Genomic DNA, 72,089 nt, shown 5'->3' with positions numbered 1-72,089 from the left:
AGTGAATGCTTTCAAATATTTAAACTTTGATAAACCCTTTAAAAATTTCTTCATGTTAAAATATATATAAAGAACTCAAGTTCTTGCTCGCAAGAAATATTTAACAATATGATTGTGGGAGTACAAAACTTTGAGAATAAAGATCAATATATCAAAAGTGATACTTTGTTTACCAAGCCTTGATACCCAAGTTTTTTGCAAAAGATATGAGTGAACGCCCTTTGAGCTTGAAACTCAACGCACAAAATGCCCAAACTTGATGTGAATGCTTTGGAGTGCAGACAAAAATTTTGTAATATGATCAGAGCTCTCAAGAAGTATGCAAAAAGTGTCTCCCTATGGTTTAGATGTTATGTTTATAAGTGTTCTCACCATATGAAAGATTTCTAGCTGTTGGAACCTTTAAAATAAAATATTTTCATCCATGTCCGCACTAAAGTGTCCTTCAGCGCGACATACTTGTCGACGAGTGCACACGTTCATCGACGAGTGTTCAACACTCGTTCGTCGACAAGAACATGATTTCATCGCCAAATGGCATGTCTAAGATTTTGGACCTCTCAATATTTTCTTGTCGACAAGAGCAGATCATTCATTGCCGAGTGACCTTAAGAATTTGTCAACAAGGCCAGGATGTTCGTTGACGAGGAATCTATTTTTCAGAATTATTGTGCCTCTACAATGTCTATCCAACCTAGAGCTAATGTAAATAGATTTTTTCATGAAATGCATGTGTCCTATTGTCAGTCTAAGTCTTTTTGAGCTTCCAACTACATCATATGAGATATGTAAATACAAACAATACTAAATACCCCTTACAATAGAAAACTCGAAGCTTCTTCATCCTTTCACTCTTCTAATTCCATGGAGTGTGCCAAGTTGTATATGCTTTAAGTTCCTCATGGCTTCCATGACTTCCTTACCTTCCATGCATGCTAAGTAGTGATCTTGTTCACAATCTCAATGCACAGGTAAGATACTATGTGATTTTTCATTATCAAAAGAGGATTGGACTCATAGAGTCAACAATCTCCCCCTTTTTGATGATGACAAATACATGACCAAAAATTTTGGGTTTAGCCTAAAAAGGCTCCTCCTAAGGATATGCATGATAAATAGTATTGCAAAGTAATAAACAATTTTTAGAATAAAGACAATAAACTTTTTCAGGATTGTAATTTGAACCATTTATTCTCCCTTTGTCCTGAATTAATTTCTATTTCTCCCTTTGTCCAAATATTACTATGAAATATTTCTCCCCCTTTGTTTCAAAATTTTACTGTGGGATATTTCTCCCCCTTTGACATCAACAAAAAGGTATACAAAAATATATAAAGTTAAATATTTCTTCCCTTTAAAAAAATATCTCTCCCCCTGTGTCAAACAATTTATTTCTCCCCCTTTTCTAAAGATATAGTTGTTTTGTTAAATCAAATTTCATGTTAAATATACATAGCATTTCAATCAACATTGATATAGGTAAGCAATTCAGTTCATTAAAGTTCAAAAAAATTCATGTGCGCATCAACATATAGTATATATCAATAAAAGTTGAATATGCAATGGCCATTACTTAATTTCTATTTACGCTCCTCTCCCTCAGTTATGTATTCTAATATATCTTTAGGCAACTTTTCGACTATGTATCAGGCCTAATTCACGTCTAATTTGGATAAACTTATCCTCCGTAAGTGGTTTCATGAATATGTATGTCCATTGTTCATCTACGCACACCAACTCAAGTTCCACATCCCCCTTTTGCACATGGTCATGAAGAAAATGATGTCTAATTTCTATGTACTTAGTTCGTGAATGTGATATAGGATTCTTTGAGATGTTTATTGCACTATTATAATCACATTTTATTGGAATAGTTTCATAGTGCAATCCATAGTCCATTATTTGTTGCTTCATATATAGCGTTTGAGCACAACAACTTTTAACTGCTATGTATTCTACCTCGGCTGTGGACAATACAACTGAATTTTGTTTCTTGAAAAACCAAGAAACTAAGGATTGTCCTAAAAAGTGACAAGTGTCGCTAGTGCTTTTTCTATCTTCTTTGCTACCGGCAAAGTCAACATTAGAATAACTGACAATCTCAAGTGAAGTGTACTTAGGATACCACAATCCAAGCTCAATAGTTCCAATAAGGAATCTAAGTATCCTTTTAACAGCTAATAGATGTGACTCTTTAGGTGCAGCCTGAAATCTTGCGCACAAACATACGCTAAACATAATATCAGGCCTACTCACAGTCAGATATAACAGCCTACCAATCATTCCATGGTAGTGCTTGACATTCACGCATATGCCTTACTCATCCTTATCTAATTTTGTGGAAGAACTTATAGGTGTTCCTAAAATTTTACCATCTTCCATGTTAAACTTTTTGAGTAGGTCTCTAATGTATTTTAATTGGTTTATGAAAATTTCATGTTTTGCTTGTTTGATCTAGAGTCCTAGAAAGAAGTTGAGTTCACCTATCATGCTCATTTCAAATTCACTTTGCATGCAGCTGGCAAACTCATTACACAACTCTTCATTGGTTGCTCCAAAAATGATATCATCTACATACATTTGTACTATGAGCAAATTTTCATTTTTAGCCTTTATGAAAAGTGTTGTGTCAATCTTCCCTCTAGTTAACCCATTATCTAGAAGAAAATCACTAAGCCTTTCATACCAAGCTCTAAGAGTTTGTTTCAATCCATACAAGGGTTTAGTCAATTTATAGACATGATTTGGAAATTTGTGGTTTTCAAACCTTGGGGGTTGTTCAACATAAACTTCCTCATTAATATAGCCATTTAGAAATGCACTTTTCACATCCATTTGATACAATTTAAAATTCTTAAAAGCAGCATATGCCAATAACATCCTAATGGCTTCCATTCTAGCTACAGGAGCAAATATTTCCTCAAAATCTATGCCTTCCTCCTTGTTGTATTCTTGAGCTACTAGTCTAGCTTTGTTTCTAACTACTATTCCATTTTCATCTTTCTTGTTCTTATATATCTATTTTGTTCCAATAACTATATGATCATTAGGTCTAGGAACTAATGTCTAGACTTTATTTCTCTCAAATTGATTCAATTCTTCTTGCATAGATATCACCCATGATTCATCCTCAATTGCTTCACTAACATTCTTAGGTTCTTCTTGTGATAAGAATGCAAAGTGACTAACCAAATTTCTAAGTGATGATTGTGTAACTACTCCTTGTGATGGTTCACCTATAATTTGATCTATGGGATGACTCCTTACATACTTCAATTCTCTAGGTAGTTCATTAACCTCTTTTTATACTTGAATATCCTGTAAATATGCTTCATTAATTTTAATGATCTTATCTGAGTTATTTTCAATAGATAGTTTTTCTAATCTCTTACCCATCTCAATCTCATCCTCATCAGTCTTTTTGGAGAAGGGATCGGGCTTATCAAACACTACATGGATGGGTTCAATTACAGTCAACGTTCTTTTGTTATACACTCTATAGGATTTACTATCTAAGGCATAACCTGGAAAGATACATTCGTCTGATTTGGCATCAAATTTTCCAAGGAGTTCATTAACTCTAAGAATAAAACATTTGAAGCCAAAGACATGAAAATAGGAAATGTTTGGTCTATGTCCATTCTACAATTCATAGGGAGTTTTATTTAGAGTGGGTCTAATCAGAACTCTATTTAATACATAGCAGGCGGTGTTCACTGCCTCATCCTAGAAGTACTTAGGTAGCTTATGTTCGTTAAGCATGGTTCGAGCCATTTCCTATAGAGATCTATTCTTTCGCTCAACTACCCCATTTTGTTGAGGTGTCCTAGGTGCCGAAAAATTATGAGAGATTCCAAGTGAGTCACAGTATTCTTTCATACCTTTGTTTTGAAATTCTCTACGCCTATCACTTCATATGTGTATGATTGTATAGCCCTTTTCATTATGAATTCTTCTACACAATTTAATAAAGTTTTCACAAGCTTCATATTTATGTGTAAGAAATAATACCCATGTGAATTTGGAATAGTCGTCAACAATGACGAAAGCATATAATTTACCACCTAGACTTTGAGTTAGATTAGTACCAAATAGATCTAAGTGCAACATTTGAAGTGGTCTAGTGGTGGAGATAGCTTTCTTCTTCTTAAAGCTAGATTTTATTTGTTTTCCTAGTTGGCATGTATTACATATTTTATCTTTAACAAATTTTGTCATAGGTAATCTCTTAACTAATTATCTTTTAACAAGTTTGGATAATAAGTCCATGTTTTCATGTCCTAATCTCCTATGCCAAAGCCAACTAGCTTCGTTTATAGCAAAAAAGCAAGTTACATGTTGAGAAGTAAAATTATCAAAGCTAGTGGTGTAGACATTTTCATGACGATCAGCAGTAAACAATATTTTATTTCTGATTTTTGATTCATTATTTGAATGTTTAAAGGTTGGGTTATTTTGTTCGTTAAATTTCGTCATTGTTTATTTGATTGTTTGAATGAGTCATTGAATGAATTATATTGGTTGCATTACTTTGACAGAGTTGCTTAAGTTTAATTTGTGTTTTATGGAATTTTTTAAAGCACAAGGAAACTAGGATTTGGTTAAGTAACAAGGTTGCACACAAGGTGTTTGATAGAATGTCCGTTAGAACATGAACACCATATTTGGTCATTTATTGTTAGAAATAGTGGATTAGATGATGTTGTTGGAAGTGGTTTAGCTCCTCAAAGCAAGGATAATCATTATTCATTCAACACATGCCCTCTTTTTTTTATAATTTAGATACAAAAATAGTTTTGGTGACACGGACATCGGCACGTGAATTTTTGAACTTGTTACGTAACTAGGTTTTATATCTTACTTGGGTTATTTAAGCATGTGGCATGTATAATTTCAATTAGTCCATTGATTAGATTACTTACCATCTCACACAAAAGCAAGAAAAACACCATCTTCGGATCATGTCCAAAAATCCCATTCCCCATTGTGCATAACATGTTAGCTAGTTATAGATTTTAATTTCCTCTATTTTGGATAATAGTAAAATTTGGAATAAGCATACACCATTCCTTATAGAGATGACTTAGGGACTTCCCTTAATTACTACTTGCTGACGCTCTTATACTTGGGAGTTAATCTCTAAGGTGTTTTTAGAGTCAAGTCAAGTTTTTGGTGCCATTACTGGGGAACAGTTTGCTTAGTTCCAAATTTTCCTATTATCTTTTTTTTTTTGTTATTTCTTTCTTTAAATTTCTTTGCTTATATTTTGTACAACTTATTTGCATTATTAGTGTTCTTAGTTCTTGTTTTCCTTCTTATTTTGCATTTTATCCTGTTTTAGTTGTTTTGAGGCATTTCATCTTTGTGGCACTCATGTTTGATGTCGAGGGCTAGGGATGAGTCAAATAGATTGTATCGCGTGCATCATAGTCCTACTAGTGTTTTTTTCAACTGTTGAAGACTTTGATTCTAAGACTGAATTAGAAAATCCTCTTCCTGCTGATAACATGGCTAAATAAATTCCTAAGACTCTTAAGGACTATCTATAGTCCACATAAACCACACGACCATCTTACATTGTATTTCCTGAGAATGCATGGAAGTTTAACATTAAGCATGGCATGATATCTGTAATACCTCAATTTCATGGGATGGAGTCTAAAAATCTATATCAGTATTTAACTGATTTTTAGGTTGTATGTACTACATTCATAGATAGGGTTGTTACTAATGAGGCTATTAGATTGCGTCTACTTCCCTTTTCATTGAAAAAGAAGGCTAAAACATGGTTTAATTCTCTTAGGCCCAACTCTATTGCTAACTGAGCTGACATGCAAAAGGAATTTCTTTATAATTTTTTTCCCTTATATAGAAGTCAATATTTGCAGGAACAGAATAGTCAATTCATGCAGAGAGTGGATGAGACATTTCATGCAAGTTAGGAGAGATTTAAAGAGCTGGTTAGCATGTGTCCCCACCATGAATTCGAATCATGGCGACTGGTCAACTATTTCTACACTGCGTTGACTCCTGAATCAAAGCATGTAAGAACCTAAACTATGATAACTGAATTTAAATATATAAGAGAGGGGTAAAAGACGAAATTCTGCAGACTTCGTCGACGAAGCAATAATTCGTCGACCAAGGTAGAAGGATTTTCATCAACGAAATTCAGAGGTTCATCAACGAAGAAAAGCCGAGAGGTCTGGGAAAATGGAAATATCAGACTTTGTCAACGAGGCCATCTTTTCATCGACGAATTCAATGAAAGATTCGTCGACGAAGGTACCATTTCGTCCACGAAATTGGGCTGAGTCAAGGGCTATAAAAGGGAAATTTCATTTCTTCTTCATTAAGCAAACTTAATATCTCTCTCTCTCTCTTTCTAAACTCTCTCTACTCTCTCTCTCTCTCTCTCTAGATTTCTTCGCCGATCATTGATGGAATTGGAAAATGGAAGTTACCACGAGGATCATGGAAGGATTCTCTACAACTTCTACAGATCGGAATCTCATTTCGAAGGTTTTCGGGTTTTGACAAAAAATTGAGGTAAGGCTCGGTTTTCATTTCTGATCTGGTAATTTTGTAGAGGATGGTCTTGTAAGTATATTTTGTACTGTGATTTGTAGGTTTTGGAACTTGGTTCGCTGTTTAGGAGCCTTGAAGTTCGGGTTTTGTTATACGGGGTTAAGGTAAGAGGAACTATGTTTATATTGGTTATTTTTGAAATCGGACTTGGTGGAACTGTGGTCCACGGTCCTGTGTGTGTTTTGGCTACTCATTTTGGGGGATCTAACGGGAAAAACTATGGGTTTTTCATTATTACAATTTTGGGAAAAAGGGGGCGGCGGGCTGAGTCCTGGGTTTTGTTGCAAACCGAGTATATGTGTGATTTATACTGTGATATTGGGATGGTCATGCCTTGACTTTGTTTAAACTATATTTGTTTGAAAAACCATGATTTAGATTACCAAATGAGTGTGGTTTGTTTAGTTATATGAGCATGCATGTGTGTGTAATATGTCGAAATGCTAGTAGGAACGCGATTCCGATATGATTTCAGGTACTGAGAGTGTCCGGCTCAATATCTGAGGAAGTGTATTTTACCATGTGGGCAAAAGTGTTCGGCTCTATATATGAGGGCGTGAGCCTATTCCGGCAGATCAGGCCGAAGGGTGTGGATCCACCAGTTTAGCGCCGGTACGATGCCATGGGAGTCAGGGACTAGCCATGTGCCGGTGGCGCCGTGTTTGCGGGTTGGCTACGGGCCAACGCCATATGTCGTGGGCCGGCTTCGGGCTGAAGAGTGTGACGACACTGAGGATTACTTATCATATGTATGTATTGTGACAGGGCTGTGTATAAATGGCCACTGTATGTGTGCGCGTATGCACTGTGTAAATTAGTACTAGAATGCATTTAACTGCGTGTATGTATCATGATAACACTCAAATGCCACACACCGATATAACCTGTGTTCTTCCTTACTAAGAGGTGTCTCACCCCTATTGTATGTACATTTTTACAGGTCCTTCAAGTAACCGGAATTAGCATCCTAGTGTAGGGAGCGAAGTGGCCGGTGTACTGCGTTAGCACTTGGGTAAGTGCTAGGATTGTAGTTTTGTTGGTTGCCATTTTGAGTTGTATTTGGGCACCCAGTTTGTACGTTTGGATAGAGCTATGTTTGGCTCGTATATAGAGTCTGGTATGGTACTGCATATGTTGATATAGAATGACTTTTTTCGCTGCATATATGATTGTGGTTGGATGTGTTTAGGGTGCCTGGGAACCCCACGAGATCAAATGCTCATCCATTGTACTGTATCTGTGAGGATTTGTATGATACAGGGACAAGTTAGGTTACATTTTCATCCCTGGTTCCTATTTCGGGGTTCGGGGTGTGACAACTTGGTATCAGAGCTAACCCGGTTACTTGTAGACTTGGTTAGGCTTAGTTATGAGTACATACCAAAGTATAGGATGTGGATATGGGTAGAGTTGGTTGAGGGTTGTTCGGTTGCTAGACCGGGAATTATCGACGGTATTTCGTGTTCTTCCTAGGATGACGATTCTAGTAAAAGCAAGGTAGATCATTGATGACTCTCGTGTTGGTGTGATAGGACAGACCTAGACCTGGTAGGAAGTAGTTAACACGATTAGTGTAGATCGTTGTGTTAACTATATGTGTTATAGGGATACTGATAGATTCCTATTATGTTGCAGAATGGAGCCCAAGGATAATAACCTGGGAAGTGGCTCCGAGGAGACTGCGAGTGATGAGTCTCCTTCTGTGCCTCGAGGTTTGACGAGACAAGTATTGCGGGAGATCAGGCGGAGTGTGAGGAGACGCGAGTGCTCTCCTACTACTTTGGGGTGCACCATTGAGAGGTTCACACGCCTGCATCCTCCGACGTTCTCTAGAGGACCTAACCCGACAATAGCAGAGGACTCGATGGAAAAGACTAAGAGGATCTTGGAGGTCCTGCACTGCACAGATAGGCAACAAGTTCTTTATGCTACCTTCCAGCTGTCTAGGGAGGCGGGTCGATGGTGGACTGCGGTGAATATGTTTGAGAAGCAGAGAGCTAGTCCTGAGGAGATGACATGGAGCCGATTCAAGGAGGTGTTCTTTGACAGATACTTCCCGGCTTCTATACGAGATGCGAAGGTAGATAAGTGTTCTGCGCTGACTCAGGAGAGTTTGACGGTGCAGGGGTATGCAGCTCGATACATAGAGTTGTCCCGCTTTGCACCAAGTATGATCTCGAGCAAGTATGAGAAGACTTGGAGGTTCGAGAAGGATTTGAGGAAGGATATCCACAGACTAGTGGGTATGCTTCAGATCCGCGAGTTCTCGGTGTTGGTGGATAAAGCCATGGTGATCGAGACTATATCCGAGAGGACGAGGTGGATCAAGAATCGAGGAAGAGGACGATACCTTCTGGTTCTCAGATAGGATCTCGTCAAGGATCGTGGAAGAAGAGAAGCAAGGGCTTGGGTTACCGCTAGAATATCGAGCGCCAAGACTCTCAGAGCTAGACCGGTGGTCGTTGTACCAGATGTCATAGGTGGCACGAGGGAGAGTTTCGGTCATTTGGAGGTAGTTGCTACAACTGTGCCCAGCTAGGACACATGTCTCGTGATTATCGAGCACCGAGGCGAGACGTACCTACAGTTAGTGGGGACCAAGGGGGTAATCAGATACCTCGGGGAACCGCTCAGACGAATACAGCTCCGGCCAAAGTATACTCTCTTACTCTAGCGGACGCTGAGCATGCAGGTAACGTGATGATAGGTACCTTATTATTGCTTTCGAATAAAGCTTTTGTTCTGTTTGATTCGGGTGCAACCCATTCTTTTGTATCTGTAAATTTTTTGGGACAGTGTGGGATTGAGACCCGAGACATGAATGAGGTATTAGCTGTTACTACGCCATCTGGAAGTGTATCTTTCCATAGGAAGATGTTGATAAACTGCCCAGTGAAAATTCAGGGAAAGCTGTTACCAGTGAATCTTGTGGTATACGACATGTCAGGGTTCGACGTCATTCTGGGGATGGACTGGTTGTTCTCTAGTTATGTCGTGATTGACTGTCGTAGAAAAGTGGTAGTTTTCATACCTCCTGGGGAGCAGGATTATGAGTTCGTGGGATCGTGTGTGCATTCAGCACCACAGATTCTGTCGACACTACAGGCGAGGAGGCTACTCTTGGACGGATGTCAGGGGTACTTAACTTGTGTGCAGGAATCGCCGCGGGATGAGTTAAGACTCAAGGATATTCAGGTAGTCATCGAATTCCCGGATGTGTTCCCAAATGATTTACCCAGTTTACCTCCGGATCGTGAGATGGAGTTTGCGATAGAGTTGCTGCCTAGTAAGGCGCCGATCTCTAAAGCTCCGTACCGAATGGCTCTAGCAGAACTTCGGGAGTTGAAGGAGTAGCTGCAAGAATTACTAGATAGGGGATTCATTTGACCTAGTGTTTCACCCTAGGGAGCTCTAATACTATTTGTGAAGAAGAAGGACAGGTCGATGTGGATGTGCATTGATTACCGTGAGATTAACAAGGTAACTGTGAAGAATCGTGATCCTTTACCTCGTATAGATGATCTCTTTGACCAATTGCAGGAGATGCAGGTCTTTTCGAAGATCGATTTGCAGTTAGGATATCATCAGGTGAGGGTTAGAGTGGAGGATGTAATGAACACGGCTTTCTGAACCAGATATGGCCACTACGAGTTTTTAGTCATGTCATTTGGGTTGACGAATGCTCCAGCGATGTTCATGGATCTGATGAATAGGGTTTTCCATGAGTACCTAGATCGGTTTGTGGTGGTGTTCATTGATGATATTTTGGTATACTCGATGAGTACGGAAGAGCACGTGGAACATTTGAGGTTAGTGTTATAGATTCTCAGGGAGAAGAAGTTGTATGCTAAGCTGAAGAAATGTGAATTCTGGTTGAGTCAGATTACATTCTTAGGCCATATGGTTACTGGGGATGGAATATCAGTTGATCCTAGCAAGATTGAAGCTGTGGTCGACTGGGTAAGGCCGAAGAATGTGCAAGAGGTTCAGAGTTTTCTAGGACTAGTGGGTTACTATCGTCGGTTCGTAGAGGGTTTCTCTAAACTGTCTGGACCTCTGACTCGATTGACCAGGAAGGGAGTCCAGTTTGAGTGGACCAATGATTGTGAGCAGTGCTTTCAGGAGTTGAAGCACCAGCTGGTTACTGCTCCAGTGTTGACCATTCCTTCGGGGGATGGTGGGTTTGTGATTTATAGCGATGCGTCTCTTAAGGGCTTAGGACATGTGCTTATGCAGCAGGGTAAGGTTGTGGCGTATGCTTCTCAGCAACTGAAAGAGTATGAGAAGAATTACCCTACACATGATCTGGAGTTGGCTGCTGTTGTGTATGCACTGAAGATCTGGCGACACTATTTGTATAGGGTGCAGTGTGAGATCTTCACTGACCATAAGAGCCTCAGGTATTTCTTCACATAGAAGGATTTAAATATGAGGTAGAGGCAGTGGCTAGAGTTGATTAAGGACTACGATTGAATGATCAGTTATCACCCGGGGAAGGCAAATGTGGTGGCTGATGCGTTGAGTTAGAAGTCAGGACCTACAACTGTATCTGCGATTGTAACTCAGTGTCACACCAGATGGGATTTGGAGAGCTCAGGTATAGAGTTGGTTGTTGGTGATCATCAGGCTTATTTTGCTGGTTTGGTGGTCCAACCGACCCTATTTGAAGGTATAAAAGCCGCGTAAGCTAGTGATGCAGAGTTGGTAAAGGCTATGGAAAAGGTACAACAGGGATTGGCTACAGAGTTTAACATCTCTGAAGGAGGTGTGTTGAGGTTTGGGACCAGACTGTGTATTCCGAACGATGATGAGATCAGAAGGATGATTCTAAAGAAGGTGCATCGTTCTATATATACAGTAGATCCTAGTAGTACAAAGATGTATCGAGACTTGCGCGAGACCTTCTGGTGGTATGGTATGAAGGGGAAGATTGCTCAGTTCGTGGAGTAGTGTCTGACGTGTCAGCAGGTGAAAGCTGAACATCAAAGGCCGGTAGGGCAGTTGCAGCCTTTGCCTATTCTGGTGTGGAAATGGGAGCATATTTCCATGGATTTTGTGACCGATTTGCCACCAGCGCTTCACGGGTAGAATGCTATTTGGGTGATCGTGGATAGATTGATGAAATCTTCTCATTTCATACCGATGAAAGTTAGTTATCCTTTGAGTAGGCTAGCAGATTTGTATGTGCATGAGATTGTTAGAATGCACGGGATACCGATGTCCATAGTATCATATCGGGACTCAAGGTTTACTTCCCGATTCTGGATGAGCTTGCAGGAGGCATTGGGGACGAAGCTTACTTTCAGTACAGCGTTGCACCCCAAGACTGATGGACAATCGGAGAGGACGATACAGATATTGGAAGATATGTTGCGAACTTGTGTGTAAAATTTCGGTGGTAGTTAGATACAGTTTATGCCACTTGTGGAGTTTGCTTATAACAACAGCTTCCATTCTAGTATCGGGATGGCACCGTTCAAGGCTTTGTATGGTCGAAAGTGTCGATCTCCTTTGTGTTGGGATCAGGTTGGTGAACGTCAGGTGTTAGGACCTGAACTTGTGCAATAGGCGTCTAAGAAGGTGGGTTTGATCCGGGAGAGGATTAAATCGGCTCAGAGTCGGTAGAAGAGTTATGCAGATGTTCGCCGCCATGAGTTAGAGTTTGAAGTGGGAGGTAAGGTATTTCTGCGTATTGCTCCGATGAAAGGAGTGATGAGATTCGGCAGGAAGGGCAAGCTGAGCCCGAGGTATATCGGACCATTCGAGGTACTTAAGCGAGTGGGTCCGGTAGCCTACAGAGTTGCATTACCTCCAGTACTTTCGAGGGTCCATGATATGTTTCACGTCTCCATGTTGAGGAGGTACGTGTTGGATCCTTCACATGTGATTAGTTATGGTGAGTTGGAAATTGGGGATACTTTAGCGTATGAGGAGATACCTGTTTAGCTTCTGGACCGTAAAGTTCAGAAGCTTTGTACCAAAGAGATACCGTTAGTGAAGGTATTGTGGCGAAACCACAAGGTTGAGGAAGCTTCTTGGGAATGGGAACAGAAAATACGCCAAAAGTATCCACAATTGTTTTGAGCACTTATACATGATCCTATTATGGGTTGGGATAGGTGGTTAGTCGTCGGAAGTGTGTATGTATTGTGAACTCCTAATACATTGTATATGTAACCACGGTATTCCTCCGCCATAAGTGAGGGTATGTATGTGTATGTGTATGATGGGACTGTGCTGTGTGATCGCCAGTTTGCATGTGTTATGGGACTGTGCTGTGTGATCACCAGTTCGCATATGTTATGATGGGACTATGCTGTGTGATCGCCAGTTCGCATGTGTTATGATAGGACTGTGCTGTGGTGATCGCCAGTTTGCATGTGCATATGTATGATGGGACTGCGCTGTAGTAGTCGCCAGTTTATCATTGATAGATCATAGTTGTGTATTCTGGGTATTACTCTGTGAATGAGAGATGACAAATTTCATGGATGAAATTTTTGTAAGGAGGGGAGATTGTAAGAACCCGAATTGTGATAACTGAATTTAAATATATAAGAGAGGGGTAAAAGACAGAATTCTGCAGACTTCGTCGACGAAGCAATAATTCATCGACGAAGGTAGAAGGATTTTCGTCGACGAAATTCAGAGGTTCATCAACAAAGAAAAGCCGAGAGGTCTAGGAAAATGGAAATATCATACTTCATTGACGAGGCCATCTTTTCGTCAATGAATTCAACGAAATATTCGTCGACGAAGGTACCATTTCGTCAATGAAATTGGGCCGGGTCAAGGGCTATAAAAGGAAATTTTCATTTCTTCTTCATTAAGCAAACTTAATATCTCTCTCTCTCTTTTTCTAAACTCTCTCTACTCTCTCTCTCTCTCTCTCTCTCTCTAGATTTCTTCGCCGATCAATGACAGAATCGGAAAACAGAAGTTACCACGAGGATCGTGGAAGGATTTTCTACAACTTCTACGGATCAGAATCTCGTTTCAAAGGTTTTCGGGTTTTGGAGAAAAATCGAGGTAAGGCTCGGTTTTCATTTCTGATCTGGTAATTTTGTAGAGGATGGTCTTGTGAGTATATTCTATATTGTGATTTGTAGGTTTTGGAACTCGGTTCGCTGTTTAGGAGCCTTGGAGTTTGGGTTTTGTTATACGGGGTTAAGGTAAGGGGAACTATGTTTATGTTGGTTATTTTTAAAATCGAACTCGGTGGAACTGTGGTCCACGATCCTTTGTGTGTTTTGGCTACTCATTTGGGGGGATCTAACGAGAAAAAGTATGGGTTTTTCATTATTACAGTTTTAGGAAAAAGGGAGCGATGGACTGAATCTTGGGTTTTGTTGAAAACCGAGTATATGTGTGATTTATACTGTGATATTGGGATGGTCGTGCCTTGACTTTGTTTAAACTGTATTTTTTTGGAAAACCATGATTTAGATTACCAAATGAGTGTGGTTTGTTTGGTTATATAAGCATGCATGTGTGTGTGATATGTTGAAATACTAGTAGGAATGTGGTTCCGAAATGATTTCAGGTACTAAGAGTGTCCGGCTCAATATCTAAGGGCGTGTATTTTACCACCTGCTATGTGGGCAAGAGTGTCCGGCTCTATATCCGAGGGTGTGAGCCTATTCCGGCAGATCAAGGCAAAAGGTGTGGATCCACCAATTTAGCGCCAGTACGATGCCAAGGGAGTCGGGGACTAGCCATATGCCGGTGGCGCCGTGTTCGCGAGTTGGCTACGGGCCAACGCCGTATGTCGCAGGCCGGCTTCCGGCCAAAGAGTGTGACGACACTGAGGATTACTGATCATGTGTATGTATTGTGACGGGGCTGCGTATAAATGGTCGTCGTATGTGTGCGTGTATGCACTGTGTAAATTGGTACTAGAATGCATTTAACTGCGTGTATGTTGTATCATGATAACATTCAAATGCCACACACCAATATAACATGTGTTCTTCCTTACTGAGAGGTGTCTCACCCTTACTGTACGTACATTTTTACAGGTCCTTCTAGTAACCAGAACTAGCGTTCGGGTGTAAGGAGCGTAGTGGCCGGTGTACTGCGTTAGCGCTTGGGTAAGTGCTAGGACTGTAGTTTTGTTGGTTGCCATTTTGAGTTGTATTTGGGCACCCAGTTTGTACGTTTGGATAGAACTATGTTTGGCTCGTGTATAGACTCTGGTATGGTACTGCATATGTTAATATAGAATGACTTTTTCCGCTGCGTATATGATATTGGTTGGATGTGTTTAGGGTGCCTAGGAACCCCACGAGATCGGACCCTTATCCATTATACTGGATCTGTGAGGATTTGTATGATACAGGGATAGGTTAAGTTACATTTTCACCCCTGGGTCCTATTTCGGGGTTTGGGGCGTGATAAAGCAGTTCGCCCATACTATGTTTAGGAGATTTCTTCAATAAGGAGCTTAATGACACACTAGGTTTTCTAAATTGTTTAACTGAAAATGCTCAGCAGTGAACTACCAGGACTGATAGAAGACCAATTGCAGCTTAACCATTGAGAGCAATACCTGGTGGATGACGATATGAATTGTAGGATAACGTTGATGTTTAGGCACGTATGGCTGCAATCACCAGAAGATTGGATGCTATAAATATGGAAAAGGAGTATAGTACAGAGCAACCTCAGAATGTAAGCTGGGTGGGTCGACCTCAAAATCCACTAGTCTCAAATGCTTACACTCCAGCATGGTGAAATCACCCAAATTTCTCATGGAGAAATGATCTAGGGCAATCAAGCCAGCGAGCTGCACCTACTCAGGCAACATTTCAACAATACGCAATGGCTTAACATCAACAGTCTTTTCAACCTCCTAATAAATCACTAGATGATACGGTTACTCAAGTGGCTGCCACCTTTCAACAATTCATGGCAAGCCAAAATATAATCAACACTCAAACTTCTCAAGCCATCAACGAGATAAAGACCAATTCAACTAGACTGAACACAACATTAAGTGGATTAGAGAAAGGTGAATCCCCATCTTAAGCCCAGCTAAATACTCAAATGCAGGTTGCGGCCATGGAACCATCATCCTTTAGTGGAGTAAATGTCAAGGATTGCAATGTCGTAACAAATCTCCGCTGTGGTAAGGTGATTGGTACACCAAATAGAGAGGCTGATCAGAATGGTGAGAAAACAACTTTCAAAGAACTAGGTAAAAATTTTAATGTTGATGTTTCTAAAAAACCTAAGGTAACTGTTCCAACACCTTTTCCTTAAAGATTGGTTCTTAAAGAAGAGAATTTTCTGAAAACCATACTGGATAAAGATCCTTTTTTGTTAAAACAAGAAAGATTCCTCGCCATTTCAAACTTTTTTTCAGGACACTGCGACATATAATTTAATTCATAAGATATATGTTATATAAATAAATAAAAATTACAAATATATTAATTTATACTATACTACCATGTAATGCAAATATAAAGTATTTTTATTTTAAAAATTAATTATTTTATTCCTCAAAATTTTATCCTTTTTTATTCTTATAGTTTAATTAATTTTTCTATGTTTAAATATTTTATTTGTTTTGTTTTTATCTCTTGCAACCCCCCCCCCCCTCCCAAAAAAAAATTCTGACCTTTTTTTTTCTTAAAGGTATTTTTCCCTTCTCATTTCCATAAAATTTATTATTAGTAATATTCATTAGGCTTTTAAATGTATTTTTTTTTTTTTAAATTATTAACAACTCATGTGTCATGCATTAAAATATCCATAAGATTGAACTTTTTTTTTTTTTTTTGGTTGATGGAGAGTTTTTTATAGCCATAAAGATAGTTTAAGGGGTTGAAGTGTCATTTTTAGAAGTTCAAGAGAGCATTTATAGTAAATGGTATAGTTTAGAGGGATGTAACTGTATTTTTCTCTTATTTATTAATCCATATACATAATTTAATTTGTACTGAAAAATTTTCAAGAAGATAGCATGGCACTACTTGCGCATTATGGTTTTTAGAACAAAAGGCAAGGCCCATAAGGTGACTAAATAACACATATTCTTAATTTGTATCAAAACTATTTTCTTGTTTTTTTTGTTAATGGAGTTTTTTTTATAACCATAAAGATAGTTTAAGGGGTTGTGAAGCGTCATTTTTAGAAGTTCAAGAGAACATTTATAGTAAATGGTAAGTTTAGAGGGGTGTAACTGTATTTTTCTCTTATTTATTAATGCATATACATAATTTAATTCGTACCAAAATTTTCAAGAATATCGCAGTGGCACTACTTGTGCATTGTGATTTTTAGAACAAAAGGTGCAAGGCCCATAAGGTGACTATATAACCCATATTCTTAATTTGTATCAAAGTACATGTTAGATGTTGAGCAAAAACAAAGTCCAGCAAATGAGATGTCATTCTAGCTACACAAGGGGTGCAATCTCCCTGTAGCTACTGAAGGGGTGTGCTCATGAGTACAGGGTAACATGCAAGCTGTTCAGATTGAGAAAACAATTTTGGGAACCTAGGATACCTGCTCTATTAGGTTCAGTGGTAGGCTGTGCAATTGATCGATTTGGTCAGTTTGGCGGCAAAACAAACCGACCACCGGTTTTTGATCAGAGAAAAACCAACACCACACCAAACTATAATTTAATAAGAAAAAGGGGCCGGAGCGGCAGGAGGCAGGGGTTATATTTCGAACTTCTTCATAAAACTTCGGTTTTTGATCGGTTTCATTTTCTAAATTGGCATAACCAACACCAAACCAAATAATAATTTAATAGCCAAAAAAATAAACCAAATTGACCAAATTGATTCAATTCGGTTGGTTTTTCCGGTTTGAACCAAATTTTGCACACCCTATTCAGTGGGTCTTGCTCCACTCATGCCGATACAGACCTTGTGCTCCATATGTTCGACCAATTATGAAAAGAAAAACAGAAGAAATGTGAACTCCCAAGGTCAAAGATGTTAAGCCCAAAGCCTATATGTCACCATTTGAGTAAAACAAAACACCGACACAAGTTGAGTTGGTAGTTCAGAATTATAAAAGATTTTGCCAAGCGAGAACAGACCTTGTGCTCCACGCATGCACGCTCCAAGCACTGTTTCTTTGTACCTTTTTTCAGTATAGAGAATGTATCTTTCCTCCCCCCCGCCCCAAACCCTCGAACTCCTCACCCTTTTTATCATAATTTCATGTGCAGAGAAACAAGCAGAAACAGCGTTGCCACATACATTGAATGTTGCCACCTGATGTGTACAGCCAAGATATATAGTCCTTTTCACGTTGAATTCACCTACTCAAAAACTTACGAATATGTGGTTGTTGCATCGAGTTTTAACTACACTCAAAAACCTACAAAGATGTGATTCTATAGATAACTACAGCCAAAAATTGTGCCAGCAGCTAAAAGTACAGTGTTGAGACGAAACAAAAATCGTTCAGATCTAGGGAAGAATGAAAAGTCAACTAACATTTCAGGAAATGTGGATGAGGACTACCTAATAAATAGAAGCATCGATGGAACTGAGTTTAGTGAGCTCGGGTCATCTTCATTTTTGGCATTCCCTTCTTCATCTGGCGAGCACGTTCTTTTGCTTCTTTCTTGCGAAGACCCTCTGCTGTAAGCTTAGCCTCAGCCTCCTCCACCATCTTTTTCTTCTCTGCTTTCCGCTTCTGGAAAGCTTCTTGCCTAGCATTTTGAAGCTCTTTGTAAGCCTCTTGAGCAGCCTTTGATCTGGCTGCTTCTGTTTTAGATCGTGCCTGCAGTTGCAAATTTCAAATGAGAGGGGAAGAGGGGACTAATATTGACGGGGTGTTGATTCAAAATATTGACTTGTATAATCAGTCCCACCTGTGAACTGAGTTTGTATCGCCCAATTAGATCAATGTAATAAGGCACAAGAGCAACCAACCGAGTCATGTCAGCCATGTTATTGGCATCTGGTAGAGCAAACTTGAACAACAACATCTTCTTATGTGTGCCCAAGTGTTGATCAGAGAAATGCATTGAGATGAAGCCCTTACCAAATTTCTCAAAAGCTTTATCACCAAAGACCTGTAAAGAACGAAACATCAAGCTCCAGTTCAAGGTAATTTTTTTAGACAAAAGAAGATTAATCAAGAGGGGGAGAGAATACAAACTAAGAAAAGAGAAGTAGGCCAAAAGAAAAGAAATTATGAAAATGACTTCCATAAATGATGCACTGTCATGGTCAAGAGGTATGGTGGAGAATTTGTAGGGGAAGACACCAGAGTGGCCCAATTGTTATCAACATATGACAATAATTCTTTGCAAACTGGAGGAAAAATTTTTGAATAGTGGGTGTACTTTCCTGCCTTCTGTAGTTGTTTCAAGTTTAAATATGAACTTCCCTTGGTCAATTGAGGCAGAGAAGAGAATGGGCAGGCCCTGATTGAGATTTTGGGATGTGGGGTTGGAATTGGATAACGCTTGCCGAACCTGCGCTAGCCTCAGGCTTACCTCTTTGTGCCAAATTTAAAGATGCGGGAATGTGGATTCAGTGAAAAAATCGAAATGAGGTTCTAGAAGGTGCAGTTTCAAAGAAGAAAGGATGACCTTGATTCAAATTGTGTTGCCTAACCTTCCCATTCATTTTTAGGGTACTGCTAAAGCTCCCCCCATGACTTCTGGCATGCATTTTCCTCCCTGAAAGTTCTAAAAAACACATTATACTCACTTTGGATTCCATTTCCTTTGCAGTCATATCCCTAGATTGTTACTATAATAGTTTAATATAATATTAGTTGTTTTAAAATGACAAGTTTGGCCTTACATGTTCAAAATCAATGCCACTACCACTGAAAAATAGTCCCAACCATAAGGCTATTATCCAGGCTGAGTACAATTGAGGCAAGGTTTGTTCATGCAGTACACATGATAAATGACAGAATTTAATAGGATATGCCCACATTTAGTTTTCAATTTTGAAGATTTTACTATTCTTAATGGATTTAAGTGTGAAAGAAGTATAATTTAGTTCTATTTTTCATATGAATACTTTTATACTTTTAGAAGATAATCAGCACAAGCATCAACTGTAATTATTTGGATAATCTTGAAATGTTTATTTAATGGTAGAAATTGTGTTTGCATTTTTCTTATGCAGACAAATACTTGCCCCAGTAGTATCAAAAAATAGAGAATTTGCATTTCAAATAAAAATACTATGATAATCTAAACATCAACAATGTGAACAGTGTACATGCACGGGAACCTAATAAATATTCTGCCAAGACCAGTGTTCTAGAACTTACTGTAAATCTCCAAATAGGAAGCTTAAAATAACATGTAAATAAATTCATCATTATTCATTGTGCCAAGTAAAAATCAAAAACAACCTAGCAAAAAAAAAAAAGTAAAAATCATAATCAAATAGAACAGTACCAGTGCAAGTGTCCTGATACGGGGTTCATATTCTTCAAAGGCTGTAATATAAATGAGGCACCATGAGCACACAATTGTCCAAATAATAAGCCCTTGAAAACAGCCAGCAGCTGCCGGAAGTTAGACCAGCCGCTGGAAATTTCCTGGGCGACACTGCCAGTTCAGAAACACAAAATCTACTAAAGATTTTGCAAAAACAACACCATAGTCACCCAGAGACGCAGCCAATCTGTCCCCCATTGAAATGCCATCTCCAGGAGGTGTCCCACACTCCGTGAAGTGCTAATCGAAGGCTGCCAGGGCAGACCCCACATGCCGGCGCATGAAGCTACTTTCAGGCATGTTTTTGACCTGAAATCATCCAGCAGTGACCCAATCCCTCTATTAACATGTTGGAGTTTTTTGTGATGTTTTTTGTCCAAAAATCTCACCTTTTTCAATTGCTCATGTGTGGCACACAAGGAGTGGTCATTTGATGCTTCATGAAGCTGTTACATCAATGGTTATTGAGTTTATTGGGACTGAAAAAGTGGATTTGCTGTGTTTTTTTATTCAGTGTTCTAATCCTTCCATATACCAAAATATCAAGCTATTGGGCATGTGTGTTGCTCAAAGATCCAATCTTTGTTTTGACCATGCACTTGTGGTAATTCGTTAGTTGTTGTTTGGTGTTAGTAAAAGTCAATGGTGACTCTCTTGGAGCAATGGTAGTATTCATAAGCTCTTTTTGTGAGGCTGTGGCAGTGTTATATAAGTGTTGGTGATTTGTCCATGGTAATTTTGGTGGTTCACCTCTCCAATTGTTCCAATGCTGTGTGTTGCTTTCTCGGGGCTACGTCTGAGTTTTTGGTGCTGTGGCAGCCTTGTACTGATTTATTTGTGACTTGTTCATGGTGGCTCACCTTATTCTTGGTTGCCCCGATTGTTCAAGCGATTAATCTTGTTATAATTGGTCTGAGTTTGTGAGTGTTGGAATGGAGTTTGCAAAACCCAAAAGTTTGTTTCCCTCGTTGGTCACTTGTGAACCGCATACTGTGACTTTATCAAAGGAGTATTCAAGGTTTCTACAGTATCAATCGTCTCAACAAGCATCTTATCACATTGCATGTTTTGCCCAAAAAGGTAATCTTATAGTTTGTATGTCATCTAATATCTTTCCCACTAGTTCTTGGGTTATCAATTCTGCTGCCACTAACCATATAGCAGGTGCAACCAACTTCTTTTCTGACCTCCAATATCCTAAAAAATCTACCTCAAGTTACCCTTGCTGATGGGTCCACTATTGCTGCTAAGAGGATAGGAACAGTAAACCCTACTCCTTCCATCTCTTTTTCTTTTGCTTTGTACATTCCTAAATCTTCTTTCAATCTTATGTCAGTTAGCAAGCTTACAAAGTCACTAAATTATTCTATCACTCTTTCCTAATTCAATAGTTATTCAAGATCTAAAGACGTGGAAGACAATTGGCACAAGACGTGAGGCTCGTAGACTTTACTTTGAGTCGTCTTCTCCTCCAATTGCCTGCACAATAGCAGCTACACCACTTCAAATCCATGGTCACCTTGGTTGTCCGTTCTAGGACAAGTTTAAACAGCTAGTTCCTACATTGAGTTCTATGTCTAATCCTGAGTGTGAATCTTGTCAATTAGGAAAACATCATCGCGTTCACTTTGCTTCCCGAGTCAACAAACAACTCAATTAGTCATTTATTGCTAGTCCATCCCGATATTTGGGGTCCTAGTCGTGTCACGTCAAAGTTGGCATTTCGGTACTTTCTTACATTTGTTGATGACTACTTTAGAATGACTTGTTTATATTTACTAAAAGACCATTCTGAGTTGTTTAATATCTTTTGTGTCTTCTATTTGCAAATAAAGACTCAATTTGATATGCCAGTTGAGATACTTCGTAGTGATAATGCTAAGGAGTACTTTAGTACCCAATTCAATAACTATATGACTAATTCTAGTATGGTCCATCAGTCCTCTTGTGCCCACACTCCACAAAAAAATGGAGTTGCGGAGCGGGGGGGAAAAAAAACATATTCTTGAAATCATCCGTACCCTATTATATCAAATGAATGTCCCCAAAGGATTTTGGAGTGATGCTATACTCACTGCTTGCTCCCTTATCAATAAAAAATGTCCTCCTCTGTCCTTGGCAGTAAAATCCAATATTCAGTTTTCTTCCCTAAGGCTCCTTTGTTCTCCCTTCCTCCTCGTATATTCGGTTGTGTGTCCTTTGTCCATCGGTTAACCCTAGGAACAAATAAGTTGGATCCTCATGGTATCAAATATATTTTTCTAGGCTATTCTTATACTCAAAAGGGATCAATGTTTTACATCAATTATTTGTCTTTGCTAATGTCACCTTTTTTGAGTCTACACCATACTACTTCAATTCCTTGAGTTTTTTTGACCTTGATGAGTCCCTTCTTCTGCCTTGCCTTCCAAATCCAAACCTACTATCTATGCTCAATTCTCATATATCTTCATCCAATTTGAGTCCTTCTCATTGCTTGGATCATCCCAATTTGCAAGCATACACACGACGACTCAAGGGAGGAGAGCCTCCTTTAGCTTCTACTACTGTGCCTCTAGTTCCCCCATCAGATGATCTTATTTCCCATAATGTTAATCTTCCTATAGCTGTTCGAAAAAGTAAATGCACTTGTACCCAACAATCGATCCCTAATTTTGTTTGATATGATTTCGTCACCGTCATATTATTTATTTGTTAGTACTCTGTCTTTTGTTGCTCTTCTAAAATCTACTACTGAAGTCTTATCCCATTCTACGTGGAGGGCTGCAATGGTGGTTGAAGAGATGCATGCACTACATGACAATGATACTAGGGATTTGGTACCTCACAATGGTTGGTCGTCACTGGTGTACAATGTGAAAGTCAATCCTAATGGTTCTGTGGCTTGTTTGAAGGTCCGCCTTGTTGCTAAGGGATATACTCAGGTGTATGGTTTGGATTATTCATACACATTCTCTCCAGTCACTAAACTTGCCTCAGTACATTTGTTCATCCCTGTAGCCACCACTTTTCATTTGCCTCTACATCAATTAGATGTGAAGAATGCTTTCCTACATGGTGATCTTCATGAGGAGGTATATATGGAGCAACCACCTTGATGTAGGAAAAGAAGACCGACCTTGGGAAGATCCTTGCTGGAAAACAATTAAGAGTTGGGTAAAAGAATTGCGGGGTTAAGATAGTAGTTTACTATGTGTGTTTAGTACTTATTAATATAGTATTATGTGTATTTGGGGATTGTTTGTAATATTTGTGTAAAATAAAGGTATGTTTGTAATGTATTGTAGTTTTATGGGTTTTGTGTAATTTCATGTAAACAGATTTTTTTATAAATAGTGTGTGAAAGCTATGTTGTAAGAAATTGTTTCTAAATTTGAATTGTTGATTGCCCTTGCATCATTTGGTATCAAAGTTTTTTTCAATTACCCCATCTTTTCTCCTATTTCAATTCCATTATCTCCATTAAATGACCATTCATGTGGCTTCATGCACAGGTCAAACTTCTCTAGTTGCCGACCCCTTCAAAATCCACCCTTGTCAGAGTTCTTTTGACATACAGCCATCACCACTGTATTCCCCACCCCCTGATCTACCCTCACCTGAAAAGTTATCACCAAAGCACCATTGCTAGTGGCACACGCCAGTCACCCACACACCGGCAACTTGCAACTAGGTAACTTCCACAGTTTTCTGCAATTTCCAATCTCTCAAAAAATTGCTTCAACCACTAGATTTTGGATTTTCTCCACAATATTTTGACCTACAAGGAGATATTTTGTTGTGGACACAACATATTGCAAGCAAGCACGGTAAATTTGAAACAAAACCTTGAAATTGTTGCTGCCAGCATAAAAAATCAGGTTTTTTTTGCTGTAATTTGTGAGTTTTCTTTGTGAATTTGTTTCATTTCAGCAGGACAATCAATATCAAGGTAGATTAAAGACAGTTTTTGAGAAATTGGGAGTAAGGCATGTGGGAAATTGTGTTGAAGGGTTGTGATATATAGCTGCAGCATATGCATATGCATAATTCAGCAACATGGTGACAAATTATAGGAAAAAAGAATGTCACTTGCCAAACTTTGGGCGCAATTTCAAGCTTTTCAACACCTTTGCCAAATGTGAAGAAAAAGTTTGCAAAAAAATTATTGATGAAAGATGTCCAATGAATGTGGTTTCCATAAATGGGGTCATTTGTATTCAGCTTCATCCAATACCTCACCCAAAGCCTTATGTGATACCTTGGGTTGATAACCCTATTGTACATGTTTATGAAATATGTTTGGTTCCCATCCAAATGGGTGAATATTTGGCTAATTTTGGTGTGATATCCTACCTATGAAAACTGGCCATGTACTCCTTGCTTGGATGATTTAGGTGTGACTCAAGGAAATGAGAACACGTCTTTCACTACAATGAGAAGAAAATCATTTTGAAGTCTGCACTACCAATAAACCAAGACAAAGAATCAGTCATAATTACTCAGCTTGAAGACAATAAAAGGTAGGAAATTAATGTGTTTGAAGACATCCAAAGTCCTTAAGACATTCCAATTGTTCAGTTCGTCATATTCCCGATGTGCTTATTGCTGCCAACTCTCAATTCAAGTCTATGAAGCTGCCAAAGGATCGTGATTTCTTGTATCACTCAACCGCTGGCTTTCAAAGAATCCAAGTTTGCTTCTCGTTTTGATCCTCCAACAGTTCAAAATTTGAGGTTGAATTTTTTCTAACTGTGGGAGAGTTGATGTAGGACAAGTAGACCTTGGGAAGATCCTTGCTGGAAAACAATTAACAAGAGTTGGGTTAAGGAATTGTGAGGTTAACTTAGTAGTTTATTATGTATGTTTCGTATTAATTAGTATAGGGTTATGTGTAGGGGGTTGTTTTTAATATTTGTGTAAAGTAAAGGTATGTTTGTAATGTAATGTAGTTTTAGGTTTATGTGTAATTTCATGTAAAGAGACTTTCTTATAAATAGTGCGTGAAAGCCATGTTGTAGGCAATTGTTGATTAAGCGTGAGTTCCCCCCCCCCCCCCCCCCTATCTCCTCTCTCCTCCCTTCCCCTCTCTTCCTCTCTTCTATTTCTTCTAAATTCTCCCATGGCTACAAAACGTTGATGCTACCCTGCATCACACTTGGGTTTGTTGCTCAAGGGAGTTAGGCTCAATATGTCAGCTTAAGAAGTCATCATATGGATTAAAACAATCTCCAAGAGCATGGTCTGGTTGTTTTAGTGCAATAGTACTTGAGTTTGGCCTCTGTCAATGTGCAGTAGATCACTCTGTATTCTATTGTCACACTCCATCTAGCAGGATTTTGCTTATTGTATATGTGGATGACATTGTGATCACTAGTGATGATGACCGACGCATCTAAGACCTAAAGCTTTTCCTACAAAGTAAGTTTTAGACCAAGGATTTGTGACCACTAGAAGCACTTCTTGGGTATAGAATTATCGAGATCTCGTACAAGAACTGTCTTGTCACAAAGGAAATATGTTCTTGATCTTTTAGATGAGACGGGGTTATTGGGATCCAAACCTGTTGATACACCCATGGATCCCAATTGTAAGGATTTGTTGCCTTACACAGGTTGGTACAGAAAACTTGTTGGAAAGTTAAATTATCTCACAATCACTCGACTAGATATATCTTTTGCAACAAGTATTGTGAGTCAATTTCTCGACTCCCCAAAAGCAATTCACTAGGATGCAGTAATTCGCATCTTGAGATATCTCAAAGGTACACTAGGGAGAGGTCTCTAATATCAGGATCAAGGTCACACTCATATTCAAGGATACACATTATGTAGATTGGGTTGGGCCACCTTGCGAACAAAGATCCGCAACTGGGTATTGTATATTTGTCAATGGTAATTTGATATCTTGGAAAAGTAACAAACAAATTGCGGTGGCCAAGTTAAGTGTTGAGTCAAAGTATAGGGCTATGGCGCACACTAAATGTGAACTTGTTTGGTTGAAGAACATGTTGAAAGAACTAGATTTTCCAAATTCTCAACCTATAGAATTGATGTGTGATAATTGAGCTGCTATTTATATTGCCTCCAACCCGGTCTTCTATGTGCGGACAAAGCACATTGAAGTTGATTGTCACTTTATTCAATAGAAACTTTTACAGAAGCTCATTACAACCACTCATGTTGAAATCTGAGTTTCAGCTTGCTGATTAATTCACTAAAGCCTTGGGAGGTGCTCGTGTGAATTTATTTCCAACAAGCTTTGAGCATATGATATATATGCTCCAGCTTAAGAGGGAGTGTTAATGGTTATTTAGTCATTTAATGTTATTATTAAGTGTTAGGGTTTTTATTAGTAATAAGTGTGAGTTAGTAAGAGTATTATGGTCATTAGTATTGTACTAACATATATTATAAATAGAGGGAGAGACCTATCATTGCAGTTAGGTCTTCCATTTTACCCAATTATTCAATGCAATTAATGCTCTTTCATTTGGCGGAGTCCTTCTACTTGCAGCCCCTAGATTTGATGCAGTTTTATGTATCTTCCTCCTGAAGGTGCATTTCCTCTACATCCTAGCCCTCCAATGCCAACTTTTTAGAATGAATATGAACATTTCAGAATACAAAGCCAATGGCAGCGTAACAATCCTTTCTTATCTTCTTATTCCTTTAACAGTGTTATCAATCTAGAAGCACTATGCAAAACCCTACAATTCATTTCCCTCTAAATAATCCAAGAAATAGTCAAAGGGATTAGCTCTTTTACTTTTTTACAGTCCTGAGTATTGATGCCCCTCCGAACCCAATGAATTCCCATTATAGTCAAGACACAGCCCCATTGTTTTCCAGTCCAACTAAAACCACCAGAAGATGATGCACTGTCTCATCTTCACTCTTACATAGAAAAAACATCTACTAGCCAATGGTATACCCTGCCCTTTCAGCAAATTCTTGCATAAAGATCTTATCCTGGGCAGCTTTCTGAGAAAAATAACCACCTTTGCGGGGCTTTTGTTCTCCAAATGGCCCTCAAGAGAAAGAAGCTTCAAAATCTTCTTGATTCTCCCTGCTATTATATTGTAGAAGGATTTCATTAAAAAAAAAAAAAAACAAACAAACAAACAAACAAGCAAACTAACTAACAAAAACCACTTCTCATAATTCAAGAAAGTTTAAGAATATTTCCAACTCCTTTACCTATGCATTTCTCAAAAAATATAGAAAAAAAAAAAAGGGAGAAGAAGAAGAGGAAGAAGGAAAAAAAAAAAGAGAGAAAAAGAGAGAAAGAAAGAAAGAAGGAAAGAAAGAAGAAACAAAGGGACATCACACATCACCCCTCTTTTAAGATATGCAAACAAGAGCAAATCAATGAGGTTTAGTAAGGAGAAGTCTCACACATGCTATAATATCAGCAAAAAAGAAAACTCCCCATTCCTGACATCAAAGGAAACATGACACGAGAAGCACTCCCGGCCTTCTCTAATATTTTTCCACCAACCCATCTTATGTGGTTCCCTACCATCCTCAGTCATCCACCAAATAATGTCCAGTTCATACTTGGCCCCTTCCACTCCACTCCATAACTCTTCTTCCTTCACCATAAACCTCCATATCCATTTCCCCAACAAAGCCCATTAAAGGTGGAAAGGTTTTTGGCTACCAGTCCTTCACAGATGAGCTCTTTCATGACTTCCTAATTCACTAAATCATATTTAAACTCTTCTCTACTGCCACCTAAAAAAATATCCTCTGTACTTCTTCCAATGTTTTGGCAACCAAGCTCAGGATAGGAAAGAGAGACAAATATTACAATCCTGTCTTTAAACCTGCCCCTTAACATTAACCCAAATAAGATGGAGGCGAAGTCCCCTTTTTGCACCTCAAATGCCCGCTAAAAGCTCCCATTACACTTATTTCCAAAGAGGACCTGCAAGCTACTTGAAGATACAGAAAGAAGAAGAAAAGAGGAAAGACTGAACATGAAAAAGAACAACAGTAACTGTGACAGTATCAACAGAGAATTGTAAAGATTGGAGTATTCTGTAAACTATTAACCAAATATATGGGGGAAAGCAAAAGGAATTAGAGGGAAGGCAAGTCTTCTGTGACATTATGTTTGACAGGATTTTTAATGTGGGATGTTAGAGAATAAACAATATGAAAAGGTGGGCCATGATTTAAATTTTCTTTAGATTTTGGAAGGCAAATCTAATTTGTTTGCAGAGTACCAAACTAACTTCAGTCATTAATATGGACCCGAGAAGCATGTACAACAATAACAACAAACCAAGCCTTAAGCCCACTAGGAGGGGTCGGCAACATGACCCGTTTGTTGCCGATTGACACAATTGTGGGCAATCTCCTCCAACAATTCAACCCCCCCCCCCCCCACGGGGGTATTGAATGTCTTAAAAAAAAAAGTAAAGTACTTAAATTAAGTACTTGTCAATAAATAGTGTTTGGTTTTCACTTAAATAAGTACTTATTTCAAAAATTGTTTCTCCAAATTACTTTTTTTGTTTTAGAAAATAAGTATTTTCTGAGAATTTAAGACTAGAGGGTGATTAGAGGCCTGTGAGTGGGGAGGAAGGAAGAGGAGATATTGCACCTCCAGCATGCTAATGATACATTGCTATCTGTGCAGCGGATACTCAGAAAATACTCAATTTAAGGTATATTCTCCTCTGCCTCAGAGCAATCTTGGGGCTGAAAGTCAATTTGGGAATGGGAGACAGCACAGAGGGACTGTCCTTGTAGGCATCTTGGACCACAAACTGGGATCTTTTCCTTTAACCTAACTTTGTCTCCCTCTTGGACCTAAATTTAAAGACAAGGAATCTGGGATCCCATCTTCAAGAGATGTGAGAAAAAGTGAAATTACCTACCAAAAGGAGGTAGGCTTATGCTCATGGTTTTAAAGAGAGGCTTCGACCATCATATATACACCCCGCTAAATTAGTGGGAAGAAAATTCATTCATAGCAGCCGTTATGGACCGCTACCATTACGCGATGGCCACTACAACCGTAACCACTACAGGAATGTTACAGCAATATACATACACACACACACACATACATTTTCTTCTCATTTTTCTTCTTCCTTCCTCTTTCAATAAGAGATCCTTGGTACGCTATCTCTGAAGGGGAAAGAAGATTATAATATCATAAATGATACAGAAGTTATTTAATTTTATTAATATTTACAAGAGATGCATCAATTAAGAATTTGATATGAACATTATTTTGTTAAAAAAAAAATACATATTTTTACAGTATTAGTAATTTGGTATTTCTTTTCTGTATTTTCAACTGCAATCTTCTTTCTTTCTAGTTTTTTCCGTGTTCAAGTTTTTATACCTTATTTATTAAATGATAGATTTTATGGTTAAATATTACAATTTTGCACCTTAAGTTATAGTTATACAATATAACTTGTTGGTCTAAGACTCTAAATTTATTAGATTTATTACTTTAGCAAATAAAATAATAGAACATGTTTAATTTATTGCATTTTTTGTATGTTTAATGTGCCTATGGAGTTTAGAATTTATTTTGTTTTACTCATTAATTTATCACACATGTGATTAATGAAAAAGTGAAAAAATTTGATCTTTCAGTTTTGTTCATTATAATATTTGATTGAACTGGTACTGAAAACGCGAGATATGGTTTTAAAGATGGCCCTATCCATCTCTCCTTCACCCTCTCCCCCTCATGATACTGTTCCTCTTCCCCTCTCATGCGTTCGCTGCGTTGAAATTTGGTTTAGGGTATGACAAGCCGAGCGATTCAATGGAAGGAAATCCTTCAATCTGCATTTGGACAAGGGTGAGGGGAGCTCATCTCTGCTCGTTGCCAGATTTTGGTTGGAGGAGAGGGGTTTTGGAGTTTTCGAAAGGGTATCACAAATTATTGACAGTCGATTAGGTGGACGGAAGTGGGAAGTTCCTGTAGTTAGGATTGGTTTGGAATCATAGGAGGTTCTGTGTTCATTCCCCAGTCGCACAAAAGGTGAGGGATGGCGAAACCTCGCAGGTATTTTCTATGACCTGGTGAAGGAGATACGAATATATTTTGGGAAAATAGTTGCAGATGGTCAGCCATGTTTCAGATCCTGGAGGCATGTCGTGCTGGAAGGTTTTATAGATTGAGGTGAGGGTCGCAATCATCAAGCCCATTCTGAACATAAAGTTATGGCAGCCTATAGGGAAGATAGGTGTTGTAGGTGTGTCAGTGTGCCTCAGATGAACTCGTCTGAGATTCCCAAGTCAGCAGCAGTCGCTGTTAATCAGCCAGAACAACAGCTGTTCAGCCAGAGAAGAATGTCCACAGAGTCTAGGTATCTAGGATTCCAAAAGGAGTGTGGAAGCTACCAGAAGAAGCTAGGGCTGTGCTTGGGGAAGATGAAACAAAGAATATTGGGCCAAGTTGTTTTGTTTTCATCTTCGACCTAGGCCAAGTTACTGAAAAAGGAGCAGTTTCTTTTTTAACTAAGTCGGGCCAACCTATTGAACAAGCCCATAGTGTTGGTAAGAACAAATTGAGCCATCCTTTGGGAACAAAGGAAGTTTCTTCTAAGTTGGGTTATTCTCAGATGGCCCATTCATTTAAACGGGCACATTGTTTGAATAATGTGGAACAGTCCCAAGAGGTTGGTGTAAATGTTCAAGGAAATGTTCAATAGAATTAGCACCCAAAAGGATCCTTCCAATGGAGTTTCTAACGACCAAGGAAGTCTGGCTGGGAGTGATGGATCAAATAGTTTAGGTTATGTATGTCGTTTAATATTATTATTATTATGTTAGTATGTTAACTAGTGAGAGTTAGTAAGGGTATTATTGCCAGTAGAATGTATTTGATTTGTATTATAAATAGAGGGGGAGTCCTATCTTCAAGTAAGGTCATTCATTTTAATCATGGTCTTAAATTTCCAAGAAATTGTCAAAATTTCCGACTTCTATCACCCTCAAAATCAAAATGGCAATTGATTTTCATCGTATATAATTTCCGTCAAAATCTCAACGGATCATTCAAAATTTATCAAAATCTCAAAATTTTAGTGAAACTTGTTGAAATTTTATCTATAGAATGAAATTTCCTCAAAAATAAAATGAGAGGTTTAGGAGTGAAGTGAAATTTCTCTCTTAATTTTTTTTTTTTTTTATTGAAACAAAAGATTATTTTCGAGGGCTTTTGAAATTATATGTAAAAATAAACTTACAATAACATTTTATTAAATCATTCATGTCTAAATTATCATTATTTGTATAATAAAAAATGTTTAAATAATTTATGAATGTCATTTGTATTAACTAAATAGTTTAGTGCACATTATATTACAAACATATATATTTGATACATATAATTTACAACTTTTCCACTCAGAGCATAGATGTATTTAACTAATACTATATTAGTACTAAAACTTACATTATTCTGTTTATTAACCATTTCTAAAGTTTCATAGAAGAATTCCATGCTTTATTATTGATTTTCATTATTTTATCAAATCAAAATCAAAATTTCCATCCAAATTTCCATAAGTTAAAAGCTTCGAAATTTTAGTCAATCAAAATTTAAGACCTTGCATCTAATCAAAATCTCAACATGGTATTAAAGCATGATTCAACCTAAACCCTATCATACTAAGCCGTCGCCGAAAAACACATTTCAGTTGCTGCCCTTCTCAGATCCACCTCCACCCTTCATTATTTCACAAAACCAACCATACAGCCAAAAACTGAACTCTACGAAGCCTACCCCCACAAAACCCCATCACCAGTAATTGTTCCACACGCCTCCATGCACCGGCGTGTGAGAGAGTTTTCAGCCACCATTTTCATTTTTTTTCCTCTGCCATGTTCTGATTCCTTCTCAAGACAATATTATCACGTTGTTGGGCATGTTTTTTTGCTCAAAGATCCAACCTTTTTCGACCATGCACTCGTGGTAATCTATTAGTTTTTGTTTGGTGTTTGCAAAGGCTTCTTTGTGAGTTTCTTGGAGTAGCAGCAGTGTTTGTAAGTTAAGTTGTGAGGTTGTGGCAGTGCTATATCAGTTGGTCAGACGTTCACCTCATCCGTGGTTGTGTTGGTGCTTCACATAGTTTGTAATTGTCTTGATTAGCTTTGATTGTTCTTCTTGTTTGACATTGGTGTGGCCGAAGTTTGTGTGTTGGGAGAGAATTTATGAATCCCAAAAATATGTTGCCACGGATAATGACTCAAAAGTTGGATGGAAAGAATTATGTTCAATGGTCTAAAGTTGTTTGAGCTTACGTAGTAGGATTAGGAAAATCTAACCACTTTCACCAATCTGATCCTTCTGATCAGAAGAGAAAAGAAGTATGGACTCAAGAAGATGCCTTGATTGTTTCCCTCTTGTGGAACCACTCGATGGAGCCACAGATTGCACGGATGTGTATGCATCTAGATATGTGCAAGGAGATTTGGGATCATGCCAAGCTTCTATACTCTAGTAACATTACACGTATGTATGATTTATCCTAGGAGTACTTTCAATTACAGCAAGGAGATAGGAGCATTGCAGGTTATTTTGGAAAGATGAAACATATTCATGAGGAAATTAACACCGTGCAACCTATAACCGTTAATGTTCGTGAGATGCAGAAGTAGAGGGAGTAGATGATAGTTTTTCGGGTTCCAGCGGGCTTGAGACCCGAGTTTGAGGCAGTCCGGTCCTAGATACTTAATACTGCAAAGTTGCCATCATCTGCCAATGTTTATTCTCGGGTCCTTTGTGCTTCCTTTAGCAAACATTCTCCTACTCTTGCATCTGACTCTGAGAGAACAGCCTTTGCTACACAGGGTGATTCTAGTTCTCTACGAAACAACTGCAAAAGTTATCAAGGTGGTTCGAGTGGTCGTGTTGGTAGAGATGGGCGAGGTAGAGGCACTCATTGCAAGTGCACTTAATGTGGACGAAGTAATCATACTATCAAGTAGTGTTGGGATCTTCACGGTAGACCTTCACGTGCTGTCAATGCAACCACCACTAACTTTACACCTTTGGGGGTAGCAAATGCAGCCACCATCAACTCCACACCTTTAGGGCCGAGTCGGGGGCAACATACTATATCCATGTCAGAGGAAGAGTATTCCTAGTTCCAGCAAGAGCAAGCATCACAACAAGCTTCTATTATCATTGCATCTCTTGCCCAAACAAGTAATCCCACAGTATGTCTGTGATCTAGTACTTCTCGTCCTAGCACTTGGATCATCAAAGGTATACCTAATTTCTTCTCAACTCTTCAATATCCTACAAATTTACCTTGTGTTACTCTAGCTAATGATCCGCCACTGCAGTCTAGGAAATTGGGACTAAATCCCACTTCATTTATTTCTCTTCCTTAGGTTTTGTATATACCCAAGTTTCCATTCAATCTTATGTCTGTTAGCAAGATTACTAAATCCAAGAATTGTTCAGTAACATTCTTCCCTGATTTTTTGGTTATTCAGGATTTGGAGAAGAGAAAGACAATTGGCAGACAGCATGAAGCTATTGGAATTTATCACTTTGAGTTGCTATCTCCTACCACCTGCACTGCTGCTGCCACACCACTCCAAATTCATGGTCATCTTGGTCATCCTTTGCTGGATAAGTTGAAACATCATGTTCCTGATTTGAGTTCTGTGTCTAGTCTTGATTGTGAGTCTTATCAATTAGGAAAGCACCATCGTGTCTCTTTTGCTTCCTGAGTCAATAAATAGGCTGCAAGCCCTTTCATGTCAATCCATTCTGATGTTTGGGATCCTAGTAGAGTTGTGTCCAAGTTGGGTTTCTAGTACTTTGTTACTTTTGTGGATGATTATTCAAGAATGAATTGGCTATACTTAATAAAAAAATCGTTTTGAGTTATTTCATATATTTTGTGCCTTTTGTTCTTAAATAAAAACTCAATTTGGTTTGCCAATTCGAATACTTCAAAGTGAGAATGCTAAAGTGTATTTCAGTTCATAATTCACTACTTATATGACTCGGATTGATATTGTCCATCAATCATCCTATGCCCACACTCCTCAACAAAATAGGGTTACAGAAAGGAAAGATAGACATATCCTTGAAATTTCTCGCACCTTACTTTATTAAATGCATGTACCTAAAGTGTTTTGGAGTGATGTTATACTTATTGCTTGCTATATGATTAACAGGATGCCATCCTCTATTCTTAGTGGTAAAATTCCCTACTCCATTCTCTTTTCTAACTCTACTTTATTCTCTCTCCCTCCTCATATATTTGAGTGTGTGTCCTTTGTTTATCAACTAACTCCTAGGGTGGATAAGTTGGATCCTCATGCTATAAAATGTGTCTTTCTAGGCTACTCAATTACCCAAAAGGGGTCTCATTGTTATAGCCCTATGCTGCATCGCTTCTTTGTTTTTGCAAATGTCACCTTTTTTGAGTCTACACCCTACTACACCCAGTCCCTAAGTGGTTCTAAGCTCAATGAGTCTCTTCCTCTACCTAATCTTCCAAACTTTACTTTGTTGTCCTTGCCCAACCAACCATCCGAGTCTCCATGTAGTTTGAGTACTTCTCATCATCTTGATCATCCTAATTTGCAAGTGTATTCACGACGGCGGCTCCAAGGAAGACAATCCCCTCTAGCTTCTACTACCAAGCCTTTGGTTTCCTCATCCGATGATCATATTTCCCATGATGTTGATCCTTCCATTGCTGTTCGGAAAGGTAAACGCACATGTACCCAACATCCCATCTCCAACTATGTTTGTTATGACTTCTTATCACCCTCCTACTATTGTTTTGTTATTGCTCTATCATCTACTGCCCTTCCTAAATCTGTTTTGGAAGCCTTAGCTCACTCAATGTGGAGAAATGCTATGGTTGAAGAGATGAATGCTTTACAAGACAATGGCACTCGGGACTTGGTATCTCTTCCTCCTGAAAAATCTGTGGTTGGTTGTCATTGGGTAGACTATGAAAGTTAACCCCGATGGTTCTGTGGCTCATCTAAAGGTCTATTTCATTGCTAAGGTGTATACTCAAGTGTATGGTTTGGATTATTCTGACACCTTTTCTCTAGTTGCCAAACTTACATCAATAAATCTGTTCATCTCCTTGGCTACTACTTGTCACCAACCTCTGACCCTCTACATCAATTAGATATGAAAAATGCCTCCTTGCATGGTGATCTTGAGGAGGGGGTCTATATGGAGCAAGCACCTACGTTTGTTGCTTAGGGGCAATCAGGCTTAGTGTGTTGGCTCTATATGGTTTAAAACAATCTCCCAAAAGCATGGTTTGGTCGTTTCAGTGTTATAGTACTTGAGCTTGGTCTTCAACGGTATGCAATGGATCATTTTGTGTTTTATCATCATACTTCATCGGGTAGGATCCTTCTTGTTATTTATGTGGATGATATTGTTATTACAAGTGATGATGATAAAGGTATTCAAAGTCTCAAGCTTTTTCTACAAACTAACTTTCAAACCAAAGATTTGGGACCGTTGAAATACTTCTTGGATACGAAAATAGTTTTGTCACAGAGGAAGTATATTCTTGATCTATTGGATCAAACTAGATTGTTGGGATCCAAACCGATTGATACACCCATGGATCCTAACAGCAAGTTAATGCCAAATATAGGGAATTTGCTGCCTAATCATGGACAATACAAGAGACTTGTTGGAAATTTGTATAATCTAAGAGTCACTCGGCACCGGATATATCATTTGCAACAAGTGTTGTGAGTCAATTTCTAGATTCTCTGTGGACAAGTCATTGGGACGCAGTAATTTGAATCTTGAGACATCTCAAGGGTGTACTTGGGAGAGGTCTTTTATATCAAGATTAGGGTCACACTTATATTCATGGATATACAAATGCAAAATGGGCCAAGCTACCTTCCGATCGGAGATCCACCACTGGGTACTATATCTTGGTTGTTAATATTTGGTTTGTTGGAAGAGTAAGAAACAAACTGTGTTGGCCAAGTCAAGTGCTAAATCAAAATATAGAGCTATGACTTATGCTACTTGTGAGCTTGTCTAGTTAAAGAACATGCTGGAAGAATTGGGTTTTTCATATTCTCAGCCCATGAATTTGATGCATGATAATCAAGATGCTCTTCATATAGCCTCCAACCCGGCCTTTCATGAGCGGACGAAACACATTGAAGTTAATTGTAACTTTGTTCAGGAGAAGCTTGTGCAGAAGCTCATTACTACCACTTATGTGAAGTCTGATATGCAGCTTGCTGATTTGTTTTCCAAAGCTTTGGGGGTTACTCATGTTAAATTTATTTGTAACAAGATAGGAGCATATGACATTTATGCTCCAGCTTGAGGGGGAATGTTAGAGGTTATTTATGTCTTTTAGTATTATTATTATTAAGTGTGTTAGTATGTTAATTAATGAGAGTTAGTATGGACAAGTATGGGTATGGGTATTATTGTCATTAGAATATATTTGATTTCTATTGTATGTGGAGGGAGAGACCTATCTTCAAATTAGGTCATTCATTTAATCAAAATCTCAACAGAGTACTTGAGTGAAGATGTTATGGAAGGATCCTCTCAGCGAGAGCAGCAGTTACCAGATGTTGGAGGTCAGGTTGAGAAAGAGCAGAAGTTTCCTGCATTTCAAAACCAGAATTCTCCCATTAATCGCTGTCGACAGACAAGGGACACAACAGCTTTTCAGCCTTCCAAGAAAATTCTGAGTACAAACAATACCCTGCAATGTTCAGTTTCAAAGCAGATTCTTGATGGCGAAAAGGCTTTCCATATTTATCAGAAGAAGCAACAGTACTGAGAGGGTTAAAGAGAAAGAGGTGATGAAGTCTTGTCTCAAACAATTCTGGAGATTTGGTCAATGATTGCGTTCTGCAGCAAACAGATGCTGCAGCAAAGGGACACAACAGCTTTTCAGCCTTCCGAGCAAATTCTGAGTACGAACAATACCCTGCAATGTTCAGTTTCAAAGCAGATTCTTGATGGTGAAAAGGTTTTCCATATTTATCAGAAGAAGCAACAGTACTGAAAGGGTTAAAGAGAGAGAGGCGATGAAGTCTTGTTTCAAACAATTCTGGAGTTTTGGTCAATGATTGTGTTCTGCAGCAAACAGATGGTGCAGCAAAGGTTTACAAAGGTGATGGTGTTTTGGGTAGGGTATCTCATGCCTCAGACCTTAAAGCAAAGGGATCTAAGGATCCCACGGTTTATACTCGTCGAAAGATTGCACAAATGGGGGCGGATATGAAAATTTTGTTCAAAGCAAAAAGGACAGCACTCTGGTGAGGTAGTGTCAAAGATTTTAAAGAGAAATCTACAAGGAGAGTTAATTATTGTGCAAGGCATAAATGCTAAGGAAAAGATGCGCAACTACTATGATGGGGTTAGCAAAGGAAAGGAGGGATGAAATAAGGGGGAACTATCAGATAATGAAAGCAATGGTCTTAGGGAGTTTGATTGTGATGGGGCTTTACTATTGGATGAACTTAGGGAACAATATGGATATGTTTCTGACTCTAGGACAGTTTAGGGGACTTATCATATCTACATCCGGACCCCTAAGAAAATCTAGCCAACATATGAGTTTTAATGATCTTTTCCAATCTAATCTTAATATATATATACATATAACTATGATTGGTTAATATATGATAATTCTGGCTAGTACATGCTTATATCATTATCAGTTTTTGAATTAAACATCATAAGCATGCTTAAATAAATCTCATTCAAATGGACAAAGTGTTTTAATTGTCATACGATTATTGATGCTATATACATGCCTAAATTTAAAAACCTTAAATATAGCATACTTTTGTCCATCATATAATTTTGAGTTTTAGGAAATCAACCTTATGGTATGTCATGTATAATCCTAAACTCATCATTGAACTTAAAAAATTTAAATATTTTCAAATGCACCTATAGCTCATCCCCTGTTAGATATTATTGATTAGAGCTAAGCATAAAATGATGAAAATTAAGAGCATAAGATAAAAATGCTTAGGTTATTTAATTGAGGGGGAGTTCCTTAAAATTCATCCAATAAACATTTCAAATTTGTGCTTAATAGTTGGATGATTTGTTTGAGCTGAATGCAACTGTCCATTGTTTGCAAAATGATTATATCTTAGTATGGATAGTTTATATTTTATTTGATATATTGATTGAACTACCTGATAGCATGCTTAGTCTAGAATACCTCCTGCATGGCGGATGCAATTGATGAGAATTGCATGCTCGTAGTGAATATAAGTTCTCGCATGCCTTTAACTGAATGGTATCTGCATGACGCAGATTATTTTATATTGCTTGCTTGAATCTATCAGGTTTTAGGTACATGGAAAAATGGGAAAATGTCCAATTTACAGACAAAATGCTGCCGAAATTTAGGTATAATTTTTTCCAAAATAAAACCATGTATCAAGATAATTAGTTATGGCATGCACAAATGTTTTTGAAAGGATGAGTGAATGATAAATGAATATTTATTCTCATTCGTAGTTAAAAACGCATGCACAATAATATATAGGGAAGACTATACTGAACATATGATAAAATGCCTTAACAGATAACCATATAGTTGCATTAAAAGGACTGCTTATACTGTCTAGTATACTTAGTGAAATCAATTTTTGATTAGCATAAGCAACACATTTCCCTTCCTAGGATGCACAGTAATTGCATAGGTTAGTACATGTAAAATCCAAACTACTATATATTTTGAAGACATGTACAAATGTAGTTTGTGTCTTAGGATGAACTTAGTTCATGGACACCATTTGGTCAAATTCTTTGGGTTATGTACTTTCACTCCGAACCCAAATGGTAGAGCAGCATCCCTTTAAAATTGAACGTCCCATATTTTGATGATGGTCCATTGACTAGGGAATTTGCATGACTTAGGAGGAGTTTTTCATTTTGCACACACTCATTGTGTTGTGAGTTGCGTCATCCTTTTTGAACCCCTATTGCATTACCTCTGAGCATAGCCTTATTTGGCTATCATGCATTAAATTGAAATGCAATATGTCATGCTTATATGCTGAATGATTAATATTTGCTGCATGCTGAAATCCTTAAAAATGATGAATATATAAGGACCGTTCTAAAAAGACTATCATCCTTGAGCTATAATGCAAGTATGTGTGCATGCAAATATACAAGGGGAGCTTAAGCCCCACTTTTAGAAAAAAGAAATAAGAGCTTAATGCCTATAATCTCTTGCATGTTGAGTAATATTTTAGAAGGATGAACATGTGATGAATGTGTTTGAATAAAATTCATCCTTGATCGTAAACGCACTTATGTGTGTCTGAGACTATACCAAGGAGCATAAGCCCCATCCTTAAGATAAGAATTATAAATCACCTGACCCATGGACTCACATTATTTCTATTGTTTCTACCTTTTGAGTCCTAAGCCTTTCTAAATACCTTGAACATCATATCATATCTCTAGTGAATATCTTTGATATGGATTGTTCCAGGTACACATGAACACCATGCTTGACTTATTATTTGACTTTTAGCGCATATGTGTTTATAGAAATTTTACTGGTAAGATTTATTAGTCTAACATATATCCAGTAAAATCTGAAAAGAGTACTTATACTGTTTGAACTCTTAATGAACTTTTATAATCAGCATCAGTATAAGTAGTTGCAGAATCTAAGCACTTAATCAAATTGATAGGGGGAGCATCTTAAGCTAAAATTCTATCTTGTTATGCTCACCAAATTTTTGGCTTAGTTCTGTTGTTGAATTCATTGTGGCTTGTGCTTAAACGAAATGATTTTATTAAAAATTTTGATTTTAAATATACTTCTTAGCCACATCTGTCTTAGGTTTTGCCATATGATCCCTATTTTAAATTTATTTAATATCTTTGGATCTATATGGCTGCATTTTTCCGGTACTCTGTGATTTATGCTTAAATGATAAACTAGAAAAATAATGTTTGCTTGAGTTTTAAATTAAAGTTTCTCTTTCAACAAGCATAAACCCCCTGCGGTAAATAAAAATCATAAGGGGATATATATATATTTTTATACATACATACATACATATATATATATATATATATATATTTATACATTTTCAAAAGCAAGAATTGAACTTATATAGAATACATCTTGTTTCTTGCTTATGGGCTTAAATGCTTTCATGACTTGTGCTTTTCTGTGTTAAAATCTTGTGTCATAAAATTTTATTTAAAAAAAAAGAAAAAAGGGTGTTACATAACTGGTTCATTGACTTACATGAAATGCATGTGAACTAGTTAGATCATATTTATGCTCAAACCTACTTTTTATATGCCGCATGTTCTTAAATTCTAATCTTTGCGGGGACTTACATTGTACTTAAACTAAAATGGTTTGTCTATATTTCTAGTCTAGCCATGTTTTACATGTCATTTTAATTTTTAAATGACCAGTTAAACTGTTTTGTATGTTTAATGGCTATACCTATAAAACAATTTAAATTTTTATGCCCATAATCTATACTAAAAAGAGGGAGAGTTTTCTTTAAAATATATATTTTTTTTAAAAAGGGAGTTCTCTTTGCTAAGTCTGTTTTAAATGTCAAAATGTTTTTCACTTAACTTGGCCTTTTTTGCTGATGTCAAAAGGGGGAGAATGTTTTTTAGCAAAATAATAATGACCGAAAGGAAAATTGTTAGGGGTTAATCATAGGGAAAATTGCCTAAGCGTGCGCTTTAATGCTAAAATTAAATGCATGATCATTTGTATTGTCTTCTATCTTAATATGCTTGAATTTTACTATATATACTTTCAATTATGCATATTCTTAGGGGGAGCCTTTTCAGGCTGTACCTATTTTACTCTAGTGCGTTTGTCATCATCAAAAAGGGGGAGATTGTTGATTTTTTGAGTCCGATCCCTGTTTTGATGCTGACAAAGCACAAGTATCTCGTGTGCATTTAGTGTTTTTGAATAGGTTCATGATTCAACACACACATGAGGTAAAGGACATGGAAGCTTGGAGGAACATAAAGATCATATTATCCGGCGTATTCCATGAAAACTGAAGAGCAAAAGATGAAGACGTTCATTTTAATTTGTATATGCATTTAATTTTTATATCTTAGTCTATAATAATGCATACATCTGCATGATATGTCTTGTATGCTCAGAAATGTTGTAGATTGATCACAGGGACCGAATGACCTTAGGGCACCCTTCAGTTGACCGATGCCGAATTTTTGGGACTATCTCAAAACGGCCTTAGAAAAGACCTTAGGTCCCTACACATATGCACAAACAGTCCCCGTAATAACTTGCTCAATCAAAGGATCAAATTGAAAATGAATTGGACCACAAAGGCAAAACTATGAGAGGTCAGGCGACTGAACCCTTGGTGTTCAAAACACCTCGGGCGCCCGAACTGCTGAGAAGTCAGCGGGTTGGCCTGGTTTCAGGTGACCAAACCAGAAATGATCCTATCGCCCTCGGGCGACCGAACCTATGTCAGAGCACTTTTCACCAACTCGGGCTACCGAACACTTTAGTTCAAAATAGGCCCTAGGCAACTGAACACTTGTGTTCGGTTAACCGAACTTAGCTTCAGGCACCCGAACCGCGGATAGAAAGTTTCTAACTTTTGTTTAGCCAACCGAGCTTGAACTCGGGCACCCAAACCATTAAAAATGGCTTTTTGAGCTGAGTCTATTCGGGCGACCGAACTAAAGTTCAGTCACCTGAAACCTCTTGAGTTGAAAATTTTTTAAGGGCTAAGACGTCATTAATTTTTTTCAAAATACCGAGCATGTCCCCAACGGTCATAATTTTTATAAAATCTATAAATACCCCCTCATTACTCCAGATTAGTAACTTTGATTAACTTTAAAAACCTCTCAAATTATTTCTTAATCAAAGTTCCCCCAAACTGATTTCATTGCAAAAAATCTTTTCCTTGGGGTAAATTTTTACACTCTCCAACTCTCTTTATTATTTTTTGAAAATCGTTTTGAAGAAAATATTTTACTTTGGGCATTTATTTTACACACATTTACATTTACTCTCATTTGCAACCTCATTTATTAAAATCATTTTTGAGAGCAGCTTTAATATTTCTTCCAGTTATTTTCTTGATAAACACTTTTTTTGGAAGAAATCTTTTATTGCACAAATATCTTCTTGAACTTGAACTCCAGTTTCTCCAAACATTTTTATTAGCAAAAATCTTTATTAGAGAACATAATAATCATTTTCATGTTTTCATTTGTGTGCATTAATTATTTAAACACCCTTACTCTATTGAGCACATATTTTATATCATATTAGAGTGCATGTATTTTGAGCTTTATTGTGTACATTTCTGCTTGTATTTTTCAGAAGCATTTTCATGTACAAAAAATGGTTTTAATGTACTACTTGGGTTCAACCCGTTAATTGAACTAGGGAGTCTCAACCCCGTAAGTGAGACCAGTTTGGTTCAGCTCAGAAATTGAACTGGGGAGTCTCGACCCCATAAGTGAGACTAGTTCGGCTCAACCTAGTAATTGAGCTCGGGTTTTCCTCACTCCGTAAGGAGAGGATGTAAACGGGTCTTGCTCCGCTCGGTTAAGTGAGCAAGTTTAGTGGAATCCTTGGGGGGTATGCCCAAGGCGGGGATGTAGTCAATATCGGCCGAACCTCATTAACAAATCAGTGTGTCATTCTCTCTCTATCTTATTTAAATTCCTGCACTTAAATTTCAGCATGTGTATGAATGTTTGTTTAATGTCATAATTATTTGTATACACACTTTTGATTTAAATAAGATATACTACGCACGTGTATGTTTACTTTCATTGCTAAAATTATTTTACATACACACGTGTACATTGAATGGGACATGATATGTGGTGAATCGGCGTAAATGTTTAATTTAGTCGAAAAGTTTTTAAAACCCAATTCACCCCCCCCCCCAAACCTCTTGGGATCACACCAATTCCAACAGATATTGATCATATCCAACTTGCAAATGAAATCATCAAAGCTCTGGCGGGCTAGACCTTTAGTAAAGATGTCTACAGTTTGTTCCTTGGTAAGTACATAAGTCAGACAGATGGTTCCTTCTTCAACCTTCTCTTTGATAAAATGTCGGTCCACTTCTACATGCTTAGTTCTGTCATGTTGAACTAGATTGAGAGAGATACTGATGGCTGCTTTGTTGTCGCAATAGAGTTTGATAGGGAATTTCACCGAAATTTGTAATTCTTCCAAGAGTTTCCGTAACCACGGTCCTTCACATATCCTTTGTGCAACTGTCTTAAATTCAGCTTCAACACTACTTCGAGCCACTACATTCTATTTTTTGCTCCTGCAAGTTACCAAATTTCCCCAAACAAGGTGCAATATCCGGTGGTAGACCTTCTATCTTCTGTTGATCCTGCCCAACGTGCATCTGTGAAAAATTCTACTTCCTTGATTTCCCATTTCTTGAAGAAGAGTCCTTTGCCCAGAGAATCCTTGAGGTACCTGAGGATCTTATACACAGCATCTAGGTGAGTCTTTTTCAGTGAATGCATGTGTTGACTCACCACACTTACTGCAAATGTAATGTTGGGCCTAGTATGCGATAGGTAAATTAGTTTACTAACCAATCTCTGATACCTCTCCTTTTCAACTGGTATTCCACAATCTTCGACCCTCTTTACTGCTTCAATAGGGGTTTCACTAGGTTTGCATCCAAGCATGCCAATTTCGGTTAGGAGATCAAGGATATACCTTCATTGAGGGACATTGATACCTGTTTTTGATCTAGCAACTTCCATTCCCAAGAAGTAGCGCATTTGTCCCAAATCTTTAACTTCAAACTCAACAGCTAGGTCTTTCTTTAATCTTTCCATCTCCACGGTATCATCACCAGTTAGGATTGTATCATCAACATACACTATTAGAATTGTTTTCTTACCACTTTCAGACTTTGGAAGAACACAGTGTGATCTGATTGCCCTTGTCGATATCCTTGATTCTTTATCACTTTCGCAAATTTGTCGAACCATGCTCTGGGAGATTACTTGAGTTCATACAATGACTTCTTGCGTTTACATACTCTATTTTCTTCACCTTTCTTACTGAAACCCGATGGTATCGTCATGTAGACTTCTTCTTCTAACTCGCCATTTAGAAATGCATTCTTAATATTGAGTTTCTGTAGTGGTCAATCTAAGTTAGCTGCCGAGGACAGGAGGACCTGAACTGTATTCAATTTTGCCACTGGTGCAAATGTCTCGTGTAGTCAATGTCATAGGTTTGTGTAAACCCTTTTGCAACGAGTCTGGCTTTATATCATTCAACTATCCCATCAGCTCTATATTTCACTGAGAAGACCCATTAACAACCAACTAGCTTCTTCCCTCTCGGCAAATTCATAACGTCCCAAGTTCCACTCTTTTCCAGAGCCCACATTTCCTCCATGTCAACTTCCCTCCATTTAGGAATCTCCAAGGCTTCCTGGATATTCTTTGGAATTTTTATCCTGTCAAGGTTAGAAGTAAAAGCATTATATTTTGTAGACAGATTTTTATAAGACATGTATTTAGACCAGGGATATTGAGTACATGGGTTTGTTTTCAAACTGCAATGGGTAAATTGATGTCATCACGTACAGGCTTATCAGAAGGGTTATTACCTGGTCGGGATTGGGCGTGGACTCATGGTTGCTCGGAACTATCACCGGTTCCAACTCTCTTGGTGCCTCAAGTATGAGATTCTCCCTTTTCTTTGTGTTTGGCTTTCTTGAGTAAACAAGTATTTCTTAGTGTTTTGTTTTTCTGCATCTCCCCCCCGAGGTTAAGTGATCTTTTGTACATGACAGGTCAGCATAATGCAATGGTAGACTCAGGAAATGATGCAATGGTAGACTCGGTGTATGGCACAAATTCATCAACAGAGAAATCAAAGAACTGATCTTCACTCCATTTCTCCCCTTGAAGAGAGGGCTTTAGGAAGTAAAGAGTGGTATCAAAGAACGTGACATCAAGGCTGACAAACAATTCTTTTGTGACAGCATCATAACATTTGTAGCCTTTCTGAGTAGCAGAGTAACCAATAAAAACGCACTTAATGGCACGAGGTTCCAATTTATCCAGATTGTGAGCATGAACATGAACAAATGCAATACATCCAAAGATTTTCAAAGAGAGATTGGAGTGAAGCCGAGTGTTGGGAAACCATTCCTGAGTTTCTGGAGAGGAGTGGCAAAAGAAAGAACTCAACTAGGCATTCGAATAATGAGATGTGTAGCTGTTAAAATGGCATCACCCCAAAAATATTTTTTCATATTTGTAGTGAACATCAATGTCCGAGCTACTTCAAGAATATGCCTATTTTTACGTTCAGCAAACCCATTTTGTTGAGGGGTATCCACACAAGAACTTTAATGAACAATTCCATTTTCTTGAAGATAATGTCCCAAGATATCATTAAAATATTTCGTACCATTATCAGTATGTAAAATTTAAATGTGAGTTTGGAATTGTGTTTGAATCATGGATTGGAAACTGGGGAAAATAGAACGGACTTCAGTTTTATCTTTCAACAAGTAAACCCAACAAATACAAGTATGGTCATCAATAAAAGTAACAAACCATCTCATGCGAGTGCGATTAAGAGAGCGTGAGGGCCCCCATAAATCACTGTGAATCATAATAAAGGGTTTGGATGGTTTGTATGTGGATTTTGGAAAGGAAATATGCTGGTGTTTTGCAAGTTCACAAATCTCACACTGAAATTCAGAAGACGTTTTATTTGAAAAAATGGAAGGAAATAAACGTCTTAGATATTGAAAATTGGGATGACCCATCCTAGAATGCCATAACAGAATTTCACTATCACTAGAAATAGATGCAAAATCACAAATAGTAGTTTTACAATGTTCACTCACATTAGCCTCCTCAAAGTAGTAGAGTCCCTCATACTCCTTAGCACTGTCAATCGTCTTCCCTAATGATAGGTCCTGAAAAACACAATGAGGGGGAAAATATTTAGCAGAACAATTGAAGTTTTTAGTTAACTGGCTAATGGATAGTAAGTTGCAGGATAAATTAGGAACATAAAGAACGGACTCTAGTGTGATGGAGTCAAAGAGTTGGATATTCACTTTGCTTGCGACAGACAAGGGTGATTCATCTGCAATTTTAACTTTCAAATTTTCAGCACAAGATGAATATGATGAGAAAAGATGATAAGCATCGATCATGTGGTCAAAAGCACAAGAATCAATAATCCAAGGAGTTTTGGATTTAGAGATTATATTCAAGGCTTGTAAAAAATTACCTCTTTGGGCTAAAGAACCCAAAGAAGTATTTGTAGAAGACGAAACTCTGTAATAACTAAATGAGGTCTGGTCTGCCAACTGCCTGAACATTTTCTCATCAATCCCAATCTCTCTGTCGGAACCAAAAAAGTCAAGGTCTTGCTCCAATCTTTCCTCTTCTTTTTCAATTTCCTCTTTTTCCAGTTTTGTCTCCTCCTCGTTCTTGTTCCTTAGAGGGCTCGGCATAAAGCTCCAAATACACCTCTCCAACATCTTCCTGAGCTTCTAGCGCTTGAGTCTCCAATACTCCTTGAAGCTCAGACCCTTCAACTCCTCGTCTGACTCCAAATAGTCGCCATGCCTACCCCTAAAATTGTGATCGAGATACGCACAGCTCTTGTTCCTGCGATGGGTGCCATCGCTGAACCTTCTAGGGCTTGTTTTGAAATCTAGAAGGTCGTAGGAGTCCGAACGACGACGGCGGTGATCTGAATCCTGGTGATGGGCTCTATAGCCATTGATGGGACTATAGCTACGGCTGCGGTTGGAATAGTCGTCTGATCCCGACGAGTAACGGCGTTTGTCTCGGCCGTTATGGTGGCGTCTGGTAGAAGGCAACGAGGGCCTTGGTGATGAAGAAGGATCCATGGAGTTCTCGAACCTTGTGGAACTCTATTGGAGGACCTCGTGAGATGCAGAGGTCATTGAACCTCTACTTTGGCTGGCGATTTCCGCCATTGATAGCTAGGTTTAATCTCTTAGCTCTGATACCATGAAAACAGAATGAAATGTCTGTATTTCTTGAATACATTTGTACAGACCAATTTACAATATTTATAATACAATCGGAATATCTAAATATAGAAATAATCTCCTAAACAAATCTCAATCAATAATATACAATATATACTTCCCTAAATTACTCCAAGATATTTGAAAATACTCGAGATTTCTACAAAGACTCTTTGGTTAATGAGTTGTAGTGCAAGGATGGTATTTTACCAACACTAGTGGAGGAGATTTCAAAAAAGGGTTTTGAAGTTCAAGATCTCATGGATAAATTGGATTTAAAGGTTGGTGATCCTATGGGAAATGAAATGCGTCTTGATGGGTGTAAAAACAGAGCTAAAAAGGGTCAAAAAGAGTTAGCTACCTTGAAGAGTTTGGTGAACTTCAAAGGAAAAGGATTGAGAGGGGGTTCCTTGTTTAATTGTTAATTTTTCTTTTATTTTTTATTTTTTATTTTTATATCTTCATTTTATTTTATTTTATTTTATTTTTGGAGTGTACTTCTTGTCCTCTTTCGTTGTAATTTTTTTTTATCTAATATACCTTCTTTTATTATCAAAAAGAAAAATGAAAGATGTATAATATTTATATCAATAGCAATTTAAACAAATGTCGAACTTGTTTTCATTACTAAACAAGATTAGCAAGTTGAACTAAATGATCCAAAATGCACCAAGACACTATTTAAGATGGGTTATGAGCCTAAACACATGCAAATAAACCAAGATACAAAAGATTGTGTGTGCTTAAAAAAATTCATAGCTGCAACACCCACTACACATTATGTAACATCTGCTAGTCTCGCTTCCCACTACAACCGTTATTGTTAGGCTACGCCATCCGCTACTGCTATTTAAACCATGCTTATGCTCATCAAGATAACCCTCTCAAACCTACTAGTCTGCGTCCCTCTTCCCCGTTCCTTCCTTTATAGCCAAAAGATTGGAGGATATTCAGAAAAAATATCTTTGGGGAAACATCAAGAGGAGTTTGAACTCCATCTTCTCAACTGAGGGGATGTCAAGCAACCAATGCAAATGGGGATTAGGGCTCAAATCCAGCTCTACCTTCAACAAAGCCCTCCTTGAGAAATGGCCTCTGAAGAACATGAACAAACATGATCATTTTTGGAGACCATTGTTCCAAAATAAGGAACTAACCATAACCTCTGGACTTCACAAAGATGTTAGAGAACCATAAGGTGTGGGAGTTTGGAAATAAACTCAAAAGGATTGGGAAGATTTTCTTTCTCCTTTATCAAATATGTCATGGGAAATGAGGAAAACATTTTCTTTTGGCATGAGATTTCGTGCGGCTCCTCTCCTCTTGGCACAAGGTTTCCTCTACTATTTTTTAGCTTGGCCCGCCACAAAGATGCACTCATAAGCAGCCACCTCCAACTTTCAGCCAACTGGATCACCTAAGACATCTAGTGAGTGAGGAATGCCCCTGATTTGGAGATTGAGAACTTCATTGATTTCTTTCGCAGCTTCACACAATTTGTTTCCAAGACATACCTAATAAGCCAAAGTGAACCCTAGGCAATAGCAGCAGCTTTAGAGTCAGCTCCTACTACAGGAAACACGTATACCCAGCAGTAACTAGCAGAAAGTTCCCCTAGAAGGTTATTTGTGTTAAAGCTTGATATACATTGTTGGCCAACACTCTAACAACTCAAGCTTTTAGGTTAAGTGGCAATCTAACATGATATCAAAGCTGGTTACCAGGAAGTCCTAGGTTCTAGTCTCGTTGCCAACATTTATTTTGTTGTGTTTAAAAAAATTGTTGTATTTCCCCGTAATGAGTGTTATCTATCATGTGTTTCTCTTCTCCACATGCTGTCAGGCTGCATCTTAGGGAATGTTGACGCTTGGTACATATTGTTGCCCCACAACCTAATAGTTTAAGTTTTTGGCTCAAGCTGGTGCTCACTCATGTATATCAAACGTGTGCAAAGACTTCCCGATTCTAACAAGTGCTATCAAAGCCAATGGCTTCTAACTCTGGGTGAACAACATCATAAAGTCAATATATAAAGCTAATTCTCCTGACGTGCTAACAGTTGGAGGACCAAGTGTGACCAAAGCCAATAAGGATCATCTAGGCCTGGCAGATGGATTCGAATCGGGTCATACGTTGAAGGTAGGATTGATTTGGAGGCACATGGAATGTAATTCAAGGCATGTATGGACTCTTATGGTTTCGTGCTCCCCACTCATGGTTGAATAATGGCTCCTAGTTGGTTGCATGACACTAGGTGATCAAGAATGACTTCCGTTGAAAGGGGAGTGATTGAAACTCACAAGTGCGAGGGAGATTGTTGAAGAATTCTACTTGTGAGTTTGTCCCACATTGAAAAAATTAAGTAAATGATAAGTGCTTACATGTTGGGCCCAAGATTCAATAGGCTTGATATAACATGGTTGGGTCCATGTTGGATTAACACTTTACCTAAAAGCTCGCCCATGTTGGATTAACACTTTACCTAAAAGCTTACGCTTTTAAGTAAATAAGTATTCTAACATGGTACCAAAGCTGGTTACCAGGAGGCCTAGGCATTCTAGTCTTGCTAACCATGTTTATTGTGTGGTAAAAAATTATTGTGCTCCCTGTAATACATGTTTTCTATCGTGTGTTTATCTCCCCACGTATTGTTGGCTGCACGTGCAGAGGAGTGTTAAAGCTTGAAATACATTGTTGGCCCACAACCTAACAGCTTAAACTTTTAAGTGGTAATCTAACAATTTGGAAGACCTCTATCCAGCCCCCCACCCCCACAAAGTTTGCTTTTTATTGCTTGGGAGGCAGCCCTTGGTAAAATCTTCAAAATAAACAACCAAAAAAGGGGCTACCCCTGGTTAACAAATGCTATTTGTGCAAGGAAGGTGCTGAGTCAAATGATCATATTCTTTCACTGTGTTCTTGGATTCGACAACTGCACAGTCCAGGCAGCAGAGGGTTACTGCAGTGACCGCGAAGAGAGAAATCAGGGCTTGAAAAGGCTTTTGGTCAAGTAAAGAAATAAAGACACTTTTTGCTCATATTCCCCTCAACCATTTTTTGGATTGTGAGGTGGGAAGAAAATAGATGAGCCTTCAAAGGACGACACTGCTAAACTTGATTGAAGGCAGATGGACTACAACTATTACTATTTGGCAGTGGATTGTGATTGTACATGATAGACTACCACACTGTTCTTGACTTTTTTGACACCCTTTTCCACGTACCTTCTAATGAACTTTATTTCTAATGATTAAAAAAAAAGAAAAAGAAACTTCAAAACAGAAACGGAAGTTGGTAAATTCCTTCACCTCTACTCAGTGATGCATGCTGCTCAATACCCACCCACATCTTTTAAGAAATCCAATTCATACCCTAACTACTTATGAAATTCATTCCCACCATCACACACACACACACCATCAAAATAATTCCTCAGCTCAGACTTACCAGATCCTTTTAAAATTTTCGTTTTTATTTTTTTTAACATAAGAAGAGAATTCATTGACAAGAGAATAATTTACAAAAAGGAGAAAAGACTTCTTCCGTCAAAAATCTGGAAAAATCCAGAAAAAATAAACTAATTAAACAAATAAAAAATTGGAAAAAAAAAAAATCTGAGCAAAAGATTCCTCCATTCTCACTGAGCCTCCAGAAGGCTGACTCCCTTGAAGCACCCGAAGCTAACACACCAAAAAGAGGCTAGGTATTGAATCTTCTCCCAGACCAGCTGCCAATTCAATTTCTGCCTGAAAATATTCGTGCATTACATTCCAGTTCCAGCTATAATCCCCACAACATAGCAAAAATGCCGCATTACAAAGTGCAGCCCTCTCCTTCCTTCTTCCAAAGCCCTCAAAATAAGTAAACAAACATTCCATCCACTGATGCAGGGCAAACCCAAGTTTCTCCCAACACACCAAATAATTTATTCCAGATTCTCCAAGCATAATCAGAGTAAAAATAGATGTGGTGCTGTTTCAGAATTAAAATAACAGCACGCAAACATCTGGAGATAAGGCCTTCAAAGGTCACCTAATCTGCAACAAGTTATTAGTATTGACTTCATCAAGCACAATCAGCCAAATGAAAGCCCTACTTTTTGGGGGGAGCTTTTTCCTTCCAAATAAAATATAGGGGAAAACAAGAATTTGAACGGGTCAAAAACTCAAAAAATGATTTACAAGAGTAAACCCCTAAATGATCCAAAGCCCAAAACCAAGTATTCTTAGCAAAAGAAAGATGACAATTGTCCAATGATGACAACAAAGAAGAAAGTTTGGTCAGCTCCCTCTATCATTTAGAGATCTTCTCAATGAAAATACCAAGAAACTAGAGGGCTACCCGAATCAACCACAAAGAAAGAAATCATACTATTGTTTCTTGAGCTCAAATGAAAGAGACGAGGAAAAGATATGGCTAGAACATCATTCCCCAACCACGGATCTTTCCAAAAGCCAATCTGAGAACCCCTCCCCGCCACAAATTTAATGTGAGGAGTAAATAAGGGATAAATCTAAGAAATAAATCTCTGTGGGCTCTCCAATGAACATCACAATCTAACGTTGGTATCCCACCCATACTTCTAACAACCCTATGCCAAAGGGAATAATCTTATAGGGTGAAACAGCATAACCATTTAGCTAAGAGGGCGATGTTTTTAGACACCAAATTTCCAAGACCCAGCCCCTACCTCTGATTTAGACCTACAAACCTCTTCCCACCCAACTAAATGATCTGACACAAGACCACAAGAAGTCTCTCATAATTTTCTCAATCTTATTAGAAATTCCTACAAGAATCCTAAAAACAAACAAGTAATATAACGGGATACTAGATAAACAGGCCTAGATAAGGTAAAAAGTGCACGCTTCCAACAATCAAAGCCTCTTGGCCACTCTATCCGCTACCGAATTCCAAAATTTTGCACATTTTGGAGGCCCCAAGTGGTGTACTAAATCAATTTAATGTTCCTAGATTTCTCAGGACTACAATGACCAATACAGTTTAAAAGCACAAGCCCACAATCTTGACTTAAGGTTGATTGAGTATTAATCTCAAAAGAGTGATTTAAGATTAAGGTTGTCCTTTTGGAATATGTGTGGATTGCTAAGTTAGGAGATATTATTACATATGGCTATGGAAGCCCTTGGAAATTCAACTCTTAAGATTCTTAATTTGTTCTTTCTTGTGATCAAATGCAAAGGAAATGGCTTTCACATTCGGCTTTGAGAGGACCTTTGGACAAACATTGTTCCGTTTGTATCTTTTCCTCATCTACATCATCTCTACAATCTTCATAATGCTCCGTGAACTTCTTGGTTGTTGAAGCGCAAGAGTTTCTCTTGAAAATTTCATTTCTTCCCGGATCTTGATAATAGAGACAAATGAGCTCATTTTGCTTCTTATGGCTTTAAACTGTTTTCAACCCTTCTCTGGAGATGATAATGGGATGTGGACTACAAATAGTTCTAGTATTTATTCTTGAAAATCTTTCTATTTTCATATTATTCAATCCATGGTTCGAAATCGCGGTAGCGGGTAATGTCTCATAACGGTCGCGGGTGTCGCGGGACGCAGGAGACGCGGGTGTTACGTAACGGGAAGCAGGCGTAACGGCTGTGAATTTTTTTCACACATGCACAGCCATGCCAAAATCGAAAAATAAGCATGAAATCCATTAATGCATGATTTTTAATGAATTTTGACAACCTTCATTCAACCTACAAATGCTTTTTAATAGGCACTATGATTTTTATATTAATTTTAGTGCGCTGCTTACAAAAAAAGGCATATTTTTTTAAAGTTTGCATTAGTTTAATGGGTAAAAAAGATGTAGAAATGTAATTAAAATGAAGAATCAATTGATTAAAGACAAAGTTACTTAAAATGAGTCAATAGACCCAATAATTTATATTACAATACAATAATTTATATTACAATTTACAATTTAAAAAAATAAATATGGAATTGTAAATCTTACAATTTAATTATTTAAATGGTAGTGTACTTGAGTCACTTGAGACTTGACTAATTGTGTAGAAATTAGGATTTATTATAAATTTTAGATCTAATATTAAATTATTAATAGTCAAGGTATTTAAAAAAATTATTATGTAGAATATTAATTAATAATTTTTTACTAAATCTATACTCTAACTCTCTAACTAACTTTATAAATTTTATGTTTTAATAATTTTATACTAATTTTTTTATTTTAATTAATAAATTCTACTTATATAATCATTTATAAATTTGCATACTAATTAAATAATAAATATAAACTGAAATTATAAAATAAACTAAACTATTAATTTAGAATAAATTGGTAATTTACAATTACATTAACCAATGAAGTAGAAAAACTGAAGAAACATACCCACTCCCCCCACCGAAGCTGCGAGAGAGCTGCAACCTGCAAGCCCCCAAAATTTGGGGGAATCGAAGGCTTCAAAACTTATTTTTGGAGCTGTGACTGCGAACCTGCGAATGGAGGCGACCTGCAGAGCACAGCTCCTTCAAGCGACAAATCAAAGATTGGAAGCTGATTTTTGGGTTCTTACACTGGACAAAGGAGACGAACTGACGAAGAGGGAAAAATCGAAACACCTTCAAGGGAAAAATTGAACACCTTCAAGACGAACTGCCAGTCAGCTGACCTGCGATGGCTGCGAACTGCGAAGAACATCTTCAAGGCAAAAATCGAAGCTGATTTTGGGGATTTTGAAGCTTCAGATCAATAGATTGAAGCTGTACGAAAGAGACAAAGAGTGAAAGAGGGAACAGCACAACAAATCGAAACTTCGAAGCTTCTTTCGTTTCTTTGGAGGCTTCAAATGAGGAGATCTAAGCTAGATGATGGAGAGAAACACACAAAATGGAGCAGATTTGAGGAGATAAGGAAGGTACGCAGTAGTGTAAGGGGCTGTCGGCTGTAATGTGTCGTAACGGACGTTACCGGTCGTAACGTTAGTGTAACGGCCGTTATGGGCCGTTACGGTTCTGTAACGGCTGTTACGCACATGAATTTTCTGCCCACCGCTAATGCAGGCTGTAACGGTATCGGAGAGATGATTTTCCGTTACGTAACGGCCGTTATTTAATACCATGATTCAATCTCATCTTTCACAGATCATATTGGAAAACTATGATTTCTTCAAAGCCCTTTTGTTTGGTTGGTAGTCCTTAATAAAGGTAACGCTAACAATCCGTAGCAAATTAGAAGGCCCTACAATGCTTTATCTCCAAATATTTGTTTGATGCTCCGAAATAGCAATGAATCTCCTTCACATATTTTGTGCATTGATATGTCACTTGGAGTAATGGACATTTTTTTTGTGTGTTTCGATAATGGTGGATATGCCGAGAATCTTTAGAGCATCTTTTACTTGCTTCTTTCTGAAGCTTTTGAGAGAAAAGGAAGCAAGAATTTTGTGGAGATGTGTTTTTTTAACTGTGATTTGATGTGTTAGGTCGGAGATTTAGTCTTTGAGCTTGCTTTGGAATAAAACCATACTTCTTTCTTCTTTGTGGGCATCTCAGTAGGCTTTCTAAGAAATGCAATGAACTAACACTAAAGCACAATTTGAAAGCTTTGGTATGCTTTTTTTTTTCTTTCTGAGCCTCTTCTAATTTGGAGGATGTCTTATCCTCCTTTTCTTGCCTTGTTTGTTTTCCTCTTTCTTCAAAGAGAGACGTTCGTTCTTGGTCTTTGGACCAATCAAGAGTGTTTTCTTGCAAATCTTTTTTTGAATTTTGATTTGTTCCAACTCTTCTTTCCCTCTCTACTCAACTATTTGGAAGGCTAGGTTCCCCTTAAAATAAAGGCTTTCATTTGGTTGGTTGTGCCTAATAAGACAAATACTAATAACTTGTCGCAAATTAGGAGAACTATGAAAGATCTCCCTCCCGATGTATTTGTGCTCCATTACAAGAACTCTGGGACAGGTTCTCACTTTTTTTTGCAATGTGAAATTGCTTGGAATACATGGAATATGCTTTTTGGTGTTACGGGAGAAAGACGGGTTTGTCTTCCTTTGGTGGAAGATTTTTTAGAAATATCTTTCACAGGCTTTGGTAGAAGGAAGTATAGGGCAACTTTATGGAATTGTGGTTTTTTTGTGGTATTATGGGGTTTATGGATGGAACGTAATACTCAATTATTTTTTGGAGGAAAACTAAATTTGGTATCGTTGTTGTTTCTGTTTTATGTTTCTATTTCTCCACAATAAAAAAATAGATTATAAAAATGCGTTTGTTTTTTTTTTTTTTTTTGTCAGTTTTCTGTTTCTGTTGCCATTTTTAGCTATTTATCAAAAAAATTAAAAATCAAATTTTATGGTTTTTAGTTGTTTTGGCAACCTGTTTGCTAAAAATTTTACTATCCAAAAATGATTTTTTGGATTAAATTATTCATTTTATAAACTTGTAAATTAAAATCAAAATTAAATGATCATATAAACTTAAATATAATTAAAATAAAAATATAGATAAATTTAAAAATAATAATAAATCTAGTTTCAAAATAATTTTACTATTTATCAATTGTCATGTCCAATAAAATTTTTATTGTAAAGTAAATTTTGAAAGTAGAACAATTAAATAAAATAATTATAATAAATTTTATTTTTATTATAGTAATTTTTTAATATGTATTATTTGTAATTTTATTATTTTAATCATATTTTTATAAAATTTTGATTTAAAGATGAAAATGAGCATTTTTTAATTTATATTAATTTTATAAATGTTAACCAGGTTGCTAGTTTCTAATTTTTAATTTCTATTTTTGGTTTTTTTTATTTTTGTTTTTCTAATTTTTGACAGTAATACCAAACAGCCCCTAAGTCAGTTGCTGGTTTGGGAAAAATTAAGTGCTTGGTCTCACCGTGGTGTGTCGGTTATGGACTTTGCAAGCTTCCAGGAGTTTCAAAGAGATTTGAGAACACGTTGACTAGATAGTCTCTCTTTTCTTGGGTATTTTATTTGTTTAGTTTTGGAGTGTCTCAATTTGTCTTGAGAGATATCTCATTCTCCCTCTTGTAAACTCTTTACCCATTAATGATATCTTCATTTCTTATTAAGAAAAAAAAAAAAACAAAACTGAAGTATGCAAACAATTACATAAGCCAACAAGATAAATAAGACATGATTATTCAAACAAATCAATTCAATCCATATTTTACCTGATCAAGCACTGTCTCTGTAATCAAATCAACAGCAACCTCCTTGGACTCTGAAATGACCGCCAAATCATCCACAATCCATTTCCTAGAACTAGGTGGCGAAACCAGTCCTGCAAACCTCTGTAGATCCCTTACCTCTTTCTGCATCCCCTTGGCCAACTTCTTCTTTGCCAGAACAAAAATCACGTGGTCCATGGCATCATCATTCATATACACCTCGAAACTAATCTCATCCCTACACGGCACCACCATGTTGAACATTCTAGATATCAAATCATGACGGCTCTTTAGCTCCATAGTCGCCAACAAACCCTGACAATACCTCCGCCCGCTTGCATAAAACTTGAACACATTTTGACCTTCTTTCAATAACAACGGCGAGTCCTCTTCCTTGCCAACCCCCAAAAAACTAAAATTCTTCTCGAAAATTGAATCTTTTGTCGCAAATTTCGCAGCCCACGCCAACGCAATATTCTCATTCTCTTTCTTTCCCGTGAAAAAATTGATAATAAACATAATTAAGAAGCTCACACAAACAATCTCCAACGTATAAGATCCCGGAAAGTTCTTCGGTTTCTCAGCTTTCCCCTTCGATTCCAAATGTACATCCGAGTCGACGAACGTCGCATTTTCGGTGGATTCGGGGGTTCCCGGGGGTGTTTCCACAGGAAGGCCCTCGAATTCATCCTCGTCCCAGTAATCGAAAGCTGTGGTTGACGGTTTCGTTGGGAGATCTGGAGGCGAATGCTGAGAATCGGAGGGGTTCGGATCGGAAGGCGGACCGTGATCAGTCTCGGTTTCGAAGTGAGTGAGGCTAGGGGTCGGGGAGGTTCGAAGCGGGACGCGGTCGAAGCCGTCGTCGCCGTCTTCGTCTACATAGGCATCGTCGGTGTCGAAGCCTTCAAAGTCGGAGGCGGCGACGGCGGAGGAACGAGAGAGATGGTGGAGGAAGAGGGAGAGGATGGAGCAGAGGGCGATAAGGTACCAGAGGGAGTCGCCTCCTCTTGGGAAGATTAGAAAGGAGATGCGTGCGAACCAGTGAGATGAAGATCGCCTCGCCATTGCTGCGAGAGAGAAAAAGAGAGAAGGTGAATCAATGACTGCAGGACCTGTGATGTTTATTTAATAATTAAAGTTCGCGGCGCCGATGGAGATAAGTTGGGGAGAAGTTTTACATGTTGGGGGTATTTTAGTATTTTCACTGACGGTCTTGTGTATTTACGAGATAAAAATTTCTCAGTCTCTCCACGTGATCTTACCATGGTGCTCGAGTTCTCGCCACGTGGTAATATGATTCTGTTTGGTTTTACTTACTACATGCATCTTTTGATGAAAACTTTTCCGGTTCTTTACGTATATCCAAAATAATTACATAAACAATAATTTAGTAAATTTATAGGGAGGTTTCAAGTCATCATCTAAGACTAAGAGGCATTTAGTAGGGTAGGGTGAAGTTTAGTTGATATTTTAATTTTATCCCAACTTTATGAATGTTGAAATATCCACATCAAAGATGGTATCTTAATTTTTTTGTTCACAAATTATGGCAATGACTTGTAATTAGATGATAATTAAAAAAATTAGAAACCTCTTTGTGACTTTCAGGAGCCTTTCTCCAGGAACCTTCTTCATTGCTTAAATTAATATACAAATTAATATTGATGGAGGATAAAATATATGTAAAAGGAAGAGCTTAAAGAATTCCTTGGAGTGCAATTAAGGTGAAATGGGGTGAATGCTAATCTCCCTAAGTCTAACCTTTTTACAGCAGGTATTGGTGACTCAAAGCTTGAGTCTATTAGAAGTCTAACTAGTTTCCTATTCCCTTTCAGACACCTAGGAATTCCTTTAGCTTCCACACGGCTGATGTTATGCACTATTCTTTCATGATTAATAAAATTGCTAAGCTTATTGATTCATGGTCAAGTCACTCACTTTCATATGCAGGAAAATTAGAACTGATAAACTCTATGGTACAAGGAGTGGACTGTTTTTGGTTAGTTATTTTCACCATCCCCTTTTCAGTATTGAACCATGTTGTTAAACTTTGTAGATCTTTCCTTTGTGGGGTAGGAAAAGACCTCATGTAGCCTGGAAAGAGGTGTGTGCAGCCTAAGAAGGAAGGAGGCTTAGGTGTGTTTGATCTAAAAGTGTGGAGCATTGCCCTTCTCACCAAAACACTATGGAACATTCAACACAAAAGTGATTCATTGTGGTCCAAATGGGTAAACCAGGTGTATTTGAGGGGCTGCAGTATTTGGGAAGTTTCATCTAAGCATGATGACTCCCCTCTACTTAAGAAAATTGTTGAAATTAAGAATTTGATGCTTGAGAAATGTGAGGATCAAAGGGCAACAAAAGCCCAAATGGGGCAGTGGACTCTGGGAGACCAATTTAACTGTTCAAATGTCTACCATTACTGGAGGGAAAAGGGTTGCAATGCCCCTTGGCACACTCTTATTTAGAAGAATGGATGTTACCCTAAACACTCCTTTATCCTTTGGCTTGGGGCAAAAGGAAAACTTCTTACTAACGACAAGCTTTGTGTGCAGGGAAGGGACCTTTTTGTGTTGTCTTTGTTGTGATGATTTGGAAACACTATACCACCTGTTTTTCAAATATAGGATCTCAGTTGTAGTATGGGATCATGTGAGAGGTTGGCTTGGGTTTAGAAGATCCATGTCAACAATCAAAGCCGCCTTTAAATGGCTTCATAAGGAGTCTAAGGGCACTGGTCTTCAGGCAATAGCTAAAAGGGCTGGGTTAGCTACCACGATGTACTTTTTGTGGAACTTTAGAAACAAGAGGAAGTATGAAGAAAAGATTACCCCTCTAAAAGCCATTGTTCATGTCATTTAGACAAACATTTTCAAGATTGTGTATGATAAATTTCCCCCCAAGGATGCCTGGGTTATTTAATGTATGTTTGGCCTTTTTGCCCCTGGGGATGCCTAGGTTACTTGTTTTTGTTAGGCCTTGTCAGATTGTGAGTTGTTCGATTGACCCTTATTTGGGTTCGGTCAACTGACTTGCCAAGTTTGGTCAACTGATCACTATATTTAGTTGATCGATTTACTTGACTGTGAGCTACTGTTTTGTTTTGATCTGACTTGGTATGGCCTAAAAGGCCTCGGGTATGCCCGAATGGATTTTTCTTACTTTGTTGTTTCCTTGATTGGGAGCTATGTCCTCCCTTCCACTGGGTATGCCCAGAGTTTCTGTACATATCCATTTTTTATCAATACAATTTACATTTACCGATTAAAAAAAAAAGGAACTAATAAAGAGTTTATAATTCTTGAGTAAAGTATAAAATTAAAAAGTATAACTCTTGTAATATTCTTTATATTAAGGGCACCCAATATTTAATAACAAAAGGTTTTTTGCTACTATAAAAAGGAATTCTAAGGAGGAGGTAAGATATCTAATGCATACACAATCTTTGTAAGATATCTAATGCATACACAATCTTTGTACTACTATCATTGTCTCTTTACTCCTTCATTCCTTAACCTAAGCATCAAATAGATCTCCTGGAATAAATCACTGGTCGTCCAAGTTCTTTTGTTCTCTTTTTAGAAAACAAAGTTGTGATTAGGTTCAACAAATTTTAGCGGCAACAGTTTAGCATATTTTTATAAGAAACAAAAGAGTATTGTTGGCATAAAGTCATGGCAACTACATAGAATTTAGGTTCCTGTCACTTATATATGGGAACCATTCTTCTTTGTCAATCGAATCACGATAAGGAATGGTTCTAATAGGGCAATTTTCAGCTTTTTCAAAAAAAATATATATATGGAGGTAATGCTCGAGGAGATTTTGTAACAAAAGAAGGTTCTCTGGAAACAGAAAGTGAAGCATCACCTCCTCTGATTACATTGCAAAAAGACAAAGAAGTTCAAGCACTAGCACATCAATGCCAAACCTTGAAAATTATTCCAAGGCAATCCAAGAAAACACCTAGCCTTACAGATGTCAATGATGCTATTGACTTTTTGAGTCTGATCCTTATTTTGATTACAACAAACCACAACATTTCATTTGTGAGTTTAGTCTTTAAACAGATTTATAATGTAGAAGACATAAATAACGAATGCAAAATGGAAGCCAAGAAGTACTTAATCGAGCACAAATTCTAGCGTATTCCATGTTGTATTAAGGAGCAAAAGCATGAAGATACTATTTATTTTTGGGTTGTAATAGTAATTAGGTTTGAATGTGCATGCATGATCATGATTTAATTTGAAGCTCACAACGACCTTAGATTGACCTTAGGGGACCTCCAAGTTTTATGAAAAACCTTTTCACTTAAAAGGCTAAACTTACAAAAGATTTTGGAATGGGTTTTGAACTATTAAAAAAAAGGCAAAACTTAATTTTTAAAAGGGCCCAGTCGACCAGTCTTATAGGCTTAGTCGACTAGAGTGTTAAATTGGCCAACTTTATAAAGGCCCATTAGGCCGGCCATTGAAAGCCTTATTAGCCTTAGTCCATCGACTAGACCTTTAGGCCAGAATATAAAGGCATTGTGGACCGGTGCCATTTTGAATGTATGAAGCCTAGTCGACCGACCTTCAAAACTCAGTCGACCGAATCTTGAGCCTGGCATGTCATTTCTCGCGAAATTGGAATTCACCTTAGGGCCAATCGACCAGATCTCTCAGGATTTCAAATATCTAGGCATTTAATGGTTGGATTGTTGACCTTATAGGTCATATCCCGTTTTGATTATAACAAATACCTTGATATTTAATGTTTGCCCTAAGTTTGTGTGCAGGATCAATTGCAGTATCATATGGTGCATATGGACTTGAAGGGAAATGAAGACCCAAAGTGTTTATTGTTGTAATTTATATTTCAATTCATTAAGGTCTGTAATATTAATTATTCAATGACTATAATAATTGATGCATGTCATGCATGGTAGGATCTATAAGCTCAAAATGACCTTAGATAGACCCTAGGTCCCTACACGTAACAATATTCAAAATCAGGACCAAAATCTTAAGTGTAAACAAGTTTCAGTCGACCGAATTCAGTGCGTTATAAACACCTCGATTGACCAAACTGACCAAAAATCAACTTGTTGACTTCATTCGATCAACTATATCTTTTTGAACGTGTCTTCCAGGTTCAACTGAACTCGCTCATGTCTAACACCCAATCGTTTAGCCGACTGAACTTCCAAGTTCATTTATGATTGAGTCGACTGAATCGGATGAATAGCAGACCGAACTCAGATACAGTCGACCTGTTGGCCTAACATGGTTTTTCAATCTTGTTTTGATGATAACAAATAAAAGATGATTTAATATGTGTGTTTAAATGATGATGTTTCAGGTTTACTTATAAACCAAGTTCAAACTAAAGAAATGCAAATGAAAAGTTCAAAACTTACTTGGGACTCTAAAGCTACATATTCAAAGACACCCAAAGAAGCTCAAGCAATACTAAAAAGATCATAGAATGTGGAAACTTAAAAGCTAACTCAAAGCTCAAGTCAAAGAGGACACAAAGAAAATTTATCATGGAAGACTTGAAGACTAGAGTTTTAGATTTTAAGAACATTGATGTAAGTACTTCATGTTTAAATATCTCATGAAATATGTTGGAGCTCTTTAAGGGTAATTATGGACTTAGAGAACTTATTTAAAACTTTGGAAAATGTTTTATAAGAAATCAAAGTAAGAGAGCAAAAGGAAATTTTTAAAAACTAAAATGAAAAACCAGAAAATGGTCCGCTTAGACGACTGAGGTACACTACTAGAAGACTAAAAAGTTGCCTCAGAAGACTTAAGTTTCACTTCAGTTTTCTAAAGAATTTCTTCAGAAGGCTAAAGAATTAGTTCAGTCTGCTGAAGATTTTTTCTGTTGGAATACAGAACAAGCAGTATACCCTCAGAAGATTGAACCCTCAGTTCAATTGTCTAACCCTGTGTCCAGACTAAAATTTTCAAGGTTTTAAGGTACTTCAGAAGACTAAACTCAACACTTCAGTCTACTGAACACTATTAATGGATAATTTTATTCTGAAAGTTTTAAAATCCAAATAAAGGTTTCTTGTGCTCCAAAATTTATGAAAACTTGGGAAATACTCCAAGTAATCTTGGGCAACACGAAATTACTTTTGAAAGCCTATAAATAAATGGTTTTAGCAAATTAAACTTACCAAGAAATTCAAAATATGTTCATAAGTTGAAAGTCTTATTGCTCTCTCTTACTCTTATCCTAGCACAACTGATTTGATGGGATTTCTGAAAGTGCTGATCATCATACAACTGAGTTCCAATTACTGATTCTCATCTGGAGAAGGAACTTGGTGAAATCTTACTTGAGCTTTATTCTATTTCAGTTTAATATTTGAATATTGAAGTATATTAGTGCTTTTAAATTATACTAATCAGCTCTCTTGTGAGAGTGTCTTTGTACATCGTATTGTTTCTTGCTTCTTGAAGTTCTTTGATGATTTCGGGTTGTTGGATCGTTGGACCAAGCATGGGGTATCGCTTGGAGAGGGATCTCTACCTTTAAAAAGGGAATTGTAACGATTTGCTCTACTCGAAAAGGAGTGCTCTAGCGGTATCCTTGGGTGGTATTGGCCCAAGGCGAGGACCTAGGCTAGGGATAAGCCGAACCTCATAAAAATCTCTATCTCTCTTTCCCTACTCTTTATTTTTAGCATCTATATACATTGTACTGTGTGTATGCTAAGTGTAGGTAGCTGAGATCAAAACTGAGATTAAAAGAAGATTCTTAATAAAAGAAAGTACATTTTGATTAAACTTTTTGGTAACATAAAAAAGGAGTATGTTGTTTAATCGTGTGCAGAAATCTTTATTAAGAGAAGTGCAAACAATTTCATTTAATATAGGGCTTGAAACAAACTCATACATTCACAGGGTTACAAAAGATTCAGTGCTAAAGAGCTGCATACTTTATCTTGGTTTAGAATCTTTAGTTGTTTACTTTAAAGTTGTTGATTGGTTTTTGGTTGATTGAGTTTTGATTACTTGTGTTGTGTTTTGGTTTGTGGATTGAATAAGTAAATAAGCCTATGTTGTGTGATTGTTAAATTAACAAAAGGGTTAAGAATTTATAAAAGGTATTAAAGGAAAATTTTAAATAACCCAATTCACCCCCCTCTTGGGACTACACCTCAACTCAGATGAATAGCAGACCAAACTTAGATACAACTGAATGAACCTTGGAGGGTTCCTAAATCGCCCTGATTCAACCGACTATATTTTGTAGTTCAAAAGTGGCTCGGTTGATCGAACTTATAAATATAGTCAACCGAACTTAAAATATAGTTGACCGAAACTCTCGGGTTGCTATATTTTTAACTATAGTAACACGGGGTTATTTAGTTTAAATTGGTTTATAACAAATTTAATAATCCCCTCTGTATCGCAACGGTTATTTTTTTGGGTGAAGCTATATATATGTGTTCATTTGCAAAGATTACAAGAGATTAGTGATTTGATTAGCAAATATTTCCTCTAAATTTTTTAGAGTTCTTCTTCATACTCAAAGCCAAAATACTCTTCCATTGATCATTCCCTTGCAAAATCTATTTGAGTGAGAGTATTCTAAATCATCCTACATTGTTTACTAAAGCTTTAACTCTCATTGCCTTGATTGTTTGATTGATTTTCTTATAGAGAGTTTAGCCAAAGTCTTCCCCCTAATTTAATTAATAAATCCTTTGTGTGGGGGAAACTTTTTAGCTTGTGAGTCTTGGCATTTGTATTGCAAGACTCTTAAGCTTGTATTGTGATTGTGAAGCACAAATTGTTTTGACAAGCTTATACTACTAATATCTCTTGTGCTTAAACTTTGAGACAATCATTTTTAGGTATTTTGATTACACTCTTTGGAAATCTTTGGAACCCCACTTGTGATTGATATATTTTTGATATACTATTTCAAAGATAAATTGAGAATACACTCTTGCAATTGATTGCTTATTGACATTAGATTGGGTGTTATTACACATTATTGCACTGAACTTATAGTTCTTATCTGGTTGATGTGCATTGGTTAATATTGGTACAAAACTACTTGTTGAAGAAGCACGTATTTTGTACACGATTCTTGTATTGTGAATCTATTGTATTCCAGGTGCGGCCATTGTTTGTAAATGTTGAGGTCAGCCCTAGGAATTTGACTTAGTTGTATTCGGTGCCACTCCACCTGTTAAGTGAGCCACAGTGGAATCCTCTAACTTGTGAGCTGAGGCGGGGACGTAGGCACATTTGAAGAACCTCGATAACACATCTGGTGTCATCTTGCTTTACTGTGCATGCTTGATTAATTTACTTGGGCAATTTAATTACAACTGCATTTATCATTTTATTTTATATCTGCTTTAGATTGACCATAGGGTTGTGAAATACTGCTGCTAGATAATTTACCTAGGAGAGAAAATTTTCAAAAATCCAATTCACCTCCCTCTTAAGATTACAGTAAAGTCAACACAGATTTTTCAAAATAAATTAATATTTTAATGCCCAACGGTTAGTTAACAGCTAGTTTTTGTTTTTACCTATAAATATGGACTGAAAACACTTAAAGGAGGTTGGAGAATCATTTGGGAAGTTTAGTCAAATATTTATTTGATTCTCCCACATTTTTATACCCCTTTATGTTTTAAATTTCTATTCTCTCCTACTCTTTTTAAATATTATATTTGGAGAAAAACTTTTTGGGGTTTTGTTTAAAAAGGCTTAAGCATATATCATCCTTCATATATATATATATATATATATATATATATATATATATATTGCTTGATTGCCTTGTTTTTCAAATGTTTTCCAAATATCAAATTTCTACTTTCTTTCATCTTGAAAATTCTTCTTGGAGAAAAATATTTGTGAGTTATTTAAGAGAACCTTGAGCATATATTCATCTATATATACTTGCTTGAGAGGCTTCTCAATTTTATTTACAAAGGTCAATCATTTTGAAAAACCCTAGCTTCTCCCATTCTTTTATTTGAAAATATTTTTAGACAATATTTTGGGATATTTAAGTAAGCTTTGAGCATGTATTTAATTCATATACACTTGCTTGAAAAGCTACTTGAGAAAAGCCTTAAGCATATATTCAATCATATATATATTTGCTTGGAAGGCGACTTAATTATTTTAAAGGTCATTGTCTTAAAGAGAAAATCATTTTTCATTTTCTCACTGTTTTACTTGAAAAAAAATTTGAGAAGAAAACCATACTCTATAGAGCTTCAATTTACAAATCATTTGAGAGTGCAGTTAGGTTTTAAATGTGTACAAATCTCTTTGCTTTTAGAAGCATTTTAAATTGTACAAAATTGTTTTTCGAAACAGCCCTTCCCGACTCGGGTTGTGAAATGTGGGCCAAGTGAGGGTACATCACTTGGAGAGGGTGGCTCCGCCCTATTGAAGGAGTGGTCTGGGCGAGGGTGTATCGCTCAGAGAGGAGGACTCCACCCTATTTGAAGAAGTGTACCAGACGTGGGGTATCATCTGAAGAGGAGAGCTCCATCCTGTATGAAGTGTGCTAGACATGTGGTATCGCCTAAAGAGGGGGACTCCACCTTGTAAGGAGATTTGTAAACAGCTTTGCTCTGCCAGTTAACTGAGCAGGTTTAGTGAAATCCTTGGGAGTTTGCCCAAGGTGAGGATGTATGCAGGATTGGCCGAACCTCGTTAAAATCCTTGTGTCATTCTGTACTAACTTGAAAAAAAAATTAAAAAAAATAATATTTATATATATATAATTTATCAATTAATTAGTTGGACATTATTAAATTAATTAATGAAATAAATAAATAAAAGGAACATTATTAAATTAATTAATGAAATAAATAAATAAAAGGAATAGTAAAAAAAATTAAATTAAGATTATTTGTTAACTAATTAACTAATTAATTAAGCATTTTTAAATTGAATTAACTAAATAAATAATATGTTAGTTGTATATGTATTGATATATATATATATATATAAGTAATGATATTATAACTAAATATATAGGAATATATACTCTTAGGAAGTTTCAAAACTTCATGAGAAAGCAAACTACAGAGAGGTGCGCCCCTTGAGATTTCTCTTGTCACCTCTCTTCGTCTCCGTCTCTCTCTCTCTCAATTTCTCGGCGGATATTCGGTCGATTGGAAAATGGAAGATACCGTTGGGTTCCTAGCTCAGCCACCGACATTTCTACTAGAGCGGATTTGTCGTGGGAGCGGCGTAGGCACCACCACTGGGGAAAGGTATATTCCCTCTAAATCCTTAATTTCTCCTTAAATCTGCCATTAAATCGACGATCAGGTACCACTACGGGGTCCTAGCCGCGATCGATGACATTTTGACTGGAGTAAATTTTTAATTTGGGTATCCTAGGCACCACTCCAAAGTGAGGGTGGGATTTGGGGAAATATGTGAATTGATTATATTTGAGGGTATAATTATTTATTTGGAATTTATGGGCCTAGAAAATATTAAAATAGTATTTTATTTAGGGTTGATTTAATGAAACTAGGATTTTTGATTCAAAGTATGGGTGAGCGCCACAGGTATCTTTTCGGAGTCCCTGTTGGCGTAGTTTAAGAAACTAGGGTAAGGGGAAATATATATTAAATCAAAATTTTATGAATTAAATGGAAAAATGGACTACGTTATATATATATATAACATAGTCCGTTTTTCTATTTAATTCTATATATATATGTGTGTGTGTGTGTGTGTGTGTGTATTTTCGTAAAGGTTTAAAATGTCAATCGTTTAAATTATGCTTTTGAGCCTAAAGATGTTTATTAGATATGTAATTGTCAAAATGGACTGATGAAAGTGAAAGATATTTACAAGATAATTATGTAAGATAAGAAAGGTATATTTTCAGTATTTGAATGTTAAATGTAGGTTGACTTATTTTATAGGGAATATATATGAATTTTACTGCTAAATAGTGTGGCATGACTAAATAGAATTCTGCATGAAATTATGTTATATATGTGAGATGTAGGTTATACAGGAAATGAATTGAATATTAAAATGATATATGAAATATGCTGCATGTGAGTGTTAATGTAACCGTGAAAACAACAATGGTTGAAAAGATGTCGGGATTAACCAACAACGGCTGAAAAGATGTTGACCACGGCTGAAAGGATGCCAAAGCTAACCAACCACGGCTGAAAAGATGCCGACCACGGTTGAAAGGATGCTGAAGCTAACCAACAACGGCTGAAAAGATGTCAACCACGGTTGAAAGGATGCCGAAGCTAATCAATCACGGCTGAAAAGATGCCGACCACGGCTGAAAAGATGCTGACCACGGCTGAAAGAATGTCGAAACTAACTAACCATGACTGAAAAGATACCAACCACGACTGAAAAGATGTCGAAGCTAACCAACCACGACTAAAAAGATGTCGAGAATAATTAACAACGGCCGAAAAGATGCTGGTTATGAAATAAAAAGAAATGAAAAATGAGTATGAAATGAAATGAAAATGGAAATGAATGAAATGGTATGAAATGTGAAATGTGAATGATGTAAAATGGGAAAGAGCCACGTAAAGTGAAATGCTACGAAATGTCAAGTTGAGAGCATGAACAAATGAGAATTACAGAATAATGATTGACAAAATAATGTAATATGGTATTATCAGTATGTATGCTAGTAGAACATATTACGTTTGGGCGAGGCAAACTCTTTGCCCGAGGGTTTGCTGAGAAAGGTGAGTGCCCTGGTTGTATCAGGTGTAGAAGTAGGCTGCATAACGTGTTAGGGCAGAGGGAAACTACTTGTATGGGTGAGTAGATTTCTTTATTCTCGGGCCTTCGCTGGTAAACCTTTGTATGAATTGTGTGAGTACGAGATTACATCACTACCTAGGGGCTTACTGAGTAAGGTGAGTGCTCTGGTATACTTCAATTGTAACCTTTGGGTTACCTAAAGTACCAGAGCAGAGGGTGCTACTTGTATAGGCGGGTAATCACCCTTATCCTTGGGTAATCTCGTGGGTAAAATGTGTTGCATTTATTTGATTAGGAACAACAAATGATTTCAGAAATTATGCTAATGATTTGCAAATGATGAAAATGTATACTTACGTTATTTACAAACCTCATGTTAGCCACACGCTGTTTTAATATATTGTTTCTTCCCCTTACTGAGTTGTGTCTCACTCGAATATGAATTTATCTTTTTTAGGACCTCCACGAAATCAAGCTTAGAGAGCTCGAGGTTATTACAACATTTTTTTTTTGGTTGTAGAAGGGGAAAGGGCATAATTTTGATGATATTTTTGGGATATATATATATATATATATATTAAGTTATGCTTTATTTTTTATGTTTTAAGTTTTCTAAGATATGGATGATTGTGAATACTGGATGTGTATATATGAGAATACAGGTGATGAATAGTTATTTTGGATTTTAGATAGAAATAGTAAACTCTGGTATTATATTTGTGGTGATTATATTTACATTTTTCGCTGCGTACATGATATTATAATGTAGATTATTAGGTAAATAAATGGATTAGTAGCACTCCGGGCCCACATAGACGATCGAGGCGTTACACATTCTCTCTCTCTCTCTCTCTCTCTCTCTCTCTCTCTCTCTCTCTCTCTCCCTCTAACTTGTCTATATTTCCACACTTAAATTTTTGTAGTGTATGTTTGCATTAATCATTATGATTATTTTATATACACACATTTATATTGATTGGGATATTGATTCGGTGAATCGGTGAGGTTTATTTGAGCAAAAGTTTTTTTAAAACTCAATTCACCCCCCTCTTGGGATCACACCATTCCCCTCAATTGGTATCAAAGCCCGGTTGCAATAAGTGTAACCGCATTTGTATAAAATTGCAATGACTCAGACTAGTGTATCCCTGTTTTGAGGGTCAATTCTTTGCATATCCTCCACTGTTTTTATTGTGTAGATTTTACCATTTGGAAATTGAAAATGATCATTTTTGTAAAATCAATTGATTGGAGGTTTTGAAATTGATTGTCAAAGGAAATTATATCCCAATGAAATTATTTTTAAAACGCATTGTTTCCTAAACCTAAAAATGAAATGAATGAGCATGACATGGATTTAATGCTTATAATTTTTAGTGCCGTGCATATTTTTTTGTTGTGCCTTAGCTACTAATGCTTTTTACAAAGATGATGTCTTTTAGTAGTGCTAAGGAAAATTGGGAACAATAATCGGTATGGAGAGACCGAGAGAGAAGAGAACACCACTCCAAGGATTTCAAATTTAAACGACTGAGAAGGAGTAAAGTGAATAGGTATATCACCTCCTTCAACTTTATTAAATATTTCATACCATGATTCATGTTGTATATTTTGTGTTAAATCTTTTTATAAATCATATGATAAATCTAGTAATTATGGCATGTTATCTTATGAGGATTCAAAAGAAATTTTTTTTAATACTCATATGATGTTACGATTTATTATAAAAGTGGTAATAATGTTTAAATGCTTAGTTAGTGCTTAAAATGACAAATCTTAGTATACAGTACTGTTATACTAAGAACTAAAGAAAAGTAAGCCAATATAAGATTTCTAGTGATAATATCCAATTAAATAGCTTAACGTATACATTATTGAGATTGGTTAATGTATGAAGATATTGGTTATAGCGTGCTAGGGTAATATGGACAAATGAGTCTTTATTTGTCAAAAGAATTTTATTGCTATATACATATGCTTAATAATGAATATCTTTAATATAGCACAGTTTGTCCATCACACATAATTAAGCTTTAGGAAATCAACCTTATACTATATATCATATTACCCTAAACTCATATTGGGGCTTAAATAATTAATACACTCAGAAGATAAAAAATTAGCAAAATAAGTTCATATTTTTAGGAGAATATTTTTCATCAATCCAGCTTAAGCATGAAAGGCCAAATGAAAATAACTGAACATATAGTATCTTTGGCTAAGGGGTTAAGTGAAAAATGGTGAAAAAGAGGGCAAACTTTCAAAAATGGCAAAGCCTCAGTCGACTGGTACATCAGGACCATTCGACCGACCTTTTCTATTTGTCTAGATAAGTCTATTCAGTTACTCCCCAGCCGACCAAACCATTGGCCGGAACATTCTGTTTGCGTCCCTAGTCGATTGACCTATGTAAAATGGTCCAATAAGCCCTAGAACTTAAAGCCAAAGTCGATTTTATTAAAAACTTAAAACTTTTTGGCTAAAAACTAAATGTTTTGGTTGCATAATTGAGGGGGAGCAGAAAATTTAAAATTCATTCCATAAACATTCTAAATTTGTGCTTATCTCATAAATATTTTTATTTTGGATTTTGTGCAAGAACCGAATGCTTATATCCATCTTTGCTAAATGTTTATATTATGGATGGATTATATTTTGATATAAATTACCTTGAGCTATTCTGAACTGCATGCTTGAATTGAATGTCATCTGCATAGCAGATGCAGATTTTTGAATTGCATGCTGGTAGTTAACTAGGGCTTTGTATGTTGATATTAAATGATCACATACAGACATACATGCTAGCTAGTTGACTGAAATCATGACTTCAAAAGACTTATTTTATTCTAAATATTTCGAAAGTCTTATGTGGTATCAACGTAGTAACCATGTTAAATTTAGTGTTTTAATCTTAAGTGGTCACATAGACTTTCTTACACATTGTAACTATTGAATATCTATAGTTGGTACATGATAAAAAGATCATTTGCATGCTGATTTAATGGTAATTATAAGCCTTTGCATGCTAAATGAAAATTTCTTGAATTTCATTGAATGCTGGTTGGACTTTAAGAATATTTTTATAGAAAATTCATGCAAAATTTAATTGAATTGATTGGTGCATGTTGAATCCTAAATGTATTATGCTAAATTGAAAAACCTGCATAATCATTGATTTTCTCTAAATGTTCCTAGGATGCTCTTCATCATATTCACATTCTCTATCCTTATGAAAATCTAGTTCATGGACACCATTTGGTCCTAATCCTTGGATTCTGAACTTCACTCAAGACCCAAATGGTTAATCATGTTGTTTTATATTCAAAATCACATATCATGATTAAAGTCCATGTAACTGTGAGTAAATGCATGACATTAGGGAAGTTCTTATTTGTTACACTCTAATTGAGTTTTCTGAGTTGTCTCTTTTTCGTAATGAACCCCTGCTGCATAGTTATTGCAAAATTAAGTATAGTCTTGATTGACTATCGCATATTAAATCAAAATGCAATATGTCATGCTTGTATACTAAATATTTAATATTTGTTGTATACTGAAATTCTTTGATGGATGATTATATGATAAATGATTTTAAATGAACATCATCCTTGAACTAAAAATGCAAGTATGTGTGCATGCAAATATATAGGGGAGAATAAGCCTCATCCTTAAGAAAAGGATTAAAGTCATTTGCCTTATGGACTCATATGCATAGTATGTAATAGCCCAAGAAATTAATCAGGGCTTCGTTGACGAACACAGGGGTTTCGTCAACAAAGGTTCATGAGGATCTCGTTGACGAGGGCACGTCTTGTCGACGAGAAGATACCGAGAGAGGGTTTGTGGCAGTTTGAAACTCATCGACGAGGGGTCTAAGTTCATCGATGAACTTTCTACAGGACTCGATGATGAGATGACGTGTCTTATTGATGAATCTTGGGCTATAAGTAGTTAAAACCTAGATTTTTGATTGAATTTCAGCGCAGGAATTTCTCTCTCTCTAAAACGTTCCCCTCCCCTTCTCTCTTCGATCCCGACTCCATTTCTCGCCGGATCAAAGATCTGAGGCCACCACGATGCTCCTGGTGAAGTTCTCTGTAAG

At 37.1% G+C, this 72,089-nt stretch overlaps 1 protein-coding gene across 1 annotated transcript; it reads right to left on the bottom strand.

Annotated features, from left to right (window-relative positions):
* Positions 1–17,783: 17,783 nt before the first annotated feature.
* LOC131163798 (uncharacterized protein At5g49945-like) lies at positions 17,784–57,383 on the bottom strand. Its single transcript, XM_058120553.1, has 3 exons — positions 56,241–57,383; positions 18,428–18,631; positions 17,784–18,336 (listed from the first exon to the last, which is right to left on the bottom strand). Exons 1-3 carry the CDS (start codon positions 57,300–57,302, stop codon positions 18,106–18,108), a joined length of 1,497 nt encoding a protein of 498 aa, XP_057976536.1. The 5' UTR covers positions 57,303–57,383; the 3' UTR covers positions 17,784–18,105.
* Positions 57,384–72,089: the final 14,706 nt, after the last annotated feature.

This window comes from Malania oleifera, chromosome 9 (assembly GCF_029873635.1).
Source record: "Malania oleifera isolate guangnan ecotype guangnan chromosome 9, ASM2987363v1, whole genome shotgun sequence".
NCBI classification, from domain to species: domain Eukaryota; kingdom Viridiplantae; phylum Streptophyta; class Magnoliopsida; order Santalales; family Ximeniaceae; genus Malania; species Malania oleifera.
This window is presented reverse-complemented; position numbering and strand designations above follow the sequence as displayed.

Coding starts and splice junctions, on each gene's coding strand:
- LOC131163798 (XM_058120553.1), bottom strand. CDS start 57,302: ATGGCGAGGCGATCTTCATCTCACTGGTTCGCACGCATCTCCTTTCTA. Junction 18,632..56,240: donor CAGAGACAGTGCTTGATCAG/GTAAAATATGGA, acceptor CGTTCTTTACAG/GTCTTTGGTGATAAAGCTTT. Junction 18,337..18,427: donor GATACAAACTCAGTTCACAG/GTGGGACTGATT, acceptor TTGCAACTGCAG/GCACGATCTAAAACAGAAGC.